General features: G+C 39.1%; 1 protein-coding gene across 1 annotated transcript; it reads left to right on the top strand.

The window, feature by feature from the left end:
- The first annotated feature begins 35,098 nt into the window (after positions 1–35,098).
- On the top strand, positions 35,099–36,920 carry LOC107761912 (putative RING-H2 finger protein ATL37). Its single transcript, XM_016580204.2, has one exon. The coding sequence runs from the start codon at positions 35,534–35,536 to the stop codon at positions 36,725–36,727; it is 1,194 nt and encodes a 397-aa protein (XP_016435690.1). The 5' UTR covers positions 35,099–35,533; the 3' UTR covers positions 36,728–36,920.
- Positions 36,921–72,089: the final 35,169 nt, after the last annotated feature.

Here is a 72,089-nt window from a genome sequence, read left to right as displayed (position 1 = left end):
AGAGTTTTTGGAAAAAGAGGCCATTTTTATCAAAAAGGAAGGAAGATTTTTTCTCTAGAAGAAGGTCAAAGAAAGGTTGAAGAACAAAGCACGAGTTAAGTAAAAAGAGTTTGAGAAAAGTTTAGAGAATTATGAAGTGTAAATGAAGAAGTTTGATGCGTATAAGCAAAGGAATAGGCGGCTAAAATTGTGGTCATAATTACCTAGATAACCGACAAAAGTGATGCTAAATCATGATGACGCGTGTTTGGGACATTAAATGCGGAGAGATGTGTGTCTAATCAACTGTCAGAAACTTTTTAGAGGGGGTCAGAGAGTTTTCCGCCAAAAAGGTATTTTTACCAACTTCTCGGTGACATAGAGTTATGCCATTGGAAAGTAAGGGGACTATCTGTATGAGGTAAAATATGTTCATATTTAAAGATCGCATGAGAAAGCGACACGTGGAACCGAAGGCAATGATCTCGCTTGTCATCGCAGAGAGTGAAACTCACAAAGACAAAATAAATGCCGCTATCTGATAGCATTAAATGAGGAATATTCTATAGCATTAAGTGCATGATCCATTATAAAGAATATGGCATTTACTGTCAACCGTTACACATTCTTCAATGACCCTCATAATTGTCATTAAAGAGAAGATTAATCCTAGGACCTTGTTCCCTAGGTGTAACTATAAATAGTGAGGTCTATCGTCATTGTAAGAGGACGAATTTTCTGACAAGCATATACTATACTTCATCAAAAGTTCAAATAACATTTTACTTTCTTGCTTATTTGCACTGTTCTTATTGCTTTCGGTAGCTCTGCGCCCGGAACCAAGATGCCGTTTATTATAATTTTAAGACTAAGTCTTACATTTTTGTCTAATTCATCAAATTAATTCACTTGTTTATAAATCACGTATAAATTTAATTGTACTGTTTTACGGGTAAATAATGTATTTGCTAACATGGCTTTTCTAGGCGTACGCGTTTTTGTTAGTTATGCATATAACAGACATTATTCAGCGGTATGCGAATTTATACCACTCTCTTTCACCATAGTATTTAACCAGTTATATAATATTATTTTACCAACATATATGACCAGGGCAGATCTATTAAGAAACTTGGCGGTGCCAAGCTACCCGCAATCTTTGACCAAAACTTTTTTTTCCGCTAATAACGAGCATTTTATTTGTTACTAACTGAATTAAAAGGTTACAAAGACCAAAACTATGTATATGAATGCGTATTTGTATAAAGAATCGTATAAATAACCAAGAGGCCAAGTGCCAACGGCAAAGGGCAAACTTTTTTCCTTGCTTGTGAATAGACAGCACTATTATTCTCGAACACTATTAATTGGTTCGCCAACGTGAATAGACAGCACAGCACAGTATAGTTTCTCTCCCCATCGGCCATCCGAAAGTCATAGGTTCGGTATGCGAACAAAGTCCCACATTAGTAGCTGAAAAGATTGGAAGCCTACAAATAAGATGTAAAGATCTCTTAATGGTGTAAGGCCTTTTTAGGAAAACCGCGCGGGATTGACCCAAAGAGGACAATATCACACAATATTAAGAATATCTTTGGACCGTTTTAGCCCTAACAACTGGTATCAGAGCCCAGGTTCGACGGGACGAGTATGGAGATGGCAAAGTGATGTGTGGGGGGTGCGCACACAAGAAGAACCTAGTTGCGAGCTTCGGTTACCATAATATTCTAACAATGTGGGTGCCACACAGTGAATCTCATACATTGACCTGTGGATCGTGGCAATGGCCATATGAAACTTAGTTCGAGGGGGAGACCTGTGAATCGTGGTAGTGAGCCACGTGGAACTTAGTTCGATGGGGAGATTGTTGGGTGCGCAAACAAAGTCCCACATTGGCAGTTGAAAAGATTGGGAGCCTACATATAAGGTGTAGGGATCTCTTAGAGACCTTTTGGGGAAAATCGTGCGGGCTTGGCCCAAAGCGGACAGTATCACACCATATTAAGAGGTAAAAATAGCACAGGCTAGCTCAGTTTTCGGACTGGTCATTCAAAAATAGCCAGCGTTTGCAAAGTCATTGAAAAATAGCCATTATTTTGCTGCAACAGGGACCGGTCCAGCATAATATACTGGAGATCGGTGCACCTGTGTATGAACTTCCAGCATATTATGCTGGAACTCCAACACGCGGAAAGTTCCAGCATAATATACTGGAGATTGGAGCACCTGTGTATAAACTTCCAGCATATTATGCTGGACCGGTATATTATACTGGAACTCCAGTATATTATGCTGGAGTTCCAGTATACTTATGCTGGAACTCCATTATAATATGATGGAGTTCCAGTATACTTATGCTGGAACTCCATTATAATATGCTGGAGTTCCAGTATACTTATGATGGAACTCCAGTACATTATGCTGGAGTATTTTTCGGATTTTGAACTGTATTTTCGTTTAGATTTATCTTTACATGAAAAGTGGCTAAATTTTAATTATTTTTGAAATTGTGGCTATTTTTGAACGACCACTTATAAATCTGTCTATTTTTGAATTTCTCCCTATTAAGAGTAAAAATTGCACGGGGCGCCTTATTTGGCCGCCCCCATTTAGCCTATACCCATATTTTTAAAAAGTTTTAATTTGTACTCACTTTTTAAACAACTTCAGCCCCAATTCTCCTCCTCCTTGTCCTCCTTCGTTTTCTTCTTCTTCTTCTTTTTCTTCTTCTTCTTCTTCTTCTTCTTCTTCTTCTTCTTCTTCTTCTTCTTCTTCTTCTTCTTCTTCTTTCTTCTGCTGCTATTGGTGCTGCTATGAAACTTCAGTTCATGGGGATGATGTTGTCATAAGTATGTTTATCAGATTATTTAAAAATAAATTATAAATAACTTTCTAAAGTAAGTACGTACATGTATGTAAATATAAGTCCATTTCCTTTAATTCATATTCTATTATTTTTTGGATACAACTTTGTACATTATCAATGCATTTTTATTTGTTATGATAAATCATTATCTAGTTTTTTAAGTTACTAATTCTACTTATGATAAACTTATTATCTGTACAAAAAATCAATTACATGATTGCATAAAACATGCTGAAATTCAGCAAATATAGAACAAAATTTCAGCTAAAACATGTTAAGTTCAGCAAATAGAGAACAAAACTTCAGCTGCTAGAATGCTTAACTTCAGCAATTACAAACAAAAACTTCAGCAAATAGAATAAAACTTCACCTACTATGCTTAAGTTCAGCAATTACAAACAAAAACTTCAGCAAATAGAGAACAAAACTTCAGCTACTATGCTTAAGTTCAGCAATTACAAACAAAAACTTCAGCAAATAGAGAACAAAACTTCAGCTACTATGCTTAAGTTCAGCAATTACAAACAAAACTTCAGCACACTTGGTTCAGCAATTTTTGCTACTTCAGGCCCGTATGCTGAAGTTAAGCGAAAAAGTGGGTACACTTGTAATTTTTTTTGCAAGCCGAGCACAAGTGAAAACGTGACCCAAAAAGCGGATATAGATACAAATACGCCTTGTTAAGAGTATCTTTGAGCTATTTTGGCCAGCATCATAATTAACCAAAACCTTGCTCATGGCCCATCGTCCCATCCCCTTGTGCCTTCACTTTCCAATCCATATTCACGCCATCACCTTCCGGTTGCCAGCATCAAACTGTAATTATTACTCTTTCAGATTTAATTCAGACTAGTATAGATACCCGCGCAATGCACGATCAATTTCAAAATTTTGCTTGTTATAAAATAATTTTGTAAAGCGTATATGAGAGAATGCTAGCCTATTTGGCACACTGACATTTTATAAAAATTATACTTATAAAAGACAAAACAATATAAATGCTTAGTTCATTGCCTAAATTTGTTAACTATAATTTTTAGTACTATTTAATTAGTTACTATATTTATTTTACAAATCAATCAAAATCATAAATATACTCAAACAATCCCTATCATCCTCTTGTATGCATTTTTTTACTATAATATTTTTACTTAATTTTTTATTTAGTGTTTTACCTATAATTCAAAAATAATAATTTTGAACTACTTTTATTTTGTTTTCAATATGATATATTAAATTTTAGTTTTAACTATTGATATAATCTACATATGAATTTAAATTATAGTTATTTTTATCCAATATCTATTAAAACATCAGTTAGACGGTCTTATCTGTACAATATGTTTTTCTGAAATTCAAAGACTTTCTCATATCAAATTCGAGGGGCAAGTGCACAGATAACCATTCTCAGGGATGCTATTTATGGATTAGCCAATACTTATTTTGTCATGAAATTTTAAACTAAAAAACGTAATTTCAGGACAACTCAGGACATTTTTGTCTTGAAAAATTAAACAGAAAAACTGAAATAGAATGCACTGGCTAATTTCTAAATAGCAGCCCTTCAAAGTGGCTACTTGGTGTCATCTCTACCAAATTCAAATATGCTTATTCTTGTTCCATATTTTTTGTTGTGATTGCATGTTTAAGTACTTTATTGTTTATTAGTTTTTCACGTATGTCCGTGCCTATCTCTCCTTTTTAAATATAATATAAATAAATATTTTTACTTCTTAAATCTAAATTATTTTGATACTCTTATTTTATTACTCAAAATTGCTTCATTATTAAAATTTATAAAATAAATATTATTTCAACCGCTACAAATAATGTAAATCAACAGAGATTTAACCTCTATACTTATTCTTTACTTGATTGCTTGAACTTTTTGTAACTTACAAACAGAAATTTGATTTACTATTATTCCATAAATTATATGGATATTATAAAATATTATATTAAAATCATATACAAAATAAAATTTTCCTTCTAACTTTCCAATAATATTTCCCACGATCTTATAAAATATTTGATATATTATTTTTCATTTTATCCTCTTAACACATTTTTATACTCACATTTTTATATTAAATTATCTTGGGATTCCTAAAATTGAAAAATCAAATAGGTTAATAGAAATCATTAATATAGAAAAGAAATTTTGCTCACGCATTTTATTTGTGACAACATCATTACAATCTATTCAACAACAAATAGAGTTTCAACGGGCTGGAGAAATTTTTTGGTACAACAAAGGATAGAATAAAGATCATAGTTCCTTACTAGTGTCTCGTCCGGAAAATAGCCATTAATAATCGATGTGCCATCTTTTTACGAAAATTCGAATACAAAAAGAATTTAAAATTAAATTGATGAAGAGTAAAATTAAAGAGCTTATTTCTTCTAGTTATTTGTTAGCATATTCTAAATATAAAATGGGAAAATGGCTATGCTTACAGTCATCAATAAATTAAGTGATACTATAATGATGTACTATTTGTACATAAACTTCCAAAGCTAATTTGAGTTTTCCAGTCGTTGAATAATTATACATTTAGTAATCATTAGTTTAGACCAACTTGATAGGAAAAAAATGAAAAAACAACCATAGTATGTACTGATATTTCAAATGAACTAAATAAAGAACATAAAGAACTAACACCACAAGAAATCAAAGATACATGGGAGAAGTCAGGGTATGTTTTCGTAGATAATTGATTCTCTAAAGATGGTTGTAAATGCAATTTTTCATAAGCTATATTCAAGTAAGTCATAGCCCAGAGATATCATCAGTATGGAAAAAAATAAGCAAGAAAATACAAAATTACCATTAATTATATAAGTGTTCCTAATTGTTCCATGTTGCGTCGTCCACGTATCAAGCTAAACTCCATCATATGTAATGTCGCAGTTACAAATATGAAATAATTGGCAGAGAATGAATATGATGAAGTAATTTGCAGAGCATGAATTTGGTCTTCCCAAATTCCACATATTAAAAGGAAGAGCACAAAATAGAAAAAACTGCCACAAAATAGAAAAAAAACGTAGGAAACCGTCATTCTTGGAACACAACAGTTGACAAAAGTTATTTCTTTCCGTTGGTAAACATTTAAAAGCCAATAATTAACAAAAAGATAATAAAATAATAATAAATAAGCAATCAAAAAGGGGAAAAATAACTGATTTTGAATTTGAATTTAAAAATAACTAAATAACTTATTATAACTATTCTAACTAATTTTATCCTAAAACTACCACATGTCTTTTTCCTATGTTGCCACTGGTCATAATTCTCGGCTAGACTTTCTTCCTTTTAATAATATATAGATGACATGTTTTCCTTATTGATCCGTTCCAAAAAGAATAATACATTTCTATATTTAGAAATAATTTAACTTTAAACTTTTCATTCTATCCACTTTACTATTAATGTGAAGTTTTTATAGCCATACAAATATCATGAACCCACCAAGTTTTTGTCCCTAAACCTTTTAGCACCACATATTTCAAAAGTTTTCTCTTTTTTCTTAAATTTTATGTCAAGTCAAACTATAACATCTAAACAAACAGAGAGAGTAATATTTTTTCATTCAATCTATTTGTTTATCTAAATTAAAAAGATCACGAATAATCGAACTGTAGCCCAAAACTGATTAAACCGACCAACATTACCTTGGACCGTGTAAATATTACTAATACATTTATGTTTTGAATGATGTGGCATGGAACCTTCAAAATTCTGAATCCGTCTTCATAAATATGACCTTTCTTGTAGTAGTGTTAAGCTTTACAATATTTAGAAAATGAACCAGTAACACTAGTTCAGTTGATTCTGAGAGATAAACTTCTGAAGTTTTTGCCATGAGTGGGATGCCATGAACATTTTTGTGATTGAAATTTGAAATAGCTGAAAGTAGTCGAAGGGCCCTGTGAAATAATAAAACAATAAGACTTCATAGGTGTTATGTTTGCGTAAAAGATAGGGACATAATTATTTCTTTAATTCTGTTATTCCATCATCATCAATTAGTCTCCGGGAAACAGCATCTCTACCCTTCAGCGTAGGGGTAAGGTCTGCGTACATATTATCCTCCCCACACCCCACTTGTGGGATTATACTGAATCGTTGTTGTTGTTGTTGTTGCTGCATCATCATCAATTAGGTTCTTCAAAAAAGTCACGAGCTCTTATGTCATAACGAAGGTCAAAAGCTATTAAGAGAGGACGAAGAGTTTGATTTTTTCTCTTTTTTTGTAAAAAAAAGAATTTTAAAGATCCAATTAATTTATTAATCCTAAGATTTACCTTTGCTGGGGATAGGAGGTAAGAGCCACGGCCACATCACTCTTTAGCTCCCATCTCTACTAGGCTGGGAGGTGACCTCATTTGTTTATAATTTTAATATTGAATATAAAATTTAATAATGTCATATTAATCAAACTTAACTACTGCTACTAAATAACCTTGGCTTTTATAATCAATCCAATAATATTTGGTAATATACAATATCTTACATTATCTATGTATTCAATTTAAAATTTTGTACTCTAACATTGTCTATATGTATAATTTAAATAATATATAATTTTTTTACTTAGGTCTGTTTGGTATGACAGAAGTCATAATCCAAGAAAATATATTTCATGATAAAGTCATTTTCTAGTATTCCTTGTGCTCTAATATATGTGGCATTTTTTTCTTAGACACGGATACTAAGATAAAAAGATACTTTTAAAATTTATGGTCTAAAATAAGCTTTAGATATTTATGTGACTGTAAATCATCTTATTAAGGGTGTAAAAAGAGAATTTTAAAGTTAAATAATTTCTAAATATAGTAAAGTGACATTCTTTTTAAGAAAAACTAAAAGGAACGTGTGCCATTATTAGTATAAAATATTTTCAAGAAAAGGAATTTTCATTAAAATAGGAAAATGACTTTTCTAACTTATTGACGGATGTACTTTTTCTTAATGTTCTATCAAATGATGTGTTTTCTTTAATTGTAAAAGATAATCTCGTTGAATATTAACTCCTTATCTAAAATTTGGTAACCGAATTTTGCGGATAACTAAACTAGTCTTAAAATGCATATGTTGACTTTCAGGTCCTTTGAAACCGCTAACTAAATTCAAGAAGTGAATAATCAGCGAACTTATTAACATAAAGTCAACCAAAACATTAATTTGCTAACCTCATGAATCATATATTTTATTCGCTTTATTTTATGTCACATATTTTTTTATTAATTCATTTTAAAAAAATAACATATTTTATATTTGAAAACAATAATGTTGTACGTTAGCCACATAACTATATGATATGTCTAATTGCATAAATTTATTTTTATTTTTTGAAAATTTGATGTTAGATCGAACTAACTCACATAAATTGAAAGAGAGGGAGTAATATTTTCTAAAAAATTTGTCTATGAATATTCCTTCTCTCCATTGACATTAAGCTTCAACTAACTAATATTTATTGGTAGTTTGGTTCATGTCCTTCTGCTCTAGACACATTTTTAAGTGAGGAAGACATAAATACTCAACTCCTATCAAAATTTATTTTTAGTATACTTAGCCTTAAAAAACCTATTCAGTCTGCAAAGTCAGAACCTTATTGATTATTCTTTGGGGGGGCCATTTAATAAACACAGATTCTTCTTCTTTCCGTAGGCATCCCAGCAACAACGCTATAAATATATCCAAAAGAAACAACCCCATTGTACATTCTTTCCGCAATTTTCTTTAAAAAGCCACCCTGAGGCGTGACTTCCAATTACCTGCGACATTTGCCTTTTATATTACTCCCTCCGGTCCAAAATAAGTGATTTTTTGGATAGTTTCACACAGATTAAGAAATTCACCTTTTAGCATTAATTAGCAATGGAATTGACCATATTAACCTTTATTATCTCACATAAACACTCCTAACATATATTCCAACACTAGTTACTCCAAAGACAATGTAGGAAAAAAATAATTAATTCATTCTTGAAATCTGGAAAAATCACTTATTTTGGACCACAAGAAAAAGACCAAAAAATTACTTATTTTGAACCGGAGGGAGTATGCATTTGCCTCTCATTTTTTCTCTCACTCAAGTAACCACCTTTGCCTTTACAAGCTACTATTCATCTTTTCTAGGAGCGCATCTAAAATTTAAACTTTATGGGTTCATATTTATTATTTATTATAATTTTAAAAAAATTATATAAATTTATGTTATGCGTCAAAAGTATTGAGTTCAAACTTAGATGAACCTGATACGTGAAGGCTACATCCGCCTCTGAATTCTTCTCCGTTGCTTTTCACACAAATAGCTTTAGTTAAATTCTTATCACTTGTTGAGGAAAATGAAGCTTAAGAGAAATATGTTTTGTTTCATCTTGTTCTTATGTAATGTCATGTCAGAAAATTGGCACAGTCTCAGCTACACCATCTTTGGCTCCATCGACACACCCATTGGACTCAAATGTTAAAAATCAGCCATGCGTTAGGAACCAAACATGTGTCAAAATTAGTGGATCGAGTTAATGTTGTTGTCGAATTTAGGTTGAGCATCCGTCAATGAAGGTTTAGGTATAGAGGTGCAGAAACGAGAGAAGAAGAATTGGAGCTGAAGATGGAAAATGAACGGTATTGTTTCATTCCACTCTATTTGTGTTAATATACAATTACATTATAATAATACAGCTAAGTGACAGTTGCCATTCTCTAACCAATCTACTAACTTCTATTAATAATAATTAACCACCTTGCTAACTACCTAACAGCAGTGTAACTATCAGCTGCAACCACAGTTAGTTAACTCAGATTACTCCCATTTTATCATTCACCCTCAAACTGGTAGGTGCAAAAACATTGAGCACTCCCAGTTTGGATACTAGATACTCATGTTGTGATCTCAGATGTGCCTTGGTCAATATGTCTGCTTGTTGCTCTTTAGAACTGACATAACATGTTTTGATTAATCCTTGTTGAATTTTCTCTCTTATAAAGTGACAGTCAATCTCTATATGCTTTGTCCTCTCATGGTAAACTGGGTTTGATGCAATTTGTTGTGCTGCCTTATTATCACAAAACAATTCAATTGGTTTCTTCACATTTGCACCTAGCTCCTTGAACAATCGAGCTGCCCATATCAATTTTGTTACAGTCCATGCCATGATTTTGTATTCAGCTTCTGCTGAACTTCTTGATACTGTATTTTGCTTCTTGAATTTCCAGGAAATGAGTGAGTCTCCATACTTTACTAGAAAACCCGTAACTAATTTTCTTGTATTAGGACATGATGCCCAATCAGCATCACAATAGGCACTCAAAACATTTCCCTTTCTGCTACTCATTAGTATGTCAAGTCCAGGCTCTCTCTTGATATATCTTACTACTCTTAATGCTGCTTCTCAATGGCTTCTCTTAGGCTACTGCATGAATTGGCTGAGAGTTTGAACAACAAAAGCTATATCTAGTATAGTTAATGTCAAGTATAATAGCTTCCCAATGAGTCTCTGATATTTCCCTTTGTCTTCCAATTCATTATCATCTTGCAACCCTGTAATGTCATCTAGCTCTTTGCTAGTGAACTTCTTGTTATTTTCAAGTGGAGTCCAAGCAGGCTTTGCAGCACTTAATCCTAGATCACCAATTAATTCTAAAGCATACTTCCTCTGGTTAATCAAAATACCTTTGGTGGATCTACTGAATTCAATTCCCATAAAGTATTTTAACTCTCTAAGATCCTTCATTTTGAATGTTTTGTTCAGTTGATCTTTAGTAGCTTCTATCAACTTCAGACTATTCCTGGTGTTCAACATGCCATCCACATAGACCAGAATGACAACAATGTTGTTATCCTGTTTTTGAGTAAACAAGAAATGATCCAGACTACTTTAAGTAAACCTCTAAGCCAGTAGAGCTTCAGTCAGCTTAACATTCCATTACATGCTTGCTTGCTTCAATCCATAAAGGGATTTGACAAGCCTGCATACAAGATGCTCCCCCCGGCTTGCAAAACCCCCAGGTAATTGCATATATACTTCATCATGAATATCTCCTTGTAAAAAAGTATTGTACATATCCATTTGACGGATTTGCCAACCTTCTGCTGCAGTTATAGACACCACTGATCTCACAATTGCTATTTTAACCATTGGTGAGAATATTTCAATGTAGTTAAGGCCTTCTTGTTGGTTGTATCCTTTGGCAACTAAGAGTATTTTAAACCTCTCAATGTCTCCATTGGCTTTATACTTCACCTTGAATACCCATTTGCAACCAATGGGAATCTTTCCTTTAGGCAAAGGTACCAATTTCCAAGTTTGTTCTCCTCCAAAGCTGCAATTTCAGTCTTCATAGCCTCTACCCATCTGGGATCTGTAGAAGCTTCCCTGAAGGATTTTGGTTCAGCTACAAAAGTAAGGGCAGTGAGGAAATATTTATATGCAGGACTGATGTTAGTGTATTCAATTGAGTTCTGAATAGGATATGACACATGTGAGGCACAATTGGTGGTTGGTGTGACAAAATCCTTTAACCAACCAGGAGCCTTTTCGTTCGAATTGACTTTTTAATTCCGTGGACTCAGTTGATGGCATGGCATCTGGAAGAAAGACTCCCTCATGTGTAGATTCAATCACAGATGAATCTTCCATTACTGCTTCTGTGTTTAGTTCAAAGTAGGTGGAATAGCTGCAATGATAGGTATATGTTTCATGATCAACTCCAGCTGATTGAACTGGTGAAGCGTCATTCTCCAATTGAGCAATCTCTAAATCATCTAAACCAACTTCTCCTTCCATGTCATCTATAGCATGATCAGGCAATATAGGACAATTCAAACCACCATCAGAAAACAGTGGTGAAGGTCTACCCTTTTTGAATTTGAAGGGAAATATAGTTTCTCTAAAACTGACATCTCTGTTGATGAAGAAGGTGTGAGCAGTTAGATCATACAAAATATATCCTTTTGTAGATTTTGAATATCCCATCATGATAGTTGCAATTGCTCTAGCAGCAAATTTATCATGATTGTTCAGCCTCTTTGCAAAACGCAAGCACCCTATTGTCCTTAAATATTCCAGATTTGGTTTCCTTTTGTGAAAGACTTCATAAGGTGACTTCCCTTGTAAAACCACAGATGGCATTCTATTTATCAGGTAAGCTACTGCTATGACACAATGCCCCCTCAAAATCAATGGATCGAGTTAGTGTTGTTGACGAATTTAGGTTGTGCATTCATCAATGGAGGTTTAGGTATAAAGGTGCAGAAATGAGAGAAGAAAAATTGGAGCCGAAGATGGAAAATGAACGCTGCTGTTTCATTCTACTCTATCCGTGTTAATATACAATTACATTGTAATAATACAGCTAAGTGACAGATGTCATTCTCTAACCAACCTACTAACTTCTATTAACAATAATTAACCACCTTGCTAACTACCTAACAGTAGTATAACTATCAGCTGCAACCATATTTAGTTAAGTTAGGTTACTCCCATTTTATCAACATGGCACTGGAAAATGTATTGTAAATAAGTTATTGGAAATAAATAAGTCATTATAATTACTAGGATATATAATTACTGCCCTAGTAACTACTAGCCTAATAATTTTACAATTATTTTCAAATACTCTTTGTCACACCTCCTTTTTACGCGCCCGCCCCGAAGGGTTAGAAATGCGCGGGTGGAGTTTTTCCAATTTAAGTGACAATATTCGAAATGGGATTATTTATTTAATTCAGAGTCGCCACTTGGGAAAGGTTTGGCTTTTGGTGTCCCAAGTCACCGGTTTATCTTGAATCCCAAATCGAGGAAATTTTCGACTTTTCCAAATGGAGTCTGCGAACCAGAAATTCTAAGTAAGGAATTCTGTTGACCCGAGGGAAGGTGTTAAGCACCCTCGAATCCCGTGGTTCTAGCACGGTCGCTTAAATTGTTATAATGGCTAAATATCTGATTTAAATACATGTTGTGACTTATGTGCTTTTATTAAGTTTTAACCGCTTTTATTATTATCATTTATTTTTATAGAATTGCAACGTCGTGAAAATGTATCTCGAACCACGTCACAATCAATGCACCCGTAATTGTTAACACATTTCGACTCCATTGAGATTTGAAATTGGGTCACATAAATGCGCACCCGAATTTAGGAATGTAATTTGATTAAGTCGCGCCTAAAGAATCTAACGCGTTATTGTCTTCGGGGAGGGGAGTGGAATTCACTAAACAGCCCGTCCCAAATTCTAAGTATTTATTATGACCAATTATTGAGGGCCCCGCAATTTGCCTTTTGATTCGGCGAGGCTCGTCTCATTATTTTAGAAGGGTACCCTACAAGGACTACATTTTTACTACATTTATCTTTAAAGGGAAGGATGATGCCGAATTTTGCTGGTTTAGACAAATACGGACTGAATCCTTATTATGTTTGCCGAACCTAAACTTGTTTGATTACCCGATTGATTGTTCATGAGGTGAAAGCTACGGCATTCTTTGTCTTCAACAAGTGAATATGCTTATTAATTCGCTAAGTGAGATTGCAAACAAACTAACAACATATATTGAGTTATGTTTTAACGACCTCCAAGTTCTATTCTTAACACTCTAACCTATTTGAAATTGATAAAGAAATCGGCTGTATTATTAGGAAAAATTACTACTAATTGAACTCAAAAATGATTATTAGTTTTTCTCAACAATCATTACATCATTTTGAAACAAAGAATCTGTACCGAAACCTGATATCAAACCGGCATTGGAACAAATAAACTGACAAGCGAAACTGGCATTCATAGCCAGACTTTTAATATGACTGCATGAGAGTTTGTTTGGGATACATCTATCCCAGACCTAATACCACAGATTTGTCGATTCAGTGGTCTGGGCAGAAATACATACAAGTGTTTGCCCTGACTCTATGTTATACAGTCGTAACTAAACCAAACAGTATTATACTGAACTGAACGTATCCCAAATCAAACATGCTGTCTATCATATTGTTATTGCTATTGAACAGCGCTATCTAACAGTCCATCTCAGCAGAATGTATGCTAGTTTTATACAAAGTGTTTGCAGTTTGCAGTAAAATACAATCCCACTAACATTCGACCTATTTTTAACACCAATGTTATAACATGAACAACTGTTCTTTTCTTTATTTCAACTTCAAACTTTCAACAATACAAAGTTTCAGAGGTTGTGTACCTGGAAATATTTGACAATTGAAGGAAAGGGGGAGTCAGCAGAATATAATGACAACAAAATGCAGCAACAATCACAACACTATCAGTAGCAGCAGGGCAGAAATAGCAGCAGACAAAGCAATACAGCAAGAACCCAGCTCGAGTGCAGAGATGCAAATATAGCCAATAGAAAGCAATAGCCAAATAACAGCAACACCCAGTGGAGTAGAATCAGAAACTCCAGATAGTAGTAGACCAATGAAAGCACTCAACTAATAGACACAACTGAGATTTCAAAGGATCAGAATTGGCTTGAACAAATTGAAACAACTGAAAGCCCAATAACAATAGGAGGAAGAAGGTTTCTGATTGTTGGTTGTATAGCTTCTATCCCTTAACCTCTCTCTATCTCTGTTTGTGTTTTTCCTATTCAGCTCTTAAGGTTCAATGTCTATCCTTTTGTGTGTGTGTGTATGTATTTCTATCTCTCAATCCTGTCTCTAATTCTGTCTGTATCTCCAGAACTTCAACTCTCCTCTATCTATGCTCTCTCTGACCTCTATTATCCGATGGTATCCTCTCTTCTTTCTATCTCTGTATGTCCTCCCTTTTATAAGCTTTCACATTACCCCTTTTACAGCCTGTTTAGACCAACAGAAACCCCCTCATGTGCTGCCCTCTTTTCAGTTCCACTTAGTCATTTAAGTATTAACCAAAACCCCATCATATTCCCTTGGCAGGCTTACTTTTGTAATGTTTATTATTTCTGAAACTAAAGTAGGGTGTGGGCAGCAGGATGTATCTGACAGCATATGCTGTCAAAACATTTTTAAATCAAACAAAAGCCTTTATGCACATGTTGTGCACAAGTGCACAAATGCACATGTTGTGCACAAGTGCACATGCCCTCCAATTCTGACTGCAACTTAAACAAAATCAAACCCTTTACACTTCTGATTCAGATTAACAACTATAAGTAGCTAAATTCAATTCCCAACTGATTCATACAATGCTAAACAGGAGCAAATCAATTTGTATATTGTTCAAACATCTGAAACTAATTGACGACATATGTCGACTCGACTATACTAGTTATAACTCGTACAATCGAGACCAAAGTCAGACATTTAACAGTATCGAACACATGATTCGAATTGTACTGACTACGCAAAATTACATGGGAAGAATCAGTTGGTCAGTTCACATTTGAAACCCAATTAATTGCACAACAAATACATACATACAAATTATCAGAACAATTAGAAGAAAGACTCAATCAAACAACAAAGGTTCAGGCGAGATGGACAGGAACAGTTGATAAAACTCAAAACACAGATTAAAAACAAAACCAGAACAAATCTTTTAAACGAACATGGACTAACATAAATAAGCAAAGAGAATCAAAACTCACCTCAAATCTTGAAAAATCAAAAGCCTTAACTCGGATTCGGACAGACCTTTCTTAAGGCTGAACGGGCTTTAATCAAAGTGTTTCTCAGATGAGAAACACTTCGATTAAGGTCCATTAGACCTTAATCTTTTAGTTTGAACAAAACACGGACCATCGACGAAGACCTTCAAAGTTCCAAAAATTAGATCCGGGATTCGTGCTTCCCTGGTCAGATTCGGACCAAACCAAGCATGGTTTGGTCACGAGGGGGTCTGGGGACTGTCTGGTGCGAAGTTGAGGTCGATTGGTGTAACTCGGGTTCCGACTCGAATCTTCAAATGAAGATTCGAGAAGGTGGGAAGGGATTCGAACTAAACGGCCAACAGATCGATGTTCAGGGCGGTGAGGGGGTTCTATGGTGTTCAGGCGGAGGTCATCGGCGTTCATGCCGCCGGGATTAATGGCGAGGGATAAGGGGGCGGCTAGGGTTTCGTGGGGAAGGAGGTGAAGACGGAAGCTGGGGTATTGGATAGGGGGCAGGGTGTGGTAGGAGGCTTATATATGGAATGGGGGATTGATTTCAACCGTTGGATGAGACGAGATGGACGGCTTGGATCTGAAGGTTTAAACGAAACGTCGTCGTTTGGCTTAGTAGGGGTCAGAATTGGTTCGGGTAACGGGTCGGGTAGTGGGGTTACGGGTGAAAGATCCGGACCGTTGGATCGGCTTGGTTTAAACGGTTGTGATGGGTTGGCATCGAAACGACGTAGTTTTGGTGTTAAACTACGTCGTTTTATGGCCTGGGGGTGGGCTGTTTGGACTGGTGGCTTGGGCTGTCCGTTTGGGCATTATTTGTTTGGGCCAATTTTAATAAATTGGCCCAAATCCGGAAAGGCAAGGCCCTTTTTTTTTTATTATTATATAAAAAGAAATACAAAACTAAATAAAATCAAACACCCAATACAATTATTCACACACACGTTAAAATAATTCAAAAATGGGTAAAATTAAACAAAAAATAAAATCACGGACGAAGATGCCTATTTATGATTTTCTATTTAACGACCGGATTACGGTTTGAATTATGCAGGACACATATATTTTCGAATTTTATTTTTTTTAATAAAGTAAATAAATAAAAATGGGCCGAAGTCACAAATAAATCAACAAGGTGCCGCACAGAAATTCAAAATTGTACAGCAGGGCCAATTATTATTATTTTTTATTTCTTTTTGAAGCGATTGTCGTGCGAAACAAAAATCACATGCTCACAGCTGCCCCTCTTTGTTCGGAAACACGAAGGGTTTTCGTGCAAAGACAAAGTGAGCGTGTATGAGCGATTTTTTGCCTGTAGACCACTCCGCATGAAGCATTTTTGAAAGATCCGACCGAATCTTGCTTCAAAGATTTCCTACATATCCTGGGCTAAACAGGAATCAGGTCAATGTAGTTCGGGAAGTTTTGGTAGCTGGGACTACCATGGGATTGCAATGCTTGCTGCTACTGCTGCTGTTGTTGTCACTGCTACGTTACTGACCGCCTTATTACAACCAAAGAAAAATTGAAACTGAACTAAATACTTATATGCATGTCAACTGCTAGTTACAAGATCCCTATTTATGATTCTTTGGCGACTTGATCTTGAGTCTTAGTTGATTGGGCTTGGAGACTTCGATCTGAATCTTGATGCTTACGAGTTGTGGCGACTTGCTTAATCTCCGGGATACTCAGTGAGACGCGACTGGCAGAGTTCTGGACCTTAATCAAATCTTGGAGCGATCCGCCTTCCATTTTCTCCAGTATCTCGGGACATCTTCTTTTCTTCTTTGATTTTGAGTTGAGACTCATCTCGCGGGTCATTTCGATCCGTGTGGCTCGAGGTTAGACCTGCGGGAAAAAACAAACAAACGAACGAAATTTTCTGCCCCAGTTTCACTAGGAAAATTTCGTTAATTATTCACCAGGAAGTTCATAAAATTGATGAAAGAGGATATGAATGCCCAGTTCAGGGTTGGAGCCCCAACATCGGCTAGCTGGGGAGATGTTCGGTTTGGGGTTAAAGACCCTAACGCCAAACAAAGGAAAATTCAGTTTTAGGGTTTAAAACCCTAATGCTGATTGCATGGAAAAAACTCAGTTTAGAGTTTAAAACTCTAATGCTGGCTAAAAGGAAAAAGTTCAGTTTAGGGTTTAAAACCCTAATGCTGACTAAAGGAAAATTCAGTTTAGGGTTTAAAACCCTAATGTTGATTGCATGGAAAAGCTCAGTATAGAGTTTAAAACTCTAATGCTGGCTGAAAGGAAAAAGTTCAGTTTGGGGTTTAAAACCCTAATGCTGACTAAAAGGAAAATTCAGTTTAGGGTTTAAAACCCTAATGCTGATTGCATGGAAAAGCTCAGTTTAGAGTTTAAAACTCTAATGCTGGCTGAAAGGAAAAATTCAGTTTAGGGTTTAAAACCCTAATGCTGACTAAAAGGAAAATTCAGTTTAGGGTTTAAAACCCTAATGCTGATTGCATGGAAAAGCTCAGTTTAGAGTTTAAAACTCTAATGCTGGCTGAAAGGAAAAAGTTCAGTTTAGGGTTTAAAACCCTAATGCTGACTAAAAGGAAAATTCAGTTTAGGGTTTAAAACCCTAATGCTGATTGCATGGAAAAGCTCAGTTTAGAGTTTAAAACTCTAATGCTGGCTGAAAGGAAAAAGTTCAGTTTAGGGTTTAAAACCCTAATGCTGACTAAAAGGAAAATTCAGTTTAGGGTTTAAAACCCTAATGCCTGATTGCATGGAAAAGCTCAGTTTAGAGTTTAAAACTCTAATGCTGGCTGAAAGGAAAAAGTTCAGTTTAGGGTTTAAAACCCTAATGCTGACTAAAAGGAAAATTCAGTTTAGGGTTTAAAACCCTAATGCTGATTGCATGGAAAAGCTCAGTTTAGAGTTTAAAACTCTAATGCTGGCTGAAAGGAAAAAGTTCAGTTTAGGGTTTAAAACCCTAATGCTGACTAAAAGGAAAATTCAGTTTAGGGTTTAAAACCCTAATGCTGATTGCATGGAAAAGCTCAGTTTAGAGTTTAAAACTCTAATGCTGGCTGAAAGGAAAAAGTTCAGTTTAGGGTTTAAAACCATAATGCTGACTAAAAGGAAAATTCAGTTTAGGGTTTAAAACCCTAATGCTGATTGCATGGAAAAGCTCAGTTTAGAGTTTAAAACTCTAATGCTGGCTGAAAGGAAAAAGTTCAGTTTAGGGTTTAAAACCCTAATGCTGACTAAAAGGAAAATTCAGTTTAGGGTTTAAAACCCTAATGCTGATTGCATGGAAAAGCTCAGTTTAGAGTTTAAAACTCTAATGCTGGCTGAAAGGAAAAAGTTCAGTTTAGGGTTTAAAACCCTAATGCTGACTAAAAGGAAAATTCAGTTTAGGGTTTAAAACCCTAATGCTGATTGCATGGAAAAGCTCAGTTTAGAGTTTAAAACTCTAATGCTGGCTGAAAGGAAAAAGTTCAGTTTAGGGTTTAAAACCCTAATGCTGACTAAAAGGAAAATTCAGTTTAGGGTTTAAAACCCTAATGCTGATTGCATGGAAAAGCTCAGTTTAGAGTTTAAAACTCTAATGCTGGCTGAAAGGAAAAAGTTCAGTTTAGGGTTTAAAACCCTAATGCTGACTAAAGGGAAATTCAGTTTTGGGTTTAAAACCCTAATGCTGATTGGCTGGGGATAGAGCTCTAGAATGCTATACGATCATCTTTCTGAGTTTTCTTGTTTTAATAGAAAAATAAGAGGGAGTTTTGCGGGAACTTACCTTTTGAGTGAATTCCTTATTGCCAAAATGTTTCTTGTACCCGTGTACCTTCTTCTTTGGGCGACACCTGCTTCTTGCACGGTTGTCTTGGATTAATACCTGTTTCGACTTAAAGAACAATTGTTAGTTCGAAAATGACGGTCGGTTCGGTGACCTTGATCGTTCCTGGTTGCTTTGTTGCGTCTTCATTTCTGTTGTGAAGTCCCGCCATTGATTTGATTCATATGCCGAAACCCTTTAGACCGCTCAGGCTTGTATTTCCAGATTCTGTGATGATTTGCCTCGTAAGGCTCTTTTTTCTTTTCTCTTTTTTTTGTGTCTCGTTTTGCTTGGAGGTTCTCAACGGGGATTTTATTGAAGGTATTTTTTGGGGATTTGTACAAAAGGGAAGCTCTGTGGGGAATATTTACAAAGTGGATTCTTTGTGTGGATTTTTGTACAATGGGCATGCTGGGGATTTATTTCAAAGTGGTATTTCTAGGATTTGTTGGGGTAAGCTTGTTGGGGAATGTTTACAAAAGGACTCGCTGGGATGTGCTGGGGAGATTCCATTTTTTTTTTATTTTTATAATTTGGGGAGATTCTGTGGGAGATTGTACAAGACTCTGTTGGGATTTGTACAGGGGAGACTCTGTGGGGATTTGTCCGAAGGTGGACTTGCTGGGGAAGATTTCAAGATTTCTCTCTTTTTCCTTTACTCCGGAACACCATCAAACGTCATGATTCATCATGCTTGGGTAATCATATCAACGAGATGAGGTGCTTTCCTTCATGAGACGGGATTCCGTGCAAACAAACCATGCCACCTACTCTTTCCGGTGTGTCCTGAACTCGGGGTAAAAATGCAAAAGGGATTCGAAAAGAAACAAAGCAAGGGAAAACAAATCAGAAAAGGAATACCCTTTTCGGGACGAGAAAGACTTATCTGAGGAAGATAACGCTGGCTTTAAATGACATGACATGCTCTTTGGACTGGACGTCCGACCTTCCATGAACTTGCGTTTTCCTGAACCAGAACAGATCTGTGATTCCAAAACCGGTGGAACTTTGCCGAGACCTTCTTGGTGTGGCGTCATTCCTTTTCGGCCAACAGCGCCCTTTGCGGGTTTTCACTGGCTGACCTCTCTCATTTCTCTTCCTGTCATCGCTTGATAGCACTCTTTGCGAGTTTTTACTAAACAAGCTCTCTCATTTTGGTTTCTCTACTCCCGTCGCCTCGTGGTGCCCGAAGGTTTTCACCGCCGAGACTCTCTCATTTTATTTCTCTCAACTCAGGGTGTGCCGGTTTCCATTTGTGATGCTTATTGGTTTCCCACTATCTTTGGTAATTGATTTGAAGGCTTGTACTTGGTAAAGAGAGGTAGCTGATACTAAACTTCTCAAGTGTCCGACATGCCCCGGTTTTCAATTTCAGGGTGGATGGGATTTTGTTGTTGGTGTGACTGAACCTCAGGGAGAGGCTGCCTACGTATCCTTTCGGAATCAAGTCAAACGTAGTTCAGGCCTCAATCAATGTTTTGTTTTGTTTTGTTTTCTTTTTTCTTTTTTTTTTTTTTTGTAAGCGGCTCAAAAGTTGGTAGAGAGAATTGGGTAGTGTTTGGGGAGCAGTGGGGAATAAACACCTTCGCCATTTTCAACATGTCAGGACCACTTGGAGTATGATCTAGACGTAGTACCTCTTGACTGCATCTGCATTCACCGCTGTGTCAGGGTCATTTCCTTCGATATCACCTAAATACAATGCTCCTCTTGGCAATATTTTCCTTACGATGTATGGGCCTTTCCAATTTGGGGCAAACTTTCCTTTTGCTTCTTCATGATGCGGCAGAATGCGCCTCAGTACCAATTGTCCTACTTCGAAATTCCGAGGTCGGACTTTCTTGTTGTAAGCACGGGCCATCCTTCGTTGGTATAACTGTCCGTGACAAACTGCAGCCATCCGCTTTTCATCAATCAACGTCAATTGCTCCAGTCGAGTCTTAACCCACTCGCTGTCCTCGATTTCTGCTTCGACAATGATTCAAAGTGAAGGAATCTCTACCTCTGCCGGTATTACGGCCTCGGTCCCATAAACCAAAAGATAAGGAGTCGCTCCCACCGATGTGCGTACCGTAGTGCGGTACCCCAATAATGCAAAAGGTAACTGCTCATGCCACTGTCGGGAACTTTGTATTGTTTTCCTCAAAATCTTCTTGATGTTTTTATTTGCAGCTTCCACAGCACCATTGGCTTTTGGCCGATAAGGAGTGGAATTCCTGTGTGTTATCTTGAATTGCTCGCACACATCTCCCATCAAGTGACTGTTCAAGTTTGCTGCATTATCTGTAATGATAGTCGCAGGAATACCGAAGCGACAGATAAGATTTGAGTGTACAAAATCCACTACAGCTTTCTTGGTGACCGACTTGAGAGTGATAGCCTCTACCCATTTTGTGAAGTAATTGATGGCAACCAGTATAAACCTGTGTCCATTCGAAGCCTTTGGTTCAATTGGTCCAATGACGTCCATGCCCCAAGCGACAAATGGCCAAGGTGCGGACATGGGATGCAGTTCCGTGGGAGGTGCATGAATCAAATTACCGTGCACCTGACACTGATGACACTTCCGAACGAAACTAAAGCAATCCTTTTCCATGGTCATCCAGTAATAACCTGCTCGAAGGATTTTCTTTGCCAAGACATACCCGTTCATGTGAGGTCCACACACACCTGCGTGTACTTCGTGCATGATCTTTCTCGCTTCCTCGATATCGACACATCTTAAGAGATTGAGGTCCGGAGTCCTCTTATATAACAATTCACTGCTCAAAAAGAAACCACTTGCATGTCGCCTAATGGTCCTCTTTTGATCTCCAGTTGCATGCTCGGGGTATTCTTGTGTCTTCAGGAATTTCTTGATGTCATGGTACCAAGGCTGCGTATTTGATCCCGCCTCGATTACACTGCAGTAACCGTGTCTTTCCTTGATTTGGATTTCCAAAGGATCGACGTGGGCGTCGCCCGGGTAGGGTAGCATAGAAGCCAGAGTAGCAAGTGCATCTGCCAGTTCATTGTGACACCTCGGAATATACCTGAATTCTATTGAGGTAAAGCGCTTGCTGAGGTCCTCCACATGTTGTCGGTATGGGATAAGTTTGACATCCCGAGTTTCCCATTCGCCTTGAACTTGCCGGATGATCAGGTCAGAATCTCCCAAAATCAGTAAGTCTTTGACATCCTGATCGATTGCCATATGTATGCCCATAATGCAGGCTTCATATTCAGCTGTATTATTTGTGCAGAAGAAACGAAGTCTAGCTGTGGCGGGATAATGCTGACCGGCAGGTGAGATCAAAATTGCCCCAATCCCTATACCCTTGGCGTTCACGGCTCCGTCAAAGAACATTTTCCAAACATGAGCTTCCTCTGAGATCACTTCTACGGTGTTTACCTCTTCATCTGGAAAGTAGGTATCCAATGGCTGGTATTCCTCATCGACCGGGTTTTCGGCCAAATGATCTGCTAACGCCTGGGCTTTCATTGCCGTGCGAGTGACATAAACTATGTCGAATTCCGTAAGCAAGATTTGCCATTTAGCCAGTCTCCCAGTAGGCATTGGTTTCTGAAATATATATTTCAAGGGATCCAACCTGCTTATGAGGAATGTAGTGTGGGCTTGGAGATAATGCCTCAGCTTTTGAGCAACCCATGTGAGAGCGCAGCATGTCTTTTCCAACAGAGTGTATTTGGCCTCGTAGCTGGTGAATTTCTTGCTCAGGTAGTAGATCGCCTGCTCCCTTTTCCCGGTCACATCGTGTTGCCCGAGGACGCAGCCAAAAGAGTTCTCCAAGACTGTCAGATACAAAAGAAGTGGCCTCCCTGGTTCGGGAGGGACCAAGACTGGGGGATTCGAAAGGTACTCTTTGACTTTATCAAAGGCTTCTTGACACTCCGTTGTCCACTTAATCGCCGCATCTTTTCTTAACAACTTGAATATGGGCTCACACGTGCTTGTCAGCTGGGCAATAAACCGACTGATGTAGTTCAGCCTGCCCAAAAGACTCATCACGTCTTTCTTCGTTCTTGGGGGAGGTAGATCTTTGATAGATTTTATCTTAGTCGGATCTAGCTTGATACCTCTCCTGCTTACGATGAAACCCAAAAGTTTACCTGACGGAACTTCGAAAGCGCATTTGGCTGGATTTAGCTTCAAGTCATACTTCCTTAGCCTCTCGAAGAATTTCCTCAAGTCTTGGATGTGATTATCCTGTGTCCTGGACTTGACTATTACATCGTCCACGTACACCTCTATTTCCTGATGCATCATGTCATGGAAAATGGCGGTCATGGCCCTCATGTAAGTAGCCCCAGCATTCTTTAGACCAAATGGCATGACCCCATAACAGTAGGTGCCCCAAGGCGTGGTGAAAGCGGTTTTCTCGGCGTCCTCTTCATCCATCAGCACCTGATGATATCCAGCGTAACAATCTACGAAGGATTGTATCTCGTGTTTGGCGCAATTATCAACGAGGATGTGGATGTTGGGCAGCGGGAAATTATCCTTGGGACTTGCTCTGTTCAGATCTCGGTAATCTACACATACCCGAGTTTTCCCGTCCTTTTTCGGTACTGGAACCACATTCGCCAACCATGTTGTATATTGGACTACCCGGATCACTCCTGTTTTTAGTTGCTTGGTGATCTCCTCTTTAATTTTGTCACTGACCTCGGTTTTGAACTTTCGTTGCTTTTGTTGAACCGGAGGACAATCAGGATGAATCGGCAATTTGTGAACCACTAGATCGACACCTAGTCCCGGCATGTCATCATATGACCAAGCAAACACGTCTTTAAATTCAAGAAGAAGTTGAATTATCGCCTCTCGCGTTTTCTTGTCTGTGTGAATGCTTATCTTGGTCTCCCGGATTTCTTCCGGGGTTCCTAAATTTACCGGTTCAGTGTCATTCAGATTTGGCTTAGGTTTATTCTCGAAATATTCCAACTCTCGGTTTATCTCCCTAAAAGCCTCTTCCGCATCATATTCTGGTTCTGGATTCATTAATTCACAGTTAAATAGCTCATTGTGATCTGGGCGTGAAGTCCGCAAGCATGTCATATTTAAAGCCGCATTATTAGGACTGAAAAGGAAGATAAGAGGAAAAGTAATAAAATCAGAACAAAAGAAAGAATAGGAAAGCAATGATGATTTTTTTTTATTTTCTTTGGAAAATTGGAAGACAACAACGTTTACAACTAGGAATTCGGAACAACAAATGAAAAGAAGAAAACGTTCAAGTTATGTCCCAGAGATAACTTGTGATACAGGAAAGGTGGCAGGACAGGTCTACCCGGACTTCCGTCTAGTTGGGAATGGCGTGATCTCCCAGTTTTGGAGCTTGGCGTTTGGCCCCATGTACATCATCTCAGCAGTGCTCGTGCCTTCGCCTGGTTGAACCATGTGGACCTCGTAGAGCATTTCCCTCATTGCCCCACATATTTCCTCGATTTCCTCAACTGTGAAGACCTCATCTTCTTCTTCTTCAGTGTACCTTGGCCTGACAAAAGTCGCATGTAAATCCGGCAGTGGTTGAGGCAACTTCCAGCCCTCATTTCTCCTTTTCTTTGCCCATTTTTCGTCTGCTGGAGTAGGTTTGAAACCTAGTCCAAAAGGTTTCTTGATGACTGGTAAAGTAATGGGTTCCATCATTCCCTGAAGGGTTCGTCCAAGCCCCTTCCCTGGCCTAAATCCGTGTCGGATCATCTCTTTGGCCACCATAACCGAAGCGTTAGACAAGAAAGGCTGGGGGCAAGGTACTCCCTCTTCGTGCTGCTCTGCCAATACCACCTCGAAAGCTTGATAGACCGTATGCTCGCTCCCTTCTCTTGGTTCAAGATACGGGATAGATGGGTCCCGATAAATGGCATGTTCATCTTCTCCATGGACCACGATCTCTTGGTCTTCATACTCGAACTTCACCATCTGGTGAAGAGTAGAAGGCACGGCTCCTGCCGCATGGATCCAAGGCCTGCCAAGGAGGAAATTGTAAGATGTGTCCGCCGACTCCCCGCAATTGGTTGCAGTATTTCTTAAGATGTGCAATGGGGTCACCGTGCCCATCGTATTTCTCGAACTTGGGGGTCTTGAAACCCGTCGGCAGGTGCACGTGAGGGAACATGCACAGGTCGGCGTAAGAGACGCTCTTTTGTCCGCTCAACCCTTGCATATTCTTCAAACTTTGTTCAAGGCTTCTTATTCTCTTAGCAATCTCATTTTGTTCTGCAATCCTGGGGTTCTGATCCTGTCCCGGTGCGAGTTCGCACTGAGGCGGTAGAGGATTATTGTTGGTAGCGAACCTGGTTGGTTCCATTGAGAACGATGGTGCTTGGAATGTAAAAGAGGATGAGTCAAAGCTTGGCTTGTACGTGGCAGGCTGTGCCGTAGCTGGGCAAGGCGATGCAGTAAAGATGTTCATGCTTGCATCAGTGGCCGACATTCGGGGATGAGGCTCAGAAGGTGATCCTGCGGAGAAAGCGGAGTTGGCTGGGTACCCGAATGGGGTAGCAGGGTAATTTATGGGGACATTAGAAGTCCCACCTGACCTGGAGAATAATTCAGGGAATCCGGGGACGACACTTGGCGGCTCTTTCCCATTGTTCCAGTCATCGAGCATTTCCAACATGCGGAGCCGTAGGATTCTATTTTCTTCCGCAGTTGCGGATTCAGGCGTGAGGACGGCTGAGATTGAGCTCTCCTCAGAGACGGGGACTGTTTGCAATGGAATTTCCGAAGACATTTCCACACTTCCTTTTGACCTGGTGAAGTAAGTGTGAGTACTGCTTCTAGTCCTAACAACAGGTAGTTGAACACCTCTCCTTGATCTCGTGAAGTATGAATGCGAGGCCAGACTTTCACCAAACCAACCGTCTTTTCAAAAACCCTGGAAAATGCTCAATGACAAGTGCACGGTTAATTTGCAGCAAATAACGGATAGTTAATCTCACGTTGGGCATGATGCACCTATACAGTTAAGTGGATTGCTATATGTCTGCTACGAGAGCATGCGTCATTCCGGTATTTTTCCTCTTATTTCCCCTTTTTTTTCTTTTCTTTTGTTTTCCTTTTATTTTATTTACATTTATTTTTCTTTTATATTTTTTTTTGTAGCAAAAGAAAATGCGATCGGATCCGATGAGGATTGCCTACGTATCACGATACTCAGTGAATCAGATCATTACGTAGTTCGAAAACACAAATGAGCGTGAAAGAAGCAAACTCTTTATTATTGAAGCAGTCTATTACAAACTACATTTTGCAAAAGAAAAAGCAAACTTTGAAAATAAACCTAGACTCAAAAAATAGACTAAAAATCACCCTGATGAAAAAACAGGCAGAAGATGCTAAGATACAGATTTGACCTATGAATGCATTATGGTTTTAAAAATTGGTTTCCGCGGGGCGTCGTTCGGCCTCGCCGCGGTCCTAGGCATGAGATCCCTCTCAAGTTGCTCTAGCTCGTGCATAGTCTGCTTGACATAAACCATTACTGCCGAGAGGAAGGTAACACTAGACATGTTCTCACATCGTAGACATCGTCTGGTGATGGCGTGGGCAACGGCTTTGATCCTATCTCTGGTTTGCTTCTTCTCTACAAGCAGGTGCTTTATCTGATCGCTGCATATCTTGAAGACTTGAACATCTTGCACGTGTTGATGCTTCAATCGCCGTACTTCCAATTTCATATGGGCTATGGTGTCATACCAGTATCTGCTTTCCATTTGGAAATCCTTGGCCTGACTAGCTGCTTTGATTTCAAGTGCTGCCATCTCTCTCTTTATTTTAGCAACAGTCTTCTCGTGGTCGCCTTCCAATTGATTCAGGTGTCTGCGATGCTTATCTGCTCTTGTATCCCACTGTGCCTTGAACTCTGCTATGATGTTTTCAGATTTCTCCAAACCATCTCGCCATTCCCTGATTTCACCTTTTAGCCCTTTTATCAGCTGCTCGTCCGATCGACGCCTTGGTTGTCTATCTGCGTCCAACCTTATTTGTTTGATCTGAGCTCTGAGCATCTCATTTTCTTGAGTTAACCTGTTCCGCTCTCCCAGATCGGTAGCAATTTGCACGCTGTGCTCGTATTTCATGCCTTCTACTTGTTGTTTTAATCTGCTGATTTCGGCACAATAACCTCTTTCCTTTGCTAACCAATCCCAATGCCTTTTCGATGACTCGGTGAAATCCCGGATGTGGGGTCTCTTAGCTGGCCTTTCATGCTCGAGTTCCCTTCTATACCATGCAAGGTAACCTGGCGCCGTTTCTCCCTTGGCTCGATCCCGCACGCAAGTATCTGATTTCAAATATTGACCCTCATTCCAGATTTGGCGAATCTTCGCTTCTGGGAATTGTCCGTTAGGACTTATCTCAACTGTTTGAGTGCTAAGATCTTCCTCATGAGGTACTGTCTGGCACCTTCCGAACTGTCTCAAAACTCGGCAGGGTGCGTAAGGTTGAATGCTCTTAAGCCCCATCAGTAAGAAATGAGTTTTAGCCGCCGACATATATAAGATCTCATCAACAGGTAACCATCCCAACGCCCATTGTATTTGGCTGGCAGTAAGAGCTTGCAAGAACGAGGTCCATGCCAGGACTCCTTTAGGCCAAGTGATCTCTCTGGTTCTCGTGTAAGATTCTTCTATGCGGGTTTTTTCCGGGGAACCATGGCTCAATACCCCGGAATGATGGCAGAGGTGCTCGGTCATCCATATCTGTAGGAGCAAGTTACAACCTTCGAAGAAATTTCCCCCAGCTTTACAAGTTGTGAGAGCTCGAAAGATGTCAGATACCACCATTGGCGCGAGAGTGCTGCCACTTTGCGTGAGTAAAGTGCTGGCGACCCCAGATATCTTCAAATCAATGTTTCCATCTTTTCTCGGAAATACCAGAAGACCCAGAAACGTTATCATGAACGCCACCCGTCTGTGCTCGTCCCACTTCTGACGAACTCCTTTGCTGCACAGTTTGTTGATTGGATTATTGAATCCCCCCTCGTGACCGTATCTATCATATATGAAGCATGGAGTACAGAATCCGGCTGCTAGATCCGGGTTGTGGACCGTTCTAGGTATTTTCAATGAATCCAGGAACCGATGTACCGTGACGACTCTTGGGGCGACCAAGTATTTTTCCCTCAACGGGAGTTCAGTATTCCCGATGTATCCGGCCATTTCTTCCAAAGTTGGGGTGAGCTCAAAATCAGAGAAATGGAAAACATTGTGCGCCGGGTCCCAATAGGTAACCAAAGCTCTTATGATATCTCCCCGAGGCTGGACTTCCAACAGACCCACAAGACCTTTCAAATATTTCTTAACCTCATTTTGTCCTTCAACACCTAGATCATTCCACCATAGCCGTAACTTGACAGGGATTTTGGTCATTATTGAAAAATGTTCATTTTGCATCGTGCTCATCCTGCACATTTATTAAGGTGATTTTAACAAAATTGACTGACTCAAAAAATATATATTTTTTTAGAGAGGATCAAGCTTTGCCCACGGCCTTTAAACACTTCAGAGACAAAGATTTTAAGGCTGTGCGGGTCTAAAAAAACGCTAAACAAGACCCAAAGGTGGCTGTTTATGCAAAGTCAGCCTTCCGGCGTCCCTTTCGGGAACATTTGGCTATTTATGATAAAACAATGTCACCTGACTTATTTACGACTCTATTAAAAATTTGACACATCTTTTATTTATTTATTTACTGATTTTTGGCTATTTAGAAAAATGGGGTTGAACCCGACGAGGGTTGCCTACGTATCTCACATCCGGTGAGAATCAAACCGGCGTAGTTCGGGCATATCATGAATAGAGAAAACCTAGAAATCAAGAATAAGTATTATTATTTTGAAAAAAGATAAAGGCTCAAGAAAAAATATTTTTTATTTTATTTTTTTTTTATGCAATATTTGGATCATTAGTCTGAATTTATAAAAGGGGTACTACAAAAGAAACAACACACTTTTTGAATTATGGATTTTCCATTTTTTTTTACTTTTAAAATAAACACTTTTTCTTTTTTTTTTTGATTTTGAAAGTGATAAAAGAATTTTTTTTTATTTTTTATTTTTTTTTAATAACTCTCAATAAAAGACAGTTTTTTTTTTAGAAAAAATTCCGGCGAGGTTTTGACACTACTTGGACATTGGTTTTATTCTCCAAAAATAAGTAATTATCTCCCCTACGCTGCTATTTTCCCCTTTTTAGGAACCGGTCGACATGCGGAACCGAAGCAAATAAATGCACAACACAAATAGGATGCACCAGGGGGTCTTTTTCGTTTCAGGCTGCCTGTCCTAGACGGACCCAACCCCTGTGTTGAGTCCCCTAAGTCAAATGCAACATGATGCAGATAAGCGTTCCTACTAGGGATCCGGCATGAAGTCAAGTTATTCTAGGTTCGTAACCTGGGTATTTGTTCTAGACTGTGCACCCGAGCGGACAACTCGAGTCGAGGAGGGGGCTACGTACCGGGGACCCGCGAGATCGTCCGGCTTTGTAACTTGTCCGTCCTCTTTCTTATTTTAGGTATTGACATTAACAGAATAGGGAGTCCCGACCAGCGAGCTTCTCCCCGGAAGTAAGAAGAGAAAGGTTTCGGCACAGTTTATATACAGTTCAGATAATATCAAAGCGGTAAAAGACAACATTTAGCACGTTACGCAAAAAACATGTAATAAAAATCAGATAATAAAGCCAAATATAACAATTATTCTAAGCTCGAATTCTTGAACCCTGAACCAGTGGTTCTGGGTGAAATCTTCCCCAGCAGAGTCGCCAGAGCTGTCACACCTCCTTTTTGCGCGCCCGCCCCGAAGGGTTAGAAATGCGCGGGTGGAGTTTTTCCAATTTAAGTGACAATATTCGAAATGGGATTATTTATTTAATTCAGAGTCGCCACTTGGGAAAGGTTTGGCTTTTGGTGTCCCAAGTCACCGGTTTATCTTGAATCCCAAATCGAGGAAATTTTCGACTTTTCCAAATGGAGTCTGCGAACCAGAAATTCTAAGTAAGGAATTCTGTTGACCCGAGGGAAGGTGTTAAGCACCCTCGAATCCCGTGGTTCTAGCACGGTCGCTTAAATTGTTATAATGGCTAAATATCTGATTTAAATACATGTTGTGACTTATGTGCTTTTATTAAGTTTTAACCGCTTTTATTATTATCATTTATTTTTATAGAATTGCAACGTCGTGAAAATGTATCTCGAACCACGTCACAATCAATGCACCCGTAATTGTTAACACATTTCGACTCCATTGAGATTTGAAATTGGGTCACATAAATGCGCACCCGAATTTAGGAATGTAATTTGATTAAGTCGCGCCTAAAGAATCTAACGCGTTATTGTCTTCGGGGAGGAGAGTGGAATTCACTAAACAGCCCGTCCCAAATTCTAAGTATTTATTATGACCAATTATTGAGGGCCCCGCAATTTGCCTTTTGATTCGGCGAGGCTCGTCTCATTATTTTAGAAGGGTACCCTACAAGGACTACATTTTTACTACATTTATCTTTAAAGGGAAGGATGATGCCGAATTTTGCTGGTTTAGACAAATACGGACTGAATCCTTATTATGTTTGCCGAACCTAAACTTGTTTGATTACCCGATTGATTGTTCATGAGGTGAAAGCTACGACATTCTTTGTCTTCAACAAGTGAATATGCTTATTAATTCGCTAAGTGAGATTGCAAACAAACTAACAACATATATTGAGTTATGTTTTAACGACCTCCAAGTTCTATTCTTAACACTCTAACCTATTTGAAATTGATAAAGAAATCGGCTGTATTATTAGGAAAAATTACTACTAATTGAACTCAAAAATGATTATTAGTTTTTCTCAACAATCATTACATCATTTCGAAACGAAGAATCTGTACCGAAACCTGATATCAAACCGGCATTGGAACAAATAAACTGACAAGCGAAACTGGCATTCATAGCCAGACTTTTAATATGACTGCATGAGAGTTTGTTTGGGATACATCTATCCCAGACCTAATACCACAGATTTGTCGATTCAGTGGTCTGGGCAGAAATACATACAAGTGTTTGCCCTGACTCTATGTTATACAGTCGTAACTAAACCAAACAGTATTATACTGAACTGAACGTATCCCAAATCAAACATGTTGTCTATCATATTGTTATTGCTATTGAACAGCGCTATCTAACAGTCCATCTCAGCAGAATGTATGCTAGTTTTATACAAAGTGTTTGCAGTTTGCAGTAAAATACAATCCCACTAACATTCGACCTATTTTTAACACCAATGTTATAACATGAACAGCTGTTCTTTTCTTTATTTCAACTTCAAACTTTCAACAATACAAAGTTTCAGAGGTTGTGTACCTGGAAATATTTGACAATTGAAGGAAAGGGGGAGTCAGCAGAATATAATGACAACAAAATGCAGCAACAATCACAGCACTATCAGTAGCAGCAGGGCAGAAATAGCAGCAGACAAAGCAATACAGCAAGAACCCAGCTCGAGTGCAGAGATGCAAATATAGCCAATAGAAAGCAATAGCCAAATAACAGCAACACCCAGTGGAGTAGAATCAGAAACTCCAGATAGTAGTAGACCAATGAAAGCACTCAACTAATAGACACAACTGAGATTTCAAAGGATCAGAATTGGCTTGAACAAATTGAAACAACTGAAAGCCCAATAACAATAGGAGGAAGAAGGTTTCTGATTGTTGGTTGTATAGCTTCTATCCCTTAACCTCTCTCTATCTCTGTTTGTGTTTTTCCTATTCAGCTCTTAAGGTTCAATGTCTATCCTTTTGTGTGTGTGTGTGTATGTATTTCTATCTCTCAATCCTGTCTCTAATTCTGTCTGTATCTCCAGAACTTCAACTCTCCTCTATCTATGCTCTCTCTGACCTCTATTATCCGATGGTATCCTCTCCTCTTTCTATCTTTGTATGTCCTCCCTTTTATAAGCTTTCACATTACCCCTTTTACAGCCTGTTTAGACCAACAGAAACCCCCTCATGTGCTGCCCTCTTTTCAGTTCCACTTAGTCATTTAAGTATTAACCAAAACCCCATCATATTCCCTTGGCAGGCTTACTTTTGTAATGTTTATTATTTCTGAAACTAAAGTAGGGTGTGGGCAGCAGGATGTATCTGACAGCATATGCTGTCAAAACATTTTTAAATCAAACAAAAGCCTTTATGCACATGTTGTGCACAAGTGCACAAATGCACATGTTGTGCACAAGTGCACATGCCCTCCAATTCTGACTGCAACTTAAACAAAATCAAACCCTTTACACTTCTGATTCAGATTAACAACTATAAGTAGCTAAATTCAATTCCCAACTGATTCATACAATGCTAAACAGGAGCAAATCAATTTGTATATTGTTCAAACATCTGAAACTAATTGACGACATATGTCGACTCGACTATACTAGTTATAACTCGTACAATCGAGACCAAAGTCAGACATTTAACAGTATCGAACACATGATTCGAATTGTACTGACTACGCAACATTACATGGGAAGAATCAGTTGGTCAGTTCACATTTGAAACCCAATTAATTGCACAACAAATACATACATACAAATTATCAGAACAATTAGAAGAAAGACTCAATCAAACAACAAAGGTTCAGGCGAGATGGACAGGAACAGTTGATAAAACTCAAAACACAGATTAAAAACAAAACCAGAACAAATCTTTTAAACGAACATGGACTAACATAAATAAGCAAAGAGAATCAAAACTCACCTCAAATCTTGAAAAATCAAAAGCCTTAACTCGGATTCGGACAGACCTTTCTTAAGGCTGAACGGGCTTTAATCGAAGTGTTTCTCAGATGAGAAACACTTCGATTAAGGTCCATTAGACCTTAATCTTTTAGTTTGAACAAAACACGGACCATCGACGAAGACCTTCAAAGTTCCAAAAATTAGATCCGGGATTCGTGCTTCCCTGGTCAGATTCGGACCAAACCAAGCATGGTTTGGTCACGAGGGGGTCTGGGGACTGTCTGGTGCGAAGTTGAGGTCGATTGGTGTAACTCGGGTTCCGACTCGAATCTTCAAATGAAGATTCGAGAAGGTGGGAAGGGATTCGAACTAAACGGCCAACAGATCGATGTTCAGGGCGGTGAGGGGGTTCTATGGTGTTCAGGCGGAGGTCATCGGCGTTCATGCCGCCGGGATTAATGGCGAGGGATAAGGGGGCGGCTAGGGTTTCGTGGGGAAGGAGGTGAAGACGGAAGCTGGGGTATTGGATAGGGGGCAGGGTGTGGTAGGAGGCTTATATATGGAATGGGGGGATTGATTTCAACCGTTGGATGAGACGAGATGGACGGCTTGGATCTGAAGGTTTAAACGAAACGTCGTCGTTTGGCTTAGTAGGGGTCAGAATTGGTTCGGGTAACGGGTCGGGTAGTGGGGTTACGGGTGAAAGATCCGGACCGTTGGATCGGCTTGGTTTAAACGGTTGTGATGGGTTGGCATCGAAACGACGTAGTTTTGGTGTTAAACTACGTCGTTTTATGGCCTGGGGGTGGGCTGTTTGGACTGGTGGCTTGGGCTGTCCGTTTGGGCATTATTTGTTTGGGCCAATTTTAATAAATTGGCCCAAATCCGGAAAGGCAAGGCCCCTTTTTTTTTATTATTATATAAAAAGAAATACAAAACTAAATAAAATCAAACACCCAATACAATTATTCACACACACGTTAAAATAATTCAAAAATGGGTAAAATTAAACAAAAAATAAAATCACGGACGAAGATGCCTATTTATGATTTTCTATTTAACGACCGGATTACGGTTTGAATTATGCAGGACACATATATTTTCGAATTTTTTTTTTAATAAAGTAAATAAATAAAAATGGGCCGAAGTCACAAATAAATCAACAAGGTGCCGCATAGAAATTCAAAATTGTACAGCAGGGCCAATTATTATTATTTTTTATTTCTTTTTGAAGCGATTGTCGTGCGAAACAAAAATCACATGCTCACACTCTTAATATTTTTTTCTCTTCATGGAGAAGGGAAAGGGGAAGGGGGATGAAAAGGTACTAAACTAAAAGGAACCAAGAAAGGACAAATCCATTTGTTATTCTATATATTTCAATTTATGTAATGCATTTTAGACAGGTATTTAGAAAGAAAACAAATTTGGAACTTGGGATATAAAATGAGGCATAAATATTCGTGTTGTTATAAATTATCTCATTAAGAATAACATAAAAAACTTAAAGTTAAATTTATTTTAAAATACATATATAATTTTTTATGACAAATTAAAAAAATGCGACACATCAATTAGGACAAAAGGAGCATATTGTACTTATCAGATTTTTTGATGCTAGAGTGAGTCCAAGTCATTTTATTTTCCACTTGGCGGTTTTTGGAAAAAAACATGACTTTTGACAACTAGTAAGATATCTTGTTATTTTGATTTACCACGTGTATAAACATTTCCTGCCGTACTCCTAGGGAACTGAAACTGCACGTTAAGTCCCTCTCGGCCTCTCTCTGGTGATCCTGGATAAGTATTAGTAATAAAGTAATATTCTTTTATTAGCAAAAAAATTAATAACCTTACGAGAAACATATGCGTAATAAGATTAATTATAAGATATGTATACTTACTCCTTATCGCAAGCCATTCCAACGCTATAAAAATATCCAAAAGAAACGGATCTGGCTCCCCTGCAGCGAGCCATCACTCTATTTCCCAGTTGGCCCATGAATAGCTTGCACGTTCCTCCTTCACAATTTAAGGGACAAGATTTATTTGATTAACAACTACTACAACCTTAACTCAGGTTAACATTATTATTATTCTCTCTACCGCATCAGTTATCCCTTCGGCTTTTCTTATACTCCCTCCTTCTTATGTGAACCCATTTGACTGGACACGAAGTTTAAGAAAAGAGAGAAGACTTTTGAATTTGTGGTGTAAAATAAAGAACATATATTTTGTGTGGCTATAAATTATTGCATAAAGCTAAATTTTTTCCAAATAGGGAAAGAGGTCATTCTTTTTGGCACGGACTAAAAAGGAAATAGGTTCACATAAATTGAAACGGACGGAGTATATATATATATCATTTCAGCATTTTCTTTAAAAAGCCAACCTGTGAAGTGTGACTTCCAACCGCCTGAGACATTTTCCCTTTATATTCATTTGTCCCTCGCTTTTCCTCTCACTCAAGCAACCATCTTTTGCCTTTACAACTATCCATCTCCTCTTTCTTTCACACAAATACGCCGGAATCTTAACCCAAATTCTTGACGAAAATGAAGCATAGCAGAAATCTATTCTGTTTTCTCTTGTGCTTATTTTGTGTCATGTCAAAAACTGGCACAGTCTCAGCCACACGCCCGTTGAACTCAAATGTTGGAATCAGCCCAACGTTAGCGATATTACTCGCTTGTCTTGTTTTATTGTTGATGGCAGTTATCTTCATATATATACGTCGCATGAGCCCTGATTCCTTTGACGAATCAATGGGTTTTTACTTCTTTCGGCACCGACCAGTCTCCCGTGGGCTTGAGCCTAATATCATCGAAACTTTGCCGGTATTTGTATACTCCGATGTCAAAGCCCTAAAGATAGGCAAATCTATCCTAGAATGTGCTGTTTGCCTAAACGAGTTCGAAGATGAAGATACTCTCCGCCTTCTTCCTAATTGTTGCCACGTGTTCCATCCTGAATGTATTGATGCTTGGCTTGCCTTTCGTACCACTTGCCCAGTTTGCCGTGCAAATCTCAAAACAAAACCTGCGGGTAAACTTCAAGAATCAATTCAAGAAACAGATGACGTTGAGTCTCAGAATGTCAGCTCAGTTGTATCACATCCAGCACCAGAAGAAGTAATAAACCAGTCTTCTCAAACGCCGCCCGTTCATAGTCATACGCCAGATAAGGCGAGAAGTAAGACACCTGATTTTCGGCACCTTGCACCAAAATCAACTCCGAGAAGGCCAAAGATTTTTGGGATGTTCAGTCGTTCTCACTCGACGGGTCACTCGTTGATTCAACCTGGTGAAAATTGCGAGAGGTTTACTCTAAGGTTACCTGATGATGTACGTAAAAGATTGGTAGACTTAAGCTTGAGTAGGGCCTACAATGGCGCCGTAGCCTTTTCTCCAGCGAGAAATTCAACTAAGGGGTACCGGTTCGAACCGGAGGAGGGCCGGTTAAGCTTGAGTAGGGCCTACAATGGCACCGTAGCCTTTTCTCCAGCGAGAAGTTCAACTAAGGGGTACCGGTGTGAACCGGCGGATGGTCGGTTAAGCAAGCTCCGGTTTCTACCGACTCCGCCTATGTTCTCTAGATCCGGTTCGTCAAAGGGTGAGAAACAGCCGAAGAGTCTGCTGAAGTCCGTTAAGTCAGTTAAGTCGCCGTTAAATTTGTTTTGCGTGACGGAAAAGGACGATACAGGAGAAAGATCTTTTACTTATTTAAGATCAAGTAGTACTTCAAGTTAGATAATTTTTCATTTCTTTTTATTTGGATCTCACGTGGACGAGCTTGGCCGCGGTGCAACAAGGCAAGGCCTCATCATGAATCCGTTTACTTTTTCCTCTTTTTCTTTTTTTCTTTTCACACAATTAATTATGTTGTATATAGTTATTGGATAGTGGAGGCGTCATAATCAATGAATTGGTTTCTTTTCTGTAATTATAAGTTTTTCTGTCGGTTGCTTTTCGTTCTACTGGAACACAGACAATTTGGATACGAGAGTTTTGGTTAAACGATAAAATCTTACTAGTGAGATTTGAGAATGCTATAGTGAAGGTAGACCTTGACCCGAGAGGATAAAGAGGTTATTTTGAAAAAGTCTTCATCTTAAGAAGACGAAAGAAGATAATATAATATTATCAATAAAAAGTATAGAAAAAATAACATTATTAAAATAAGAAAGTAATGCACAAAATCGATAGACAGTACATATGAAAGCTTTGGTTGTTTTACACAATACTTTGTTTACAATTATATCCCTTGAGAAATACGTAATAGATAAAGTGTATATTTTACCTTAATATTCATGATAATAATGATAGTATTTTGAGAAGTCCTATAAAATAATTTGTGAAATAAGTAATTAATGATACAGATGAAACTGAAAACAAAATAAGTATTTTTTTGATTTGTTAAAATTAACAAATAAAAATTAAAATATATTTTAGTATAGTAAACAAGTAAAAATAACAAAGAAAGTAGTTTTATTTGAAGTTGACAACATGCCCTACAATTTTCCTTCCATATCAAGTTTGTAGTTATAAATTTATTTTAAATTTTTTAACGTCAATTAGTAAATCGTACAGAAGATTTGGTCATGTAGTCCATTATCAACCGTCCAAGAGACTAAACTCGAAGCAACCTTGCAATAAGGGAAAATGAAATGGTATAGTCGCTCTAAAAAGAAATAATCGAATTTTTTTATAATTCTAGTATATATATATATATATATATTTCTGTAGGTTATATATTAAAATTATATAAATTTTATACACTTTTGTGGCCATCGGATGTAAATAATTTCGGTTGTGTTTACCCGAAAGAAATGATACAGTTGAATTTGTAACACGGTTCATAGACGCGTAAATTAAATTGATCCGATAAAATAAAATAACAAAGAAGAAAGCGAGTAAAACAATAATAATTGAAGAAAAGACAAACCTGGGCTTTCAGAATATTCCTATCGGGATCAAGAATAAATGGAAAATCTTGACAATACTTGTATAAAGCTTAAGAGAATAAGAGAAAGAATATTCGTCTTTTGCTATCGTTATTTCTTGATGTCTTACAATAGAATGAAAATCTCTATTTATACTAGAGCTATGATTACAAATCATGTCCCTTTAACTACCAATATTAATGTTAAAATAAAAGATAATTAAAAGGTGGTAAAGAATAATAAAAGGTAAAAAACCCCTAATAATGGCCGGAGAAATCTTGGGATCTTCTATAATGTTCCCGTAACAGTCATATCCTGAATTGCTTCTTATCCGGCCGAAGGTTTGTATCTAGTTTTACTATGGTTGAGGTTTGTATATGGCTTTACCATGGTTGAGCCACCACTGACTGATCATTCTTGACATGTTTCAAATCCTAATTCTCCCAACTCTTGAGACTGACTTTTCAGTTACTCGTTGTGATGTGATCGGGAAGTGAAAGATTTTGTGCATTTCACCCTTTGTAACGACTCGACCTGTCGTATTGAGAATTAATATCATGTTCAGCGTCATAAGGTCTCAAACAACTCTGTATTGTGTATTATAACGTGCGTGTGTAGTCGAGTTCGGACTTCGAATTTCGGATTATTCAAGATTGACTTGGAAGAAGGATTCGTGTTTTAGAATCTTAAGCGGTAAGAGCTGACCGGAATTTGGCTTTTGCGCAAACGACTCCAAAATGAGATTTGACAATTCCAATAGTTTCGTATGGTAATCTTAGGCTTAGATGTGCGTCCAAATTTTGATTTGGCGGTCCGTAGGGTAATTTAAAGTATTTCGCCGAAAATTGGAAAGTTGAAGTTTCAGAAGGTTGAGATGGTTCATGGAGAGTTGACTTAGGTGATATCAGGGTCGGAATGCGATTCTGAGAGTTGAATTAGCTCCGTTATATCATTTGGGATTTGCATGCATTATTTGACGTCATTCCGGGTTGATTTGATATGTTTCGGCGCGAGTTTTAGAAGTTAGAAGATTTGGAATTTCATAAATTTGATTCGAGATGTGACTCTTAGTTTCTATCTTTTTGATGTGATTTGAGGCCTCGACTAAGTTCGTATCGTGTTTTAGGATGTGTTGGTATATTTGGGTGAGATCCCGGGAGCCTCGGGTGTTTCGGATGGGCTACGGGCTATTTCTCCATGTTGTTGGACTGTTATTTTGCTGGTATCTAATTTTCTTCAGTGCGTTCGTGCCAACTCCTTCGCGTTCGCATAGTGTAATTTGGAGGCAGGAAATATTTGTTCTTCGCGTTTGCATGCTACTTCCCGCGATTGCGTACGTGTGCGTCACCCTTCTCCTTCGCATCACTCTGTCCGGGTTTGCGTAGGGTCTTCTTGTGGGGCAGTGTGCTCTTCTACGGGATCTCATTCCTGCTCATGCGATCGCGTAGTGCTTTTTCTAGGCAGTGTAATTTCTTGTATGCGATCGCATTACTTGTTCCGCAATCGCGATGTGTCACACCTCGGCAGCAGAATATATTTTTCAAAATCGAGGGTCTGGCCATATTTATCATATCTTGACTTGTAGAACTCGGTTTTGAGCAATTCTTCACGGTGTTTTCAAACAAATCAATGGAGTAAGCATTCTTCACCCGTAATTCATTACATTTCATGATTCTATCTTTATTTTTATCATTAAATTAGTGTTTTGAGTTGAGAAAAAGTGGAAATTTTTGAAGAAATCTTTCAAAATGTAAAATGATGATTTGAGGGATGAATTGGTATCGGAATTTGATAATTTTGGTATGATTGAACTCGTATCGGATGGGTGTTCGGGTTTTATCAATTTTATCGGGTTCCGGGGTACGGGCCTAGGGGTTGAATTTTTAGTTTTTATTTAAGATTGAAGATTTATTATCCGGAATTGTTTTCTTCTGAGTTTTATTTATGATTTGGAGTTATTTTGGCTAGATTTGAGCCGTCCGGAGGTTATTTCACTCGAGAAGTTCATTTTAGAGTAACGCTCTATCTTCTTCTAGGTAAGTATCTTGCCTAACTTTGTATGAGGCAAACTACCCCTTAGGATGTGAGTCTTTGGTGCTAATTGTGTCATGTGAAGTCCGTGTACGCGAGGTGACGAGTACGTGCTCGAGCTTATTTGTGAAAATTTGACCGTCTAGGACTCTTAGGTTCTTATGTTAATTAGATATGAAGTTGTTTTATTTTGATAAATCCCCCATTTACTAGTTTCACCTCAACGTGCCTTTAATTGAAATTAATTGCTTCATGTTCCACCTTTATTGTCGATGCCTTAACTGAAGTTATCGCTTCTTTTATTGCAATGCTATCTTTTCTGTAATTGCCTATTATTAGTTGAAGTTATTATTGTCTCTCCCATAATATGCTTATCCTTAATTGAGTTTGTTGCATCTCTTCCGTAATTGCCCAACCCTAATTGATGTTTTGTTATCCCATATCATTGTTGACTTACCTTAATTGGAATCATTGATTCACGCTATTCCTCTTATCGTTTAATTGTACTTATATGGAATCATTACTATGCAGTATCTCTTCCTTGTTGAGCTATTGATATGTTGTATCATTATTTCTCGTTGTGTCTTTCCTTGGGAGCTCGTTCTTCCATCTCTTTGTGTTCTGGAGTTCCTGAGTTGATTTACTTGACGTATTCTTGTGTTATTGTCATTGTTGTTGTTGTATTTAGTATTGTGTTGGCATGAGGTTTCTGTCGTGCGGATGTTATTGTGGCACGAGGTTTTTACCGTGCGGATGTTATTGTGGCACCAGGTTTCTGCCGTGCGGATGTTATTGTGGCATGACGTTTCTGTCGTGCGTTCGTTATTGTTACATGAGGTTTTCGTCGTGCCGTTGTGATACATTTTACGATTTGAGACTACGAGGCGATAATCCGGGAGTGTCACACCTCCTTTTTGCGCGCCCCGCCCCGAAGGGTATAAATGCGCGAGAGAGTTTTTCCAATTTAAGTGACAATATTCGAAATGGGATTATTTATTTAATTCAGAGTCGCCACTTGGGAAAGGTTTGGCTTTTGGTGTCCCAAGTCACCGGTTTATCTTGAATCCCAAATCGAGGAAATTTTCGAATTTTCCAAATGAAGTCTGCGAACCAGAAATTCTAAGTAAGGAATTCTGTTGACCCGAGGGAAGGTGTTAGGCACCCACGGATCCCGTGGTTCTAGCACGGTCGCTTAAATTGTTATAATGGCTAAATATTTGATTTTAATACATGTTATAACTTGTGTGCTTTTATTAAGTTTAAACCGCTTTTATTATTATCATTTATTATTATAGAATTGCAACATTGTGAAAATGCATCTCGAACCACGTCACAATCAATGCACCCGTGATTGTCGATACATTTGACTCCATTGAGATTTGGATTTGGGTCACATCAATGTGCATCCGAATTTAAGAATGTAATTTAATTAAGTCGCGCCTAAAGAGTCTGACGTGTTATTGTCTTTGGAGAAGGCAGGGAAATTTACTAGGCCGCCCAACTCCACATTCTAAATGTTTACTATGATTAATTATTGAGGGCCCCGCAATGTGTATCTTTCTTTGAACGAGGCTCATCTCATCATTTTAAGAGAGATATCCTAAAGTGGCTACATTTCTATTATGTTTGTCCTTAAAATAGAAAGGGAAAAAGGTACGTGCTAATTTACTTGCATGCTTTTTAGCCGAATCCGAATTCCCTGCCAATTATTTGGTCCATTTGGTTAGTCGTTTGCAAGATGAAGAACGCCGTACCTCGTGGAACCCGTTTTCAATTTAATGAAAATTACATACAAGCTGATGAAATGCCACGACTACTCCAAACATTTCTTGAGTTGAATTCAACTAAACTTCTTTAGGCTAAATTGAAGGAATTGGCTACTAGACATTGTCACTAATAGGATTCGAACGTGATCCTATGTACTACCTAACGGGCCCGATAAAAGGACTAAAATGAAACAGAAACAACATTGTATAAGGTTGGGGTATACATACCCTGTATTAACAAACAACTACAAAATAAAACACAGAGGACTAGAACCCAATCGAGCATCAGTTAACATATCCTTTCATACTATCGAATTATAAACTAATCAATTATACAAAACCATTACTATACCATGAATATCACAACAAATACTTAAACTTCTTCAATATCTTTCATTTCATGCTTTCAAACTGTTTCAGTTACACCAATATGGGACTGGAAATGTGTACCTGGAAAGTGCTTACAATTGAAGAAGCAGGGAAAGTCAGTAGAGCAGGAGTAGAAGATAGTAACAATAGCAACCAACATAGCAGTAACAACAATCCGAGCAGAATAACCCAAATAGCAACTCAATGATGCAGTACCTAAGGCTCAAGTAAAAGAATGAAGCCGAGTTGGAATCCAAGAAAATTCCAATGTTATTCCAAACAGGTAAACAGAGGGATCCGATACAGATAAGAAAAAAGCACAAGCTTCTGATTTCCCAATACTTCAAGACAAAGACCCTTGGTCTGACTGAACCAATAGCAGACTAGAACTAGTGTTCAAACAAAGAAAAATGAAGAGAAAAACAGTGTTTTCAACTTCAATCAAAGGAACCAGCAATCTTTTCTATCTTCCCCTGGTTTCTGAACTCTCTTTGATTTTAGAATTAATCTCTTTCTAATTTTCAGAATTTCTCTCGCCCAGTTTCAAAACTAAAACCCTTCCCTTTCTATTGCCTGATTGAATCTTAAAACCAAAAGTTGTTTTCTTTCCCCCTCCCTCAGTTTCAGTCTCTCTGTATGCCTTACTTCTCTTATTTTTTCTATGTATCTATGCTTTCTCAATCCCTCCAAATCCAGTCTCCAATTTTACTAATGGAAGTTCTGCCCCCTTTTATCCTAAACTCAGGCCACTTTCAACAGCCTGTAAAGCCATCAGAAACCCCCCTCCATGTGATCTGTCCTCTTTTTAGTTTCCACTCAACTATTTAAGTATAAACCCTCCCATGATATTCCCTGACAAACCCTTTTAATTACCTTATTAAACTAAAAGCAAACATGGGCAGCAGGAATATAACCTGACAGCACATGCTGTCAAGTTATTCTTCATCTCAAAAGGGCCTTTATGCACATGTTGTGCACAAATGCACGTGCCACCAATTCAGATTGCAGCTAACAATCCAATCTTTTCATTTTCAGATCCAAATACAGCAACTATAAGTAGCCATACTTGATTCTTACTTTGATTCAAACAAAGTTCCAGCAGGCAATAGATCAAATTGTTACCATTCGAATAACTGAAATTAATTGACGACATATGTCGACTCGACTATACTAATCATAACATGTGCAATCGAAAAACATGATCAGACATCTAACAGTATTAAGCACATGATTCGAATTGTACTGATTAAACAAAAAAAAATTGCACTGGGGAATCAATTAATCAATCGAATTTGGACTCAATTAGTTGTGCAACTCAACACATATACATGATCAGTAAAGGGAAGGAAAATTTGATTGAATACAGAGGTCCGGGCAAGGTGGGAAACAAAAGTTGATACAATTAAAAAGCACAAACTAAAATAGACGTTTGGCCATACGGACAGACCTTTAACACATACATGAACTGGACAAAGAAAAGAAAACAAACTTACCTTAAAGCCATTGAAAAAATCAGAGAAACCAACTCGTGTTTGAATAGACCCTTCTTGGGGTTGAACGGACTTTAATTGAAGTGTTCTCACTGAGAACACTTTGACTAAAGTCCATTAGACCCTAAATACTTTGGCTCAAACGGACACAAACCAGTCACGAGGAACCCTAGGGCTCCTAAAATCAGATCTGGGATTCATGTTTCCCTGGTTAGATTCGGACCAAACCAAGCATGGTTTGGTCACGAGGGAGGTCCGGGGACTGTCTGGTGTGAAACTGGGGTCAATCGGTGTAAGTCAGGTTCCGACTCGAATCTTCAAATGAAGATTCGAGAAGGTGGGAGGGGATTCGAGCTAAGTGGCTGGTGGATTTGGGTTCAGGATGGTGAGGTGCATCTATGGTGCTAAGGTGAGGGCCACCGACGTTCATGCCGCCGGGTTTTGGTGAAGGGAAATGGGGGCGGCTAGGGTTCCGGGGTTTGTGGTGAGGACGATGAAAGGTAGGGGAGTCTGGCTAGGGGGCGTGCGGTAAAGGAATAGGATTATATAGTAAGTGAGTGGTCGATTCCTGGCCGTCGGATGGAGTGAGATGAAGGGTCAGGATCTTTTGGCTGGTAAGGAACGGTGTCATTTCAAACTAAAGGGGGTTGGGTCGGTCCAGGTGGAATGGGTCAGGTTTGTTCGTGGGTATGAGGAATGCGATCTTGGCCGTTGATCATTCTGAGATCAACGGCTCAGATCAGACCAGATCCAAACGACGTCGTTTGGACGCTCTTGAGGTCAGCTGGTCTGGACCGGGGCAAGCACATGCTTTGGGCTCGATTTGGGCCTCGGATTTTGAATGGGAACCAGCCCAAACCTGATTTCAGGCCAATTTTGCACTCTTTTTCTTTTATTTTTCATTTTTAAAACAAAAACCTAATTAAACAAAATTAAACTCCATTAATTAAACACTTAATACAATTATTCACGCATATTAAAATGTTAAAAGTAGGTAAAATTAAACAAGGCAACAATTAGGACAAAATGCATATTTTATGATTTTCCATTTAAAAACCGGATTACGGTTCAAACTACGCATGACAACATTTTTTTGTATTTTGTTTTAATAAAAATAAAATGGGCAAAAATCATAAATAATTAACAACATACCACGTAAAAATCCAAAAATTGTACAACAAGACCAATTGCTATTATTTTAGTTTCTTTTGGAGTGATTGTCGCGAAAACAAAAATCACGTGCTCACAACTGCCCCTCTTTGTTCGGAAGCACGAAGAGTTTTCGTGCAAAGATAGAGTGAGCGGATATGAGCGATTTTTGCCTATTGGACTACTCCGTGTGAAGCATGTTTTGAAAGATCTGACCGAATCTTTGCTTCAAAGATTTCCTACATATCCTGGGCTAAACAGGAATCAGGTCAATGTAGTTCGGGAAACTTTGGTAGCTGGGACTACCATGGGACTGCAATTCTTGCCGTTACTGTTGTTGTCGCTGCTGTTGCTGCTTACCGACTCCCTTATTACAAATAAAGGGAAATTGAAACTGTACTAACTACGTATGCATGTCAACCGCTAGTTACAAGATTCCTATCTATGATCCTTTGGCGACTTGATCTTGGGTCTTAGCTGATTCTGCTTGTAGACTCCGATATGAATCTTGATGCTTGCAAGTTGTAGGCGCCTATTTATTTCTGCGACACTGAGTAAGACGGGGTTGGTAGAACTCGGGACCTTGATCAAACCTTTGAACGATCCGCCCTTCGCCTTTCCGAATATCTCGGCACATCTTCTTTTTGTCTTTTTCTTCTTTTATTCTGAGTTGAGACTCATCTTGTGGGTCGTCTCCATCCATGTGTCTCGAGGTCAGACCTGCGGGGAAAAACAAACGAACAAAATTTTCTGCCCCAGTTCTACTAGGAAAATTTCGTGAGTTAGTTGTCGGGAAGTTTACAGAGTTGATGAAGGGATTGGACCATAAAATGCAACTTCGGGATTGGATCCCTAATATTGCCATAAGGTAAAAATGCTCAGTTCAGGGTTGGAGCCCTAATACTGACTAGCTGGGGAGAAGTTCAGTTTAGAGTTGAAACCCTAATACTGACTAACTGGGGAAAAATTCAGTTTAGGGTTGGGGCCCTAATACTGATTGACTGGAAAAGTTCAGTTTAGGGTTTAAAACCCTAATACTGACTGACTGGAAAGAGTTCAGTTTAGGGTTTAAAACCCTAATGCTGACTGAATGGAAAAAGTTCAGTTTAGGGTTTAAAACCCTAATGCTGACTGAAGGAAAGAGTTCAGTTTAGGGTTTAAAACCCTAATGCTGACTAAAGGGAAAGTTCAGTTTAGGGTTTAAAACCCTAATACTGACTGGCTGGAAAGAGTTCAGTTTAGGGTTTAAAACCCTAATGCTGACTGAATGGAAAAAGTTCACTTTAGGGTTTAAAACCCTAACGCTGACTAAAGGGAAGAGTTCAGTTTAGGGTTTAAAACCCTAATCCTGATTAATGGGAAAAGTTCAGTTTAGGGTTTAAAACCCTAATGCTGACTAAATGGAAAAAGTTCAGTTTAGGGTTTAAAATCCTAATGCTGACTAAAGGAAAGAGTTCAGTTTAGGGTTTAAAACCCTAATGCTGACTGAATGGAAAAAGTTCAGTTTAGGGTTTAAAACCCTAATGCTGACTGAAGGAAAGAGTTCAGTTTAGGGTTTAAAACCCTAATGCTGACTGAATGGAAAAAGTTCAGTTTAGGGTTTAAAACCCTAATGCTGACTAAAGGAAAGAGTTCAGTTTAGGGTTTAAAACCCTAATGCTGACTAAAGGGAAAAGTTCAGTTTAGGGTTTTAAAACCCTAATGCTGACTGAATGGAAAAATTTCAGTTTAGGGTTTAAAACCCTAATGCTGACTAAAGGGAAAGTTCAGTTTAGGGTTTAAAACCCTAATACTGACTGGCTGGAAAGAGTTCAGTTTAGGGTTTAAAACCCTAATGCTGACTGAATGGAAAAAGTTCACTTTAGGGTTTAAAACCCTAACGCTGACTAAAGGGAAGAGTTCAGTTTAGGGTTTAAAACCCTAATCCTGATTAAAGGGAAAAAGTTCAGTTTAGGGTTTAAAACCCTAATCCTGATTAAAGGGAAAAGTTCAGTTTAGGGTTTAAAACCCTAATGCTGACTGAATGGAAAAAGTTCAGTTTAGGGTTTAAAACCCTAATGCTAACTAAAGGAAAGAGTTCAGTTTAGGGTTTAAAATCCTTAATGCTGACCGAATGGAAAAAGTTCAGTTTAGGGTTTAAAACCATAATGCTGACTAAAGGGGAAAAGTTTAGTTTCGGGTTTAAAACCATAATGCTGGCTAAAGGAAAAAGTTCGGTTTAGGGTTTAAATACCTAATCCTGATTAAAGGGAAAAGTTCAGTTTAGGGTTTAAAACCCTAATGCTGACTAAATGGAAAAAGTTCAGTTTAGGGTTTAAAACCCTAATGCTGACTAAAGAAAAGAGTTCAGTTTAGGGTTTAAAACCCTAATGTTGACTGAATGGAAAAAGTTCAGTTTAGGGTTTAAAACCCTAATGCTGACTGAAGGGAAGAGTTCAGTTTAGGGTTTAAAACCCTAATCCTGATTAATGGGAAAAGTTCAGTTTAGGGTTTAAAACCCTAATGCTGACTAAATGGAAAAAGTTCAGTTTAGGGTTTAAAATCCTAATGCTGACTAAAGGAAAGAGTTCAGTTTAGGGTTTAAAACCCTAATGCTGACTGAATGGAAAAAGTTCAGTTTAGGGTTTAAAACCCTAATGCTGACTGAAGGAAAGAGTTCAGTTTAGGGTTTAAAACCCTAATGCTGACTGAATGGAAAAAGTTCAGTTTAGGGTTTAAAACCCTAATGCTGACTAAAGGAAAGAGTTCAGTTTAGGGTTTAAAACCCTAATGCTGACTAAAGGGAAAAGTTCAGTTTAGGGTTTTAAAACCCTAATGCTGACTGAATGGAAAAATTTCAGTTTAGGGTTTAAAACCCTAATGCTGACTAAAGGGAAAGTTCAGTTTAGGGTTTAAAACCCTAATACTGACTGGCTGGAAAGAGTTCAGTTTAGGGTTTAAAACCCTAATGCTGACTGAATGGAAAAAGTTCACTTTAGGGTTTAAAACCCTAACGCTGACTAAAGGGAAGAGTTCAGTTTAGGGTTTAAAACCCTAATCCTGATTAAAGGGAAAAAGTTCAGTTTAGGGTTTAAAACCCTAATCCTGATTAATGGGAAAAGTTCAGTTTAGGGTTTAAAACCCTAATGCTGACTGAATGGAAAAAGTTCAGTTTAGGGTTTAAAACCCTAATACTTACTGAATGGGAAAATTCAGTTTAGGGTTTAAAACCCTAATGCTGACTAAAGGAAAAAGTTCAGTTTTGAGTTTAAAAACCTAATGCTGACTGAATGGAAAAGAGTTCAGTTTAGGGTTTTAAAACCCTAATGCTGACTGAAGGAAAAAATCAGTTTAGTGTTTAAAACCCTAATGCTGACTGGCTGGGGACGAAGTTCGAGGATACTAACTGACCTCTTTTTTTGAATTTTCTTGTTTTAGTAGACGATAAAAGGGAATCTCGTGGAAACTTTCCTTTCGAGTGGATTCGTTATTGCTAAACGGTTTTCTTGTACCCATGTACCTTCTTCTTTGGGTGACACCTGCTTCTTGCACGGTTGTCTTGGATTATACCTGTTTCAACTTTTCAGACAAAGAACTGTCTTTAGTTCGGAAATGGCGGTCGGTTCGGTGACCTTGATCATTCCAGTTGCTTTGTTGCGTCCTTATTCCTGTTGCGAAGTCCTGCCATTGATTGGATTCAAATGGCGAAACCCTTTTAGACTGCTCAGGCTTGTATTTCCAGATTCTGTGATGATTTGCCTCGTAAGGCTCTTTTTTTTTGTGTGTCCCGTTTTGCTTGGAGATTCTCAACGGGGATTTTATTGGGGATACTCTGTGGGAATTTGTACAAAGGGAAGCTTTGTGGGGGAATATTTACAAAGTGGATTCTTTGTGCGGATTTTTGTACAACGGGAACATGCTGGGGATTTGTTTCAAAGCGTACTTTCCAGGATTTGTTGGGGTAAGCTCGCTGGGGAATTTTTTCCAAGGGACTCGCTGGGGATTTGCTGGGGAAATCCTCTTTTTTTTTATTTATTATTATTAACAAAGGGAAGACCTTGTGGGGATCTGTACAAGAGAGAAAATCTGTGTGGATTTCGTTGGGGCAGACTCTTTGGGGAATATTTACGCAGTGGATTCTTTGTGCGGATTTGTAAAAAGGGAAATCCTGTGGGGATTTGTACGAGGCGGACTTGCTGGGGAAATTTCTCTCTTTCCTCTTTACTTCGAACGCAGTCAAACATCATGATTCATCAGGTTTGGACAAACGTACCAACGAAACGAGGTGTTTTCCTTCATGAAACGGAATTCCGTGAAACCAAACCTGCCACCTGTCCTTTCCGGTATATCTGGAACTTGGGGTTAAACATGAAAGGGATTCGAAGAAAAACAAAGAAAGGAGAAAGCAAATTTCAGAAAAGGAGTGTCCCTTTCGGGACGAGAAAGACTTATCTGAGGAAGACAATGCTGGCTTTAAATGGACATGACATGCTCTTTGGACTGGACGCCTGACCTTCAATGAACTTGCGTTTCCCCAAACCAAAACGGATCTGTGATCCCAAACCGGTGGAACTTTGCCGAGACCTCCTTGGGTGGAGTCATTCTTTCGGCCAACAGCGCCTTTTGCGGGTTTTCGCTGGCTGACCTCTCTCATTTCTCTTCCTGTCATCGCTTGATAGCACTCTTTGAGAGTTTTTACTAAACAAGCTCTCTCATTTTGGTTTCTCTACTCCGGTCGCCTCGCGGTGCCCGAAGGTTTTCACCGACGAGACTCTCTCATTTTATCTCTCTCAATTAAGAGTGTGTCGGCCTCCATTCGTGACGCTTCTTGGCTTCCCGCAATCTTTGGTAATTGATCTGAAGGCTTGTGCTTGGTAAAGAGAGTTAGATGATACTAACTTCTAAACCGCTTGACGTGCCCCGGTTTCAATTTCAGGGTAAATGGGATTTTATTGTTGGTGTGACTGAACCTCAGGGAGAGGCTGCCTACGTATCCTTTCGGAATCAAGTCAAACGTAGTTCAGGCCTCGATCAATGTTTTTTTTTTTTTTGTAACCGGCTTAAAGGCCTGTAGAGAGAGTTGATAGTGGGAACAAAACCTTCAGCATTTCAAATGTGTCAGGACCGCTGGGACGTCACTCAGACATAGTACCTTTTGACCGCGTCTGCATTTACTGCTGTTTCGGGATCATTTCCTTCAATGTCACCTAGGTACAATGCTCCTCTCGGCAATATTTTCCTGATGATGTATGGGCCTTCCCAATTTGGAGCAAATTTCCCTTTTGTTTCCTGGTGATGTGGCAGAATACGCCTCAATACCAGCTAACCTACTTCGAAATTCCTGGGTCGGACTTTCTTGTTGTAAGCGCGGGCCATTCTTCGTTGGTACAACTGTCCGTGACAAACCGCAGCCATTCGTTTTTCATCAATCAAAGTCAACTGCTCCAATCGAGTCTTAACCCATTCGCTGTCCTCGATTTCTGCTTCAACAATGGTTCGAAGCAAAGGGATTTCTACTTCTGCTGGTATCACAGCCTCGGTCCCATAAACCAAAAGATAAGGAGTTGCTCCTACTGACGTGCGTATCGTAGTGCGATATCCCAACAATGCAAATGGTAACTGCTCATGCCACTGTCGGGAACTTTGGATCATTTTCCTCAAAATCTTCTTGATGTTTTTGTTCGCCGCTTCTACAGCGCCATTGGCCTTTGGCCGATAAGGAGTAGAATTCCTATGCGTTATTTTGAATTGCTCGCATACATCTCCCATCAAGTGATTGTTCAAGTTTGCTGCGTTATCTGTAATGATAGTCGCAGGAATACCGAAACGACAGATAAGATTTGAGTGTACAAAATCCACTACAGCTTTTTTAGTGACCGACTTGAGAGTGACAGCCTCTACCCATTTTGTGAAGTAGTCGATGGCAACCAGTATAAATCTGTGTCCATTTGAAGCCTTTGGCTCGATTGGTCCAATGACGTCCATGCCCCAGGCGACAAATGGCCAAGGTGCAGACATGGGATGCAGTTCCGTGGGAGGTGCATGAATCAAATCACCGTGCACCTGACAGTGATGACACTTCCGAACGAAGCTAAAGCAGTCCTTTTCCATGGTCATCCAGTAATAACCTGCTCGAAGGATTTTCTTCGCTAAGACATACCCGTTCATGTGAGGTCCGCACACACCTGCATGTACTTCGTGCATGATCTTTCTCGCCTCCTCGGCGTCGACACATCTTAGTAGGTTGAGGTCTGGGGTCCTCTTGTACAACAATTCACCGCTCAGAAAGAAACCACTTGCATGCAGCCTAATGGTTCTCTTTTGATCTCCAGTAGCATGCTCGGGGTATTCTTGCATCTTCAAGAACCTCTTGATGTCATGGTACCAAGGCTGCATATTTGATCCCGCCTCGATTACGTTGCAGTAACCGTGTCTTTCCCTGATTTGGATTTCCAAAGGATCGACGTGGGCGTTGCCTGGGTAGGGTAGCATTGAAGCCAGAGTAGCAAGTGCATCCGCCAGTTCATTGTGATACCTCGGGATATACCTGAACTCTATTGATTTAAAACGCTTGCCGAAGTCCTCCACGTGCTGTCGGTAAGGGATAAGTTTGACATCCCGAGTTTCCCATTCACCTTGGGCTTGCCGGATAATCAGGTCAGAATCTCCCATAATCAGTAAGTCTTCGACATCCTGATCGATCGCCATATGCATGCCCATAATGCAGGCTTCATACTCCAGACATATTGTTTGTGCAAAAGAAACGCAGTCTAGCTGTGGCGGGATAATGTTGACTAGAAGGCAAAATCAAAATTGCCCCGATCCCTACACCTTTGGCATTCACGGCTCCATCAAAGAACATCTTCCAAACATGAGCGTCCTCCGAGACCACTTCTACGGTGTTTACTTCTTCATCTGGAAAGTAGGTACTCAATGGCTGGTATTCCTCATCGACCGGATTTTCGGCCAAGTGATCTGCTAGCGTCTCGGCTTTCATTGCCGTGCGAGTAACATAGACTATGTCGAATTCAGTAAGCAAGATTTGCCACTTAGCCAGTCTTCCAGTAGGCATTGGTTTCTGAAATATATACTTCAAAGGATCCAACCTGCTTATGAGGAAGGTAGTGTGAGCTTGAAGATAATGTCTCAGTTTTTGAGCAACCCATGTCAAAGCGCAACACGTTCTTTCCAACAGAGTATACTTGGCCTCGTAGCCGGTGAATTTATTGCTCAAGTAGTAGATCGCTTGTTCTTTCTTTCCGGTTATGTCATGTTGCCCGAGGACGCAACCGAAAGAGTTTTCCAAGACTGTCAGATACAAGAAAAGCGGTCTCCCTGGCTCTGGAGGGACCAAAACTGGGGGATTCGAAAGATATTCTTTGACTTTATCAAAGGCTTCTTGACACTCAGCCGTCCATTTGATCGCCGCATCTTTCCTTAACAGCTTGAATATGGGCTCACACGTGCTTGTCAGCTGGGCAATAAATCGACTGATATAGTTTAATCTGCCCAACAGACTCATCACGTCTTTCTTCGTTCTTGGGGGAGGTAGATCCCTGATAGATTTTATCTTTGTTGGATCTAATTCGATACCTCTCCTGCTTACTATAAGGCCCAAAATCTTGCCCGATGGAACTCCGAAAGCACATTTGGCTGGGTTCAGCTTCAAGTCATACTTCCTCAGTCTCTCGAAGAACTTCCTCAAGTCTTGGATGTGATTATCCTGCGTCCTGGAATTGACTATCACGTCGTCCACGTACACCTCTATTTCCTGATGCATCATGTCATGAAAATGGCAGTCATGGCCCTCATGTAAGTAGCCCCAGCATTCTTCAGACCAAATGGCATGACCCGATAACAGTAGGTGCCCCAAGGCGTGGTGAAGGCAGTTTTCTCAGCGTCTTCTTCATCCATCAATACCTGATGATATCCAGCGTAACAATCTACGAAAGACTGTATCTCGTGTTTGGCGCAATTATCAACGAGGATGTGGATGTTGGGCAGTGGGAAATTATCTTTGGGACTTGCTCTATTCAAATCTCGGTAATCTACACATACCTGAGTTTTCCCGTCCTTTTTCGGTACTGGAACCACATTTGCCAACCAAGTTGTATATTGGACTACCCGAATCACTCCCGTTTTCAGTTGTTTGGTAATCTCCTCTTTAATCTTGTCACTGACCTCCGTTTTGAACTTTCGTTGCTTTTGTTGAACTGGAGGACAATCAGGATGAATTGACAATTTATGAACTACTAGATCAACACCTAATCCCGGCATGTCATCGTATGACCAAGCAAACACGTCTTTAAATTCAAAAAGAAGTTGAATTATCGCATCTCGCGTTTTCTTGTCCGTGTGAATGCTTATTTTGGTCTCCTGAATTTCTTCAGGAGTTCCTAAATTAACCGGTTCGGTATCATTCAGATTTGGCTTAGGTTTATTCTCAAAATGTTCCAACTCTCGGTTTATTTCCCTAAAAGCTTCTTCTTCATCATATTCTGGTTCTGGGTTCATTAATTTACAGTTAAATAGCTCGTTGTGATCTGGGCGTGAAGTCCGCAAGCATGTCATATTTAAATCCGCATTATTATAACTGAAAGGAAAGATAGAAGGAAAAATAACAGAAATCAGAACAAAAGAAAAAATGGGAAAGCAATGATGATTTTTTTATATTTTCTTTGGGAAGTTGGAAGACAACAATGTTTACAACTTAGGAATTCAAAACAACAATTGAAAGGAAGAAAACGTTCAAATTATGTCCTGGAGATAACTTGTGACACAGGAAAGGTGGCAGGACAGGTCTACCCGGACTTCCGTCTAGTCGGGAATGGCGTGGCCTCCCAGTTTCGAAGTTTGGTGTTCGGCCCCACGTACAGCATCTCAGCAGTGCTTGTGCCTTCACCTGGTTGAACCATGTGAGTCTCGTAGAGCATTTCTCTCATTGCCCCACATATCTCCTCGATTTCCTCAGCCGTGAAGATCTCATCGTCTTCTTCTTCGGTGTACCTTGGCCTGATGAAAGTTTCATATAAATTCGGCAATGGTCGAGGTAATTTCCAACCCTCATTTTTCCTTTTCTTAGCCCACTCTTCATCTCCTGGAGTGGGTTTGAAACCTAGTCCAAAAGGTTTCTTGGTGGTCGGCAAGGTGATGGGTTCTGTTATTCCCTGCAGGGTTCGTCCAAGCCCTTTCCCTGGCCTAAATCCGTGCCGGATCATCTCTTTGGCCACCATAACCGAGGCGTTAGACAAGAAAGGCTGGGGGCAAGGTATTCCCTCTTCATGCTGCTCTGCTAGTACAATCTCGAAAGCTTGATAGACCGTGTGTTCGCTCCCTTCTCTTGGTTCAAGATATGGGATGGATGGGTCCCGATAAATAGCATGCTCGTCTTCTCCATGGACCACGATCTCTCGGTCTTCGTACTCAAACTTCACCATCTGGTGAAGAGTGGAAGGCACAGCTCCTGCCGCATGGATCCAAGGTCTGCCGAGGAGAAAATTGTAGGATGTATCCATGTCGAGCACCTGGAAGGTTACTTCAAACTCGACTGGTCCTATGACCAACAACAGGTCTATTTCCCCCATGGTATCTCTCTTGATGCCGTCGAAAGCCCTTACGCAGACATTATTGGGTCGGATTCTTCCGGTCCCAATTTCCATTCTTTATAGCGTGGAGAGCGGGCAAATGTCGACACCTGAACCTCCGTCCAACATCACCCTCTTGACATAGTAGTCTTTGCATTTAACTGTTAGATGCAGGGCTTTGTTGTGAGCTGCTCCCTCTAGAGGTAAGTCATTCTTGCTGGAAGAGATCTGGTTAACGGCGAAGAACCTCTCCGTCATCCGTTCCAGTTGTTCAAATGAGGTTTCCACTGGTACGTATGCTTCATTCAAAGTCTTAAGCAAGATATTTTGGTGCTCGGCCGACCTCATCAACAATGATAGCATGGACACTTGCTCGGGGCACTTGCGCAGTTGATCTATCACTTCGTAATCCGGCATTTTCATTTGTTGGAAGAACACTTCCGCTTCTTCAATGCTTACAGGCTTCTTTGGTGGGAAGCGTCTTCCTGTGGCATTGTTCAGCTCTTGGGTGTTTGAATACCTTCCAATGGAAGTATTTTCGGGAAGTTCCCCCGTGACTTCTTTACCTTTGTACGTTACCAACGTCTTCTGATAGTTCCACGGTACTGTGGACGGTTTTGTCATCGGCTTTTGTGGCACGCGTCCGATAACCACTGGCTCATTCAGCCGAGGTGGTTGAATCATCCCCCGGACCACATAGGCCCCTTTTGGTACGTACATAGGTTTTGCCTTTTTGACCTCGAAGTTCTGCGGCTTCTCTGCTCGACCTTGTGGGATGTAAAGAACTCCATCCTTTACCGGTACCGCTTTCTTCTCCACCTTCTTTTCGGATTCGCACTTTACAGTACCGGCCTTTTCCCCTTTTTCTGATTCCTGGGCTATTTCAGGCTTTTTCCCCGCGTCAACAATGGCGATTATAGCTTTCAAAGCAGGGTCAAATTCTTTGTCTTCGCAAATCATTCCGATCAGCGGCCCATTATTATGAGCAGGTAATGGATTGTTAGTCACATTTGGGACCTCCTCGTCTCTTAGCACTATTTTCCCTTGCTCTATTAAATTCTCGACCACTCTTTTCAACGACCACCAGTCATTTATATCGTGCCCTTCCGCTCCTGAATTATAGGCGCACCTGACACCGGCTTTGTAAGAAGGTGACGCCGGGTTGTGCCTTGTTTGAGGGACTGGCTGCAGGAAACCCAACTGGACTAGCTTCGGGAACAAAGTAGAGTATGGTTCACCGATGGGCGTGAAAGTCCGCCTTCTAGGTGGCTCCTGAGGGCGGAAGTTATTTTGCGGAGGTTGTGGGTTATAGTGGTTGCGGTAAGGAGGCTGATTTCTGGGAGGTGGAGCTTGGCCTCGGTTGGCTTGTTGCGGCGGCTGGACATAAGGCTGGGCGTTCATGACCATATAGGGTTGATGAGCATATGCCAGATTTGAGTGGGGGTAGTAGTGTTGTGGGGTTCTTTCCGGAAAACGGGGCCGAGAATTACGATATTCCCTTGCTTCTGAGGCTGCCATGGTCGTTTCTTCCTTTTTCTTCCCTCTTGCCATTCCTCCGGACCCGCTTTGGACGGCTTGGGAGGTCGCACTTATGGCTGCTTGACTCAAAATCCTACCCGTCTTCAGACCATTCTCCACCATCTCTCCAATCTTAATCGCTTCTGTGAACGGTTTTCCCATGGCTGACATCATGTTTTGGAAATAGTCAGACTCTTGAGCCTGGAGAAAAGTAGTGACCATTTCCACCTCATCCATGGGAGGCTTCACCCTCGAAGCTTGTTCGCGCCACTTAATGGCATATTCTCTGAAGCTTTCTGAAGGTTTCTTCTTCAAATTCGACAGAGAATTTCGGTCTGGTGCAATGTCGATGTTATACTGGAATTGTTTCACAAAATATCTGGCGAGATCATCCCATATATGCCATCGGGACATTTCCTGGTCCATATACCATTCCGAGGCTATCCCTACTAGACTTTCCCCAAAATATGCCATTAGCAGTTCCTCTTTTCCGCCGGCTCCCCGCAATTGGTTGCAATATTTCTTAAGATGTGCAATGGGGTCACCGTGTCCATCGTACTTCTCAAACTTTGGGGTCTTGAAACCCACTGGTAGGTGCACGTGAGGGAACATGCATAGGTCGGCGTAAGAGACGCTTTTCTGTCCGCTCAAACCTTGCATGTTCTTCAAACTTTGTTCAAGGCTTCTCATTCTTTTGGCCATCTCATTTTGTTCAGCAATTCTGGGGTTCTGATCCTGCCCAGGTGCAAGCTCGCACTGAGGCTGTGGAGGGTTAGTGCTGGTGGCGAACCTAGTTGGTTCCATTGAGAAAGATGGGGCTTGGAATGTAAACGAGGACGAGTCAAAAGTCGGCTTGTATGCAGCAGGTTGTGCCGTGATCGGGCAAGGTGGTGTAGCAAAGATGTTTGTGTTTACATCCGATGTTGACACTCGGGGATAAGACTCAGAGGGCGATCCAGCAGAGAAGGCTGAAATGGTTGGGTATCCAAACGGGGTAGCAGGATAGCTTATGGGGACATTAGAAGTCCCACTTGTCCTGGAGAATAACTCAGGGAATCCAGGGACGATGCTTGGCGGCTCTTTCCCATTATTCCAGTCATCAAGCATTTCCAGCATGCGGAGCCGCAAGATTCTATTTTCCTCCGCAGTTGCAGATTCGGGTGTGAAGACAGCCGAGATCGAACTTTCCTCGGAAACAGGCACTGTTGGTAAAGGAATCTCTGCAGACATTTCTGTGCTTCCTTTTGACCTTGTGAAATAAGTGTGAGCACCGCTTCCCGACTTAACAACAGGTAGTTGAACACTCCCCTTTGACCTCGTGAAGTATGAGTGCGAGGCCAGACTTTCACCAAACCAACCGTCTTTTCCAAAAAACCTGGAAGAACTCAACGACAAACGAGCGGTTAATTCGAAACAAATAACAGATAGTCGATCTCACGTTGGGCATGATGCACCTATACAGTTAAGTGGATTCCTATATGTTTGCGACGAAAGAATTTGTCATTCCGGCATTCTTTTTAGGCTTCTCCCTTTTTATCACTTTTTTTTATGTTCTTATTTTGCGGTGAAAAATGAGACCGGATCCGATGAGGATTGCCTACGTATCACGATGCCACGTGAATCAGATCATTACGTAGTTCAAAAACACAAATGAGCGTAAAAGAAGCAACCTTTTTATTGTTGAAAACGGTCTATTACAAACTACATTTTGCAGAAGAAAGAGTAAACTTTTGAAAATAAACCTAGACTCAAATAGACTAAAACAAACTGATGGGAAAAACAGGCAGAAGATGCTTGACTTATGAGTACATTATGGTTTTGAACATTGGTGCCCGCGGGGCATCATTCGGCCTCGCCGCGGTCCTAGGTGTGAGATCCCTTTCAAGTTGCTCCAACTCGTGCATGGTCTGCTTGACATAACCCATCACTGCTGAGAGAACGGTAATGCTGGTCATGTTCTCACACCATAAACACCGTCTGATGATGGCGTGGGCAATGGCCCTGATCCTATCTCTGGTCTGTTTCTTCTCTATGAGTAGGCGACTTATCTGATCACTGCACGTCTTGAATATCTGAGAATCCTGTATATGCTGATTCTTTAGTCGCCGCACTTCTAGTTTCATCTGGCTTAACATGTCGTAATAGTATCTGCTCTCAATTTGGGAATCCTTGGCCTGATTGGCTGCTTTGATCTCCAGTGTAGCCATCTCTCTCTTCATTTTAGCAATAGTTTTCTCGTGGTCGCCTTCCAATTGATTCAAGTATCGGTGATGCTTATCTGCTCTTGTATCCCACTGTGCCTTGAGCTCTGCTATGACATTTTTAGATTTCTCTAATCCCTCTTGCCATTCCCTGACTTCACTTTTTAGCCTCTTTATCAACAGCTCGTCTGATCGATTCCTTGGCTGTTTATCAACGTCCATCTTCATCCGTTTGATCTGGGCCCTGAGCATCTCGTTTTCCTGAGTCAACCTGTTTTGTTCCCCCAGATCGGTAGCGACTTGCATGTTGTGCTCATATTTCAAGCTTTCCACCTGTTGCTTCAACCTGCTGATTTCGGTATGATAGCCTTTTTCTTTTGCCAACCAATCCCACTGCCTTTTTGATGACTCGGCGAATTTCAGGATGTGGGGTCTCTTGGCCGGCCTTTCATGCTCAAGTTCCCTTCTATACCATGCAAGGTAACATGGCGCCGTCTCACCTTTGGCTCGATCCCGCACGCAAGTATCTGATTTCAAATATTGACACTCACTCCAGATTTGGCGAATTTTCGCTTCTGGAAACTGTCCGTCAGGACTTATCTCAATTGTTTGAGCGCTAAGATCTTCCTCATACGGTACTGTCTGGCATCTTCCGAGCTGTCTCAAAACTCGGCAAGGCGCGTAAGGTTGAATGCTCTTAAGCCCCATTAGTAAGAAATGAGTTCTAGTTGCTGGCATATATATGACTTCGTCAACAAGCAACCATCCCAGTGTCCACCGTATTTGACTGGCAGTAAGAGCTTGAAGGAATGAGGTCCATGCCATAACTCCTTTAGGCAGACTAATCTCTTTGGTTCTCATGTAAAATTCTTCTATGCAAGTTTTCTCCGAGGAACCATGGCTCAAGAGCTCGGAACGATGGCAAAGATGTTCAGTCATCCACATTTGTAGCAGCAAGTTACAACCTTCGAAGAAATTCCCCCCGGCTTTGCAGGCTGTGAGAGCTCGAAAGATATCAGATATTATCATAGGCGCGAGAGCGCTATTGTTTTGAGTGAGCAAAGTACTGACTACCCCAGATATTTTCAGGTCAATATTCCCGTCTTTCCTCGGAAATATCAGAAGGCCCAAAAACATCATCATGAAAGCTACCCGTCTGTGCTTGTCCCACTTCTGACGAATACCTTTGCTACAAAGTTTGTTGATCGGATTGTTGAATCCTCCTTCATGACCGTACCTGTCATATAGAAAGCATGGAGTACAAAAACCGGCAGCCAGATCCGGGTTGTGGACCGTCCTGGGTATCTTTAGTGAATCTAGGAACCGATGCACCGTGACGACCCTTGGGGAGACCAGGTATTTTTGCTTTAATGGAAGTTCAGCATTTCCGATGTACCCAGCCATTTGTTCCAGAGTCGGGGTGAGTTCAAAATCGGAGAAGTGGAAAACATTGTGCGCCGGGTCCCAGTAGGTGACCAAAGCTCTTATGATATCCCCTCGAGGCAGGATTTCCAGTAAACCCGTGAGACCTTTTAGATATTTCTTGACCTCGTCTTGTCCCTCAGCACCGAAATCATTCCACCATAGCCGTAACTTGACAGGGATTTTGGTCATTATTGAAAAATGTTCATTTTGCATCGTGCTCATCCTGCACATTTATTAAGGTGATTTTAACAAAATAACTTGACTCAAAATTTTTTACAAGGAGGATAAAGTTTTCGAACACGGCCTTTCAGCACTTCGAGGGTGAAGATTTTAAGGTTGTGTGGGTCAATTGGACAAAATCCTAAACATGACCCAAAAGGTGGCTGTTTATGCAAAGTCAGTCTTCCGGCGTCCTTTTGGGAACATTCGGCTATTTATGATAGAACACCACCACCCGACTTATTTTGACACATCATTTTTTTTTGGTTTTGGCTATCTTAACAAAGAGCGGGGTTGAACCCGATGGGGGTTGCCTACGTATCTCACATCCGGTGAGAATCAAACCGGCGTAGTTCGGTACATCGTGAATAGAGAAAATCAATTAAACCTAGAAAGCAAGAATATGTTTTTTTATTTTCTTTTGAAAAGAGATAAAGACTAAAGAAAAATATATATTATTTTTTTTAAGGAAATATTTGGACCATTAGTCTGAATTTATAAAAGAAGTACTACGAAAGAAACAACATTTTTTTTTAAATTATGAATTTTCCATTTTTTTTTCTTTTTACTTTTAAATAAATACCTTTTTTTTTATTTTGAAAGTGATTAAAAAGAAAATTTTTATATGTTTTTTTTAATAAATCAAACTAGAAGACAAATTTCGTTTTTATTCCTTTTTTTTAGAAAAATTCCGTCGAGGTTTTGACACTACTTGGACATTGGTTTTATTTTTCCAAAAATAAGTAATTATCTCCCTACGCTGCCATTTTTCCTTTTTAGAAACCGGTCAGCATGCGGAACTGAAGCAAATAAATGCGTAAAACAAATAGGATGCAGCAGGATGGTCTTTTCATTTCAGGTTGCCTGTCCTAGACGGACCCAACCCCTGTGTTGAGCCCCCTAAGTCAAATGCAACATGATTCAAATAAGCGTTCCTACTAGGGATCCGGCATGAAGTTTCGTTATACTAGGTTTATAACCTGGGTATTTGTTCTAGACTGTGTACCCGAGCGGACAACTCGAGTCGAGGAGGGGGCTACGTACCGGGGACCCGCGAGATCGTCTGGCTTTGTAACTTGTCCGACCTCTTTCTTATTTCAGGTATCGACACTAACAGAATAGGGAGTCTCGACCAGCGAGCTTCTCCCCGGAGGTAAGAAGAGAAGGGTTTCGGCATAGTTTATATACAGTTCAGATAATATCAAAGCGGTAAAAGACAACATTTATCACGTTATGCAAAAACATGTAATAAAGACGAGATAATAAAGCCAAATATAACAATTATTCTAAGATCGAATTCTTGAACTTTGAACCAATGGTTCTAGGTCAATCTCCCCAGCGGAGTCGCCAGAGCTGTCACACCTCCTTTTTGCGCGCCCCACCCCGAAGGGTATAAATGCGCGAAGGAGTTTTTCCAATTTAAGTGACAATATTCGAAATGGGATTATTTATTTAATTCAGAGTCGCCACTTGGGAAAGGTTTGGCTTTTGGTGTCCCAAGTCACCGGTTTATCTTGAATCCCAAATTGAGGAAATTTTCGACTTTTCCAAATGAAGTCTGCTAACCAGAAATTCTAAGTAAGGAATTCTGTTGACCCGAGGGAAGGTGTTAGGCACCCACGGATTCCGTGGTTCTAGCACGGTCGCTTAAATTGTTATAATGGCTAAATATTTGATTTTAATACATGTTATAACTTGTATGCTTTTATTAAGTTTAAACCGCTTTTATTATTATCATTATTCTTATAGAATTGCAATGTTGTGAAAATGCATCTCGAACCACGTCACAATCAATGCACCCGTGATTGTCGATACATTTGACTCCGTTGAGATTTGGATTTGGGTCACATCAATGTGCATCCGAATTTAAGAATGTAATTTAATTAAGTCGCGCCTAAAGAGTCTGACGTGTTATTGTCTTTGGAGAAGGCAGGGAAATTCACTAGGCCGCCCAACTCCACATTCTAAATGTTTACTATGATTAATTATTGAGGGCCCCACAATGTGTATCTTTCTTTGAACGAGGCTCATCTCATCATTTTAAGAGAGATATCCTAAAGTGGCTACATTTCTATTATGTTTGTCTTTAAAATAGAAAGGGAAAAAGGTACGTGCTAATTTACTTGCATGCTTTTTAGCCGAATCCGGATTCCCTGCCAATTATTTGGTCCATTTGGTTAGTCGTTTGCAAGATGAAGAACGCCGTACCTCGTGGAACCCGTTTTCAATTTAATGAAAATTACATACAAGCTGATGAAATGCCACGACTACTCCAAACATTTCTTGAGTTGAATTCAACTAAACTTCTTTAGGCTAAATTGAAGGAATTGGCTACTAGACATTGTCACTAATAGGATTCGAACGTGATCCTATGTACTACCTAACGGGCCCGATAAAAGGACTAAAATGAAACAGAAACAACATTGTATAAGGTTGGGGTATACATACCCTGTATTAACAAACAACTACAAAATAAAACACAGAGGACTAGAACCCAATCGAGCATCAGTTAACATATCCTTTCATACTATCGAATTATAAACTAATCAATTATACAAAACCATTACTATACCATGAATATCACAACAAATACTTAAACTTCTTCAATATCTTTCATTTCATGCTTTCAAACTGTTTCAGTTACACCAATATGGGACTGGAAATGTGTACCTGGAAAGTGCTTACAATTGAAGAAGCAGGGAAAGTCAGTAGAGCAGGAGTAGAAGATAGTAACAATAGCAACCAACATAGCAGTAACAACAATCCGAGCAGAATAACCCAAACAACAACTCAATGATGCAGTACCCAAGGCTCAAGTAAAAGAATGAAGCCGAGTTGGAATCCAAGAAAATTCCAATGTTATTCCAAACAGGTAAACAAAGGGATCCGATACAGATAAGAAAAAAGCACAAGCTGCTGATTTCCCAATACTTCAAGACAAAGACCCTTGGTCTGACTGAACCAATAGCAGACTAGAACTAGTGTTCAAACAAAGAAAAATGAAGAGAAAAATAGTGTTTTCAACTTCAATCAAAGGAACCAGCAATCTTTTCTATCTTCCCCTGGTTTCTGAACTCTCTTTGATTTCAGAATTAATCTCTTTCTAATTTTCAGAATTTCTCTCGCCCAGTTTCAAAACTAAAACCCTTCCCTTTCTATTGCCTGATTGAATCTTAAAACCAGAAGTTGTTTTCTTTCCCCCTCCCTCAGTTTCAGTCTCTCTGTATGCCTTACTTCTCTTATTTTTTCTATGTATCTATGCTTTCTCAATCCCTCCAAATCCAGTCTCCAATTTTACTAATGGAAGTTCTGCCCCCTTTTATCCTAAACTCAGGCCACTTTCAACAGCCTGTAAAGCCATCAGAAACCCCCTCCATGTGGTCTGTCCTCTTTTCAGTTTCCACTCAACTATTTAAGTATAAACCCTCCCATGATATTCCCTGACAAACCCTTTTAATTACCTTATTAAACTAAAAGCAAACATGGGCAGCAGGAATATAACCTGACAGCACATGCTGTCAAGTTATTCTTCATCTCAAAAGGGCCTTTATGCACATGTTGTGCACAAATGCACGTGCCACCAATTCAGATTGCAGCTAACAATCCAATCTTTTCATTTTCAGATCCAAATACAGCAACTATAAGTAGCCATACTTGATTCTTACTTTGATTCAAACAAAGTTCCAGCAGGCAATAGATCAAATTGTTACCATTCGAATAACTGAAATTAATTGACGACATATGTCGACTCGACTATACTAATCATAACATGTGCAATCGAAAAACATGATCAGACATCTAACAGTATTAAGCACATGATTTGAATTGTACTGATTAAACAAAAAAAAATTGCACTGGGGAATCAATTAATCAATCGAATTTGGACTCAATTAGTTGTGCAACTCAACACATATACATGATCAGTAAAGGGAAGGAAAATTTGATTGAATACAGAGGTCCGGGCAAGGTGGGCAACAAAAGTTGATACAATTAAAAAGCACAAACTAAAACAGACGTTTGGCCATACGGACAGACCTTTAACACATACATGAACTGGACAAAGAAAAGAAAACAAACTTACCTTAAAGCCATTGAAAAAAATCAGAGAAACCAACTCGTGTTTGAATAGACCCTTCTTGGGGTTGAACAGACTTTAATTGAAGTGTTCTCACTGAGAACACTTCGACTAAAGTCCATTAGACCCTAAATACTTTGGCTCAAACGGACACAGACCAGTCACGAGGAACCCTAGGGCTCCTAAAATCAGATCTGGGATTCATGTTTCCCTGGTTAGATTCGGACCAAACCAAGCATGGTTTGGTCACGGGGGAGGTCCGGGGACTGTCTGGTGTGAAACTGGGGTCAATCGGTGTAAATCAGGTTCCGACTCGAATCTTCAAATGAAGATTCGAGAAGGTGGGAGGGGATTCGAGCTAAGTGGCTGGTGGATTTGGGTTCAGGATGGTGATGTGCATTTATGGTGCTAAGGTGAGGGCCACCGGCGTTCATGCCGCCGGGTTTTGGTGAAGGGAAATAGGGGCGGATAGGGTTCTGGGGTTTGTGGTGAGGACGATGAAAGGTAGGGGGGTCTGGCTAGGGGGCGTGGGGTAAAGGAATGGGATTATATAGTAAGTGAGTGGTCGATTCCTGGCCGTCGGATGGAGTGAGATGAAGGGTCAGGATCTTTTGGCTGGTAAGGAACGGTGTCGTTTCAAACTAAAGGGGGTTGGGTCGGTCCAGGTGGAATGGGTCGGGTTTGTTCGTGGGTATGGGGAATGCGATCTTGGCCGTTGATCATTCTGAGATCAACGGCCCAGATCAGACCAGATCCAAACGACGTCGTTTGGACGCTCTCGAGGTCAGCTGGTCTGGACCGGGGCAAGCACATGCTTTGGGCTCGATTTGGGCCTCGGATTTTGAATGGGAACCAGCCCAAACCTGATTTCAGGCCAATTTTGCACTCTTTTTCTTTTATTTTTCATTTTTAAAACAAAAACCTAATTAAACAAAATTAAACTCCATTAATTAAACACTTAATACAATTATTCACGCATATTAAAATGTTAAAAGTAGGTAAAATTAAACAAGGCAACAATCAGGACAAAATGCATATTTTATAATTTTCCATTTAATAACCGAATTACGGTTCAAACTACGCATGACAACATTTTTTTGTATTTTGTTTTAATAAAAATAAAATGGGCAAAAATCATAAATAATTAACAACATACCATGTAAAAATCCAAAAATTGTACAACAAGACCAATTGCTATTATTTTTGTTTCTTTTAGAGTGATTGTTGCGAAAACAAAAATCACGTGCTCACAGGGAGGGCTCTGTTATCATTTACCCTTTCTATGCACTTGTCTTTGATTGTTGTTTTCCTTAGCATACTGCTAATTATTTTCCTTTGTGTTGCTTTATTTGCTCAGTTCTATGTAGCTAATCTTGTTGTGCTTGTCCTTATACCCACTTTATTGTTTTCTTATTTACACTGTATATTTTATGGTGATCGTTTCTTATGTGTCATTCCTTATCTCTACTATTAACTGTGGACTTGAATTGTGGTAGAACACGTGTACAAACATAAACATAGATGAATCCCCTATATCGGTTTAAGGAGGTAAATCCTGACATTATTGACCATTACATATACTCTTGTCTACTTAACTTCTGTGTGAGAGTTGTCCTTTTGGCACGTGAATCGCCCGTACGGTTATGAATTGAAATGCGGGCACAAAGTACCAAGTGATTAGGGTTCAAGAATTGGGATGTACGAGTTGTGATTATAAGGTTCGGTACCTCGTGGAAATGCTTGAAAAAATCTAGAGTGAAAGCGGTTGTTCTTATTAAATTGTTACTGGTTTTCCTTATTTGGTTTCACGGACTCAGACTGTGTTCAGTTTACTCTACTGTATTATTACCTAACTGCTTCCTGTTAGATATTGTTTTTACTAGTAGGTCATTGCAAGTATTATTTTGTATTCTTTGTCCTTCTTAGTTTTATGTTATTATTGTTCTCTGTTAGTTCACCTTCACACTTATTCAGGTTGTTTAGTCCGATAGGTGTCTTGACTGTCCCTCGTCACTACTCAACCATGGTTATTCTTGATACTTATTAGGTACCACTGTCGTGTACTCATACTATGCTTCTGCATATTTTTGTGCAGATCCAGGTGCCACGGTTGTTATTGATTATTAGCTGGCTAGTCGAGCTGTGGAGACTCAAGGTAAACTTGTTGTCACGTTCGCTAGCCTCGGAGTCACCTTCTGATTTTGTTATTGTACTGTTTGATTTCCATTCCGAACAGTTGTACTTAAGGATTTTCTTAGCGAACTCAGTAGATCTTATGACTTCTACTACCGATTTTGGAAATTGTAAGATGTATATAAAGGTTTCTATTTCATATTTAGCAGTTAATGGTGAAATTCTTTTAATAATTTAGTAAGTGTTAGGCTTACCTAGTCTTAGAGACTAAGTACTGTCACGACATTCTACGGAGGGAAATTGGGTCGTGACACCCTTGTTACTGCCTCATTAAAAACCTTGCCAGAAAAATTCAATTGGGATAAAAATCGGGCGAAGGAAAAAAATGTGCAGAACTTAGGGATTCAGATGACAACTCCACCACTTATTATTCTTTCGTTGATGACCAATCAGTGCTGAAGAAGTACCATCATCACAGAAAGATTGATCTCGGATTTTAGTGTTCACAACCTTTGAATTTTGACTCTTGAATTTTTAGTTGTACCCAAAAAATTTTCTTTGAGTTTTGACTCTTGGGTTATTAGTTGTACCCACAACTTTTATAATCTCACAGCCTTAGAGACTGAGGACAGGGAATGAACATGAAGGATGGCTTTATAAGAGAGGCCCCTTATTTTTGTGGTGCTTATGAAGAGGACGTCTCCCATTCATTTAGGCACGATTGTTCGGATTCGTAATCCTTATTTGCTTTTAAGTGTGAGAAAATTATAAGAATGATTTTGTTCATTCAGACATATATGAGAATGTTTTAGAAGGTACAAATTTTGCTTCATTTTATTTCTTGAATGTACACAAATGCTTATAAATTTTTATATACAACAGTTTACATGAAATGAACAAAAAATTATTGCAAGAGACTTGTGACCGGGCTGACATTTATTGGGTCTAGCCGGTTCTTGATTCTGATTCCTTATATTTTTTTATTCCCTGGGGCTGATATGGCCGTCCCCTGTCCCTTTCTTTATTCCGGAGCCAGTTCAGGCTATTTCCAAAATCCTATATAGACATGATGTTTTTGGGCGCAAATATTTTTTTCTCTTTCTATCACTATTCCTGAGCCATCTACAGAGACATCCGGTACTTATTATTGCGGCTTCCGCTGCTTTGATCCATTTGAGAATTTATTTCACTCATACATCTCTTGAGTTCGTCTTTGAAAAGATCATCTATGTTCTTCTCATTTTCAGATCCATTGCCTGCTCCACCCACTTGGCTGTAGTTTGATCTAAACTCTTCCCTTGAAGTAATGTTCTAGTTCCTAGGACCTTTTGACTTATTGGCATGCCAGGAGGAACTCAAACTTCACCATTTGAATTATTTGAAGGTCCGATATTTCTTTTTGGAGCTCAGTCATTATATCGTCCTGCTTTGAGAGATGGTTCATAATTTTCCATTGTTGTGCTCTCAATACTTTCACGGTATAAGCCATCGTCGTCTCATCATCTATATCATTAGGGGTAGGACTCCTCTCATGTCGAGTTTTTCTTTCCACTCGTTCCACCCAGTTCGGAGTTAATTTATTCTCATCATAACGGGTTTCACTAGTTGAATCCTCCTATTGAGTCCCATCATATAAATTGCTCACATGCTTGTTGTCATTGTTTGCACCAACATTGAACAAATTGTTGACATTATTGTGTGTCAATAACTGAAGTATGCTTAAAACAGAAAAATCTGTAAAGCACGTTACTATAAGATGATGAGATCAAAATAACACAACAATTGTCTACGCCCCTCAATGGGTGCCAGAGTGTTTACCCAAAATTGATACAATTAAATTTGTAACGCAGTTTATAGACATGTGAATTAAATTGATCCGATAAAACAAATAACACTAAACAAAGCGAGTAAAACAATGATAATTGAAGAAAAGACAAGCCTGGTCTTTCAGAATATTTCCACCGGGATCAAGAATAATTGAAAAATCTTGACAACACATGTATTAAGCTTAAGAGAATGAGAGAAAGAATATTAGTCTTTTGCTATCAATATTTCTTGATGTCTTACAATAAAATGAAAACCTCTATTTATGCTAGAGCTATGATTACAAATCATGTCCCGTTAACTGCCAATATTAATGCTATAATAAAAGGAAATTAAAAGGTGATAAAGAAGAATAAAAGGTAATAAAGCCTAATAAAGGCCAGAGGAATTTTGGGATCTTCTATAATGTTCCTCTAATGGTCATATTTTGGACTGCTTCTTATTCGTCCGTAGGTTTGTATCTGGTTTTACCATAGTTGAGGTTTGTATCTAGTTTTACCATGGTTGAGCCATCACTGCCTGATCATTCTTGACACGTGTTACTTTCTAATTCACCCAACTCTTGAGACAGTTTTTTACTGTATACAGGCTGCGGGCTAAAAAGTGATCTTTGCCATAGCAATAATTAGTCCAAACTTCTTGTGGTTATCAGTTCGAGCCCGTCCTAAGTGAAAACAAGCGCAATCTCAGGTTATCTCAGTCTAACCAAATCAAAATGTTATTCAAATTTTTTTCTTACTTGAGCTCATTTAAATCACCTTTTTTCTTCAGAAATATTTTTCTAAAAGAAAAATTTATTAGAAATCAGTACAAATGCCAAAACAATCACTAGTTGAGAAATCAGAAAAAGAAAAATATCCCTATATAGGTTATCATGCAAGTACTTGATTTAGTTAATTAGTTACATAACACTTACATAAGTACTCCGACTAATCCATTTTTTTAATTGGTTACGTAACACTTACGCTTCAAGACAAATGCTACGACTAATTCACTTTTTAATTGGCCCAGTTATTTCATTAGAGGATTTATTTATTCAAATTATACTTCTAACCCAATTTAGTGCACTCTAGTAGGTTAATGTAATATCCATGCCTTTCGCTTTCCATAAATTGTACAAAAAGGTGAAGTTAGAAAAAGTTCCTCTTTAGAAATATTAAGGCATCCTATCTAATTAACCCCTCGCAAGTACGGTCCCTTTCTATTGTTCATCTTTTGTTCGTTCTTTTGTGATAGGCCCCAGTAGCTTAATTAAAAATACCTCGTTAATTAGATTAGAATCCCACTCAAACTTGGAAAATTGGATGATAAATAAAAAAGAGTGAAGAGAGATTTGTAAAAGATACAAACATTCAAAGAACCACATGTCATAAAAATATAAAAATAAAAAATCATGAAGCACACAGCACCGCAGACATATATTGTCAATAAATAAAAAGTCATCTTCTCATGACTAATATAAATACTAGAGATATTACTTTTAGTTGTTACATAGCCCAAGAAACATTATTGTTGAAGATCAAAGTGTTTGAAAAAACCTAGAGATGGAGACATTAATAATAACAAAATATTCTCTGAAAAGTAAAATATCAGGTTGAGAGACAGTATTTGAGAGGTGCTATTTTCAGAGTAAAGCTCCATAGTTACTTGGTTTAAATTAAATAAAAATATGACATCATGCTTGATACTTCCATTATACAAAAATCAACTCACTAATTTTTTAATTTTGCACTCAAGTACAAATCCAATAATAAAATAAGTACACTGAATGAGATGTAGATCAATACGACGCTAAGATTTAAAACTACCCAATAATCGTCAGCTGAGCAATACGACACTTTATTCACTGTTCTTTTTTTCTTTTTAATTTTATTCTCCACAAGCAAACTTGAATTGTTTCTAACTATCGTCCTATTAATTAAATAGAATTGAATTTTGGAAGGGCTTGACTTGATTAATTCGACCCTTTTTTACTTAATCTAGCTAGTCCCATTCTCATCATTGTTTATCATTTGAGACTCAATCTTATCTTATCCATGCATGTTATTGTTATTGAACATCACTTCAGACTCAATTGATTACGATTGAACAACAACTAAAGAATTTCCATTAAAACAATTAGCAGAATCAAACAAAATATTTACTAAATTATTTTGACCTTTTGCGACAATAGAGATAAGATTGTAACTTTTAAATAATTCGTTGATCTTTTGGTACTTAAAAAAAAAAACAAGATGAAGCACAATACACTATGGTAAGAAAGGTCGAAGTTTTGTTCTAAGTATTGGTGTCCGGTACTTAAGTGTGAATGGTACAACCACAGCATACTCCAATTTAGGCATCAAATTACTGAATAATTGTTCTAAGTATTGGTGTGCGGTACATTTCTGATGTTCCAAATATAAAGTGAAATTAGTGAAAAGTTCTCTTCTTCGGACACTCTTAATTTAAGTTAGAAAGCTTTGATAAGCTCGAACAATTTAGTGAGACTATATATGAATATGCTATGAAGTCAGACTCCACTTTTTGGGGCCAGCAGCACGTTATTAAATAAGAATGGCTGAAATATATTTCCTCCGTCTCATATTAACTTACTAAAAATAGATGTTTTAAATTATTTATCATTTTAGAAATTCAAAACAAAATTAATTTTTTCCCTCTTTTTTTACACTTAATAATAATTGTTCTTAAAGATGGAGATATCACATAAATAGAATAAATATTCAATGAAGAGAGATTATATTTTAAGACATGAATAAGGGTGTTTAACCAAAAAATAGAATTTCAGTCAAAGCTAGAATTTAGAAGAACGCGGGTTACTGATAATCAAAAGAATATGTAGAAGAGAGTAATTTGGAGTAACCAGAATGTAATCAGGAGAAACAAGTGAATCAAAGTATATTTCAATTGTCTTTTGTCCTTACAAGTGACTAGATACCTCCCTTTTATAAGTATCTTGAAGATATGTGTTTCCTTCAAATCATAATGAGGCTATTATGAATAATTAAAGACATTGAATGCTACGTTACACAATCATTGTAATCAATACAAATTCTCTAACGTATCCGGTATTTAATGCCTGTCGAATTCCGTATCTGCGCTCTTTATTATGGTCAGATCCGTTCCTTATGATAAATGATCTAAATAGGCACGGGCGCTAAATCCTTCAAATATCCTCCCCTGCCTCTTCCTTTGCCTTGGCTCGTTTCTATTGCTGCCCGTGCCTCTTGACTAATTATAATTCTTTGACTATTTGACCAGTCTACGTGTCTCAACATATATAAATTCAATTTTTCCCAATACAGATAGTCCCCCCACTTTCCATTTATTCATAAATTGAATATTTGGGAAGTGGATTTCATTAAAACAAGAATTTTTGTCACCATTAATGCTATGACAAAATTGACGCTTCAATTGTCACTTCCATTTAATATTTCATGCACGTGTCAATTTTCCATTGGCTTTGCAGTTTTTGTAGCCTTTTTCAAGGTTTTTACGGTTCCACTATTAATGAAGTGCCAGTTATCATAATTATGGTCTTTTTACCTCTGCACTTTTACCTTTGGCGGTTGCTTATCGGTATAAATATAATTTTTTCCTTTGTCTTTTATCACATAAAGCTTATTGAACACTTATTTCTCCAAATCGTTGTTGATTTCTTCCTTAGATCATTCCTCTTCGATATGTCTTCTCCAAGCCCTAACCCTGAGAGAGTTTCCATTACTGACTCCTTCCTTAATGCCCCCGTTAGGCACAGAAGGGGAGGTAGACTTCGTAGTTTAGGATCTACTCGAGGAGGTAGTTCGCCTATGCCTTCTTCTGGTTCTGGTCCTTCCTCTAGAACCAGAGGTTCCCTTTCTCAAAAATCTTCTTTTAGGGGTAAAGATCATTCTAAACCTTTACGCGAACCTTTAGTAGATGAGATAGTCCCTTCAGAATTGTCTTTTCACCATGAGAGGCAATCTCTTAGAAATCAAGTTTCCGCATTAGATCGTGTCGATGCTTACCCTACTCAAATTACAGAGGTTTTGACTCCTGTGGTTCGTAAGGACTGTCATTGGAGTAATGTTTTTCCCATTATTATCCCTAATCCGAATCAGAGAATTACTTCCTATTTAACAGGGTTCTCTTTTGTTTACACTTACCCTTTTACTTTAGGGTTTAGACCAACAATTGACCCAGTCATTCTTGAATTTTGCCGTTTCTTCAATGTCTGCTTGGGTCAAATTGGTCCAATCATATGGAGGGCAGTTGCCTGTTTAAGGCATTTAGCCACTAGAGCTGAAGCTCCTTTTACTTTCCCTCACTTGATTCATCTTTACTCACCTAGGCTTTTTCGTAATGGTGTTTTTACACTAGTAGCCAGAAGTAAGAGGGTTTTGGTGAGCCCTGAAGATGACAAGGAT

This window comes from Nicotiana tabacum, chromosome 20, assembly GCF_000715075.1.
Source record: "Nicotiana tabacum cultivar K326 chromosome 20, ASM71507v2, whole genome shotgun sequence".
In the NCBI taxonomy this organism is placed as follows: Eukaryota; Viridiplantae; Streptophyta; class Magnoliopsida; order Solanales; family Solanaceae; genus Nicotiana; species Nicotiana tabacum.
This window is presented reverse-complemented; position numbering and strand designations above follow the sequence as displayed.

Excerpts from the sequence above, each read along its gene's own strand:
- LOC107761912 (XM_016580204.2), top strand. The coding sequence starts at position 35,534 with ATGAAGCATAGCAGAAATCTATTCTGTTTTCTCTTGTGCTTATTTTGT.